Below are 72089 nucleotides of genomic sequence, written 5' to 3'. Positions count from 1 at the left end.
GAGCAGTCTTAGTAGCTGCCTGATAAATTTAACAAAATCCACGTTCTGCAATATTCAACTGTAACTGAACACCATGGAGAACATTTTGTTCGTAAATGAAAACGAAAATGGTGGTGGTTCCTGAAGTGTTAGATTTTGTGGGACCAAACAAAAACACGTTCTGCTAATAATATAGATAAACGCACTAGCATAGCCTTGAAAGGTCTGGATAACTTACCCGTGAAGATCCGGGTTAGAATTAATCTTCAGCAACCCATGCTTGTCGTAAGAGGCGACTAACGGGATCGGGTGGTCAGGCTCGCTGACTTGGTTGACACATGTCATTGGTTCCCATTTGTGCAGATTGATGCTCATGTTGTTGATCATTGGATTGTCTGGTTCAGACTCGATTATTTACAGACCGCTGCCATATAGGTGTAATATTGCTGAGTGCGGCGTAAAACTAAATTCACTCACTCACTCTGAATAAGTATCATTATGTTGATTATGTCATTACAGGGCAACTTGAGGTCACGGTGAAGACATCTGCGACAATGAATATATTTTATTGTTTGTTGTTTGACGTTGCACTCAGCAACATTCCCACTGAACGACTGTGGTCTGTGTAAATAATCGAGTCTGGACCACACAATCCAGTGACTGATATCAACGCAACTGAAATTCCAGCCAGCCAGCCAGCCAGCCAGCGAACCTGACAGCCCGATCAGGCCATGTCGCCTCTTACGACCACCATGGGTTGCTGAATATATTTCTGACACGGATCTTCACACACACACACACACAAATCCTCCTCTTGAGGTAATTATTTTTATCAGTGGAAATAAAACAGTATTAAACAATGCAAACGCAACATACTCACCGGATTCACAATCTGGAAAATTAACATGCTGGCCAATAAAAGCATGTGTCTGACGACACTACCTAATATGGATCCTGCTATTTGATATAAACAATGCGCATATGTCTACGGAAAGGTTTGCAGCATATGCAGCTTTCAGCCATGGATGTGACAGGGTGGTGTGACATGTCTCCTGCTATTTGCTGTGTCGTGGGCATAATTCTGCTATTGTACATGTAAGTCCATGCATGTTAAAATGAGTGAATGAGTTTAGTTTTACGCTGCTTTTAGTAATATTCCAGCAATATCAGGGCGGGGGACACCAGAAACGGGCATATTAATGTCTGAATACTTCATTTAAGAATATTAACGGTGGGGATAGCCTTGTTGTGAAGGTGTTCGTTTGTCTCTCGGGTTCAATTCCCAACTTGGGTACAGTCTGGGTCTTTGGCCGTGATATTGCTGGAATATTGCTAAAAGCGGCGCAAAAGCGTCATCACTCATGTAAGGCTTGTTCGCAGGTAGTCCAATCATATGGTCCTGCTTGACATTATCACCTAGAATCAGCTTTCTGTTCCCACATGCACATGAAGATCAAGATCCAAATTTGTGTTTAGTAGCCAAACATGTTGTAAACTAACAAGATGGTCGATAAATCCTATCCCAATTCCAAAATAGAATATCATGTTATCAGGCCAAAGCTCAATGAAGCAGCGTTAAACAAACAAACAAACAAACGTCCTTTGTTCCACACATATAACGTATCACTCACCTGCACAAACCCTACTAAAAGTAATTACTTGTCTTCAGATATGGAAAATGGCGCCTGCGAGTTCTTTCCAACGCTGGAATACCAGGACCCTCTCCAACAATATTCCTTGGACACTTCAAACACTTTGCAACTAATGTAACTGGTTTATTAAACACATTAGAGAATTATAAGTAATGATATATGCAATTTGGATTTTCCTTTTGTAATGTTGATGGTAAAATTCGTAAATGTTAAGTCGTACATATATGTATACAGCCTACCTAACGCATAGGTTTACAGTATAAAGTTAACATATTCGTTCAAATTTATAAATGATGTAATATACCTACTTCATGTGGATTGGTAGGGGCTTGTGGATCCATCGCGCCGGTTAAGGAAACAATACGGGAAAGTGTACGGGTGAGTAGAAAACTGAATATGATCATATCACATTTCTTAAACTATCAAAAGTAAACTGTTTATAGGAATGAATGTAAATGTTCAAGCATGAACACAGTGGTAACACATAGTCATTGTATATGATCCTTGTATTGAGGCATTTTTTTATATAAAATTAACTGGCATTTGCTCTCTTTTTTCAAGTCGTCTTTAACTTTTTGGTTTTCAGGCTGTACGTTGGGGCTCATCCATTCATAATCGTGCATGACATGGACATTTTGAAAGAAATCCTTGTGAAAAAATTTGACAATTTTACAAATCGAAAGGTATGTCTGATAACAATATATCTTACCTAGTTGTCAGCATCAACGTACGTCCTATTGTTCAGTTTGTGGCTAGTAATGAATGATAAGCGATATTAAAATGTATGAATATCAAACAGCATTGACGAACTATCCATCGAGGTCTGTTGTATACTCCGTTTGGGTTCAAATGAGAATGAGAAATGATTAAATAACTCGAAATTGGGATAAGTGTACCTTCTCTTTTGTTGTTCTATAGACAATAATAATGCCAATCTGCAAATGATAAATGGGTTTAACATCTGGAGAATACGAGATTGTGGGAGTTGGAGTGTGGACTACATGTTCTCGTCATCCTTGTCAGTGATAATACTGAACGTGAGGAAACATATGTTTTGTGTCCTATTGTACTTAATGGTGTAAACCCGTGAAGGTCCGGGTTAGAATGAACCTTCAGTAACCCATGCTTGTCATAAGAGGCGACTAACGGGATGGGGTGGTCAGGCTCGATGACTTGGTTGACACATGTAATCGGTTCCAAATTGTGCAGATCGATGCTCATGCTGTTGATCACTGGATTGTCTGGTCCAGACCGCCGCCATATATAGCTGGAATATTGCTGAGGGCGGCGTTAAACTAAACTCACTCACTCACTTACTTAACGGTGTAAGGTGTATCTATGCATGAATGAATTTGAACAATATCAGTTTGAGACGATAATATGTTTGTTATATTGCAGACAGTGATAAGTATTATAGATGTGAATCCGTTCACAATTGGGGCAGCTCTAAACTTTTCCAGAGATGCCCAGTGGTATAGACTGCGGATGATTATGACGGCAGCATTCAGTGGATCAAAAATTAGACATGTAAGTATTTCAAGGAATATTCAGATGTATTCATATATTGGAATTGGTCTTCAGTTACCCATGCTGGACGTAGGAGGCGACTAACGACTTAATGGTCAGGCTCGCTGATTTGGTTGGCACATGTCATTGCATCCCAATTGACAAGATCGATGCTCATGATATTGATTCCTGGATTCTCTGTTCCTGCCTCAATTATTTACATACCGCCGCCATATAGCTAGAATTGAACAGCTAACAAAGTGTATACAAAACCCCGTGACGTACTAACTATGGACGTGGCCCTCATTGTAAGGACATAATTGATGCCAGACACCGTTATGAAACCGTGAGTAATGTATGTTGTTTATTACAGATGTGTGGACAGATCAACGCAGTAGCAGCAGTATTAGCAGCGAACCTAGGCGTGGATGCAGAGAAACAGGAACCATGTTGTGTGAGAGAGTATGTGTAACTTAGTGGAGCATCAACACATGATCAAACATTCCACAAAATGTTCATGATAACTATTTAGGCCCATAGACTTTTCAATGTGTGAGTTTTGACATAAGTAAGGTTGGATGTGAAAAGGGTTTTGTCTCTGCTATATGGACTGTTTTAGCAATACGTCATCATGTTTCATACATGTTCAAAAGTTGTTTGCTCAAAGTAATGATCAAATTCACGCCCTCAGTAAAACCTACAATAGGTTTGGAGAGATATGTTGTGGACATTTCTAAATTTGACCGATCAAAAGTCAAAATGATATCTGCTGCAATTCCCTAGATGTACTTATACCATATGTTCCTGTGTATATTCCGATCCACATCTGATTTTGCCGTGACTGGCATGTGTTTTGGGGACGGGTGTCACCGGTTGGTACTCGCGAGCACCCGGTGGCATCACTATTTGATAGTGATAGTGATTCGTAATAACGAATCTCATGATGTCAATCACTTGATTGCCTGATTCACACTCTATTATGTACAGACTGCCCTCATACACCTTAAATATTGCGGCGTTAAACGTGCACATGCTCATAGATTCGGACTTGTAAATCAACTTTACGTTTAACAGAGATTCCTTATGGATGTGGATAGGTTTTGTTGCTATTATTATATGATTATGGAAAATCTGTCGTCGCTTTCATTCAATACGAGAGAATGTGTTTACCTTTGGCAAGAGCATACCTAACCATAGGCTTCTGTGCATATAATAGACACAGTAGAAATGGACGGGAGGTCAATTGATGTCCACGTTTTACCTTAATATCCTGAACGGAAACGTCACAATATCTGTGGGCAACTTCAGCATTTCTTATGAATGTAAATATGAAACGTTACCACCACGTTAATGAGAGTAATTAGTCTCGTACAGACATTCACTAAACATACTGATAATAGGGCGGTGAAGTAGTCCAGTAGTTAAAGCTTTCACTCGTCACGACGAAGACCCGGGTTCGCTTCACCAGATGAGTACAATGTCTGAAGCCCATTTCTGGTGTCCCCTTAAAATTGCTGGAATATTGCAAAAAGCGGCGTAAAATATACTCACTCACTCACATACTGATAATTATGTGGCACTGACGTTTTATGAAATATTCCTACACTCTTTTGTCAGCTACTTCGTTCCCTATGTCTTGGACACAATTGCCAGTACAACCCTTGGGGTTCAAACAAACTCGCAGAAAGATTTTAACCACCCTCTTTTCATCAACATGACTCAGATGTTTGCAAGCGGATTTTTCAAGTGGAAATTACTCTTCCTATCTGGTAAGAGACGAGATACATTCAAGCTTTTGATGTAGAACAAGTATTGCAGCCTGTGAGGTGAGATGAGGTGAAATTGGGTTTTACGTCGTACTTGAGAATATTTCGCTCATATGACGACGTGCATGCGTGTGTGTGTGTGTGTATGTGCGGCTGCTTGTACTAGCCCAGACTGAAGCTGGTTTTATAGTGCTAGCCCACTGAGATACCATGCCGCAGTGAAGCATGAATACCCCACTCAGACACATTATACTGACTCCGAGCGGGACCAGTCTTTGTTGTACCCATTAATGCCGAGCGCCAGGCAGGGACCAACAAGTACCATATTTTAACGTCTTTTGGTATGACGGGGCCGGGGATCGAACCCACGACCTTCCGCTCTCCGGGCGGACGCTCTAACCCCTACACCACGGAGGCGGTCCTATTGCAGCCTGTGCATGCGGCAGTTTACGTTAACACAATATCATATATAACAATGATTTATGTCGCGATCGAAACTGTTGTCCTCTTTGAACCGTACCTAACTGTTATAATTTCAGTATGGTGGAATTAGTGGAAAGTTGGAGTCAAACATAGTGAATAATTTAAAGCCATTGTTAAAGCATGCGTTAGGGCTGAAAATACAAGATTTATTCTCAAGATGTTGTAACTAGAAAGTCATTTTGTTCAAATGGAGGACGACACTTTAATACGATGTAACTGACCTAGTTATGATCGCCGTTATTCACAGTTGCGTTTCCAGTCATCAAACCACTGCTGAGGATTTGTGGAGTGTACACATTTGAAACAAGTGTTGCCTATTTCTTGAGAACATTTGTTAAATCTATCATTGACAAACGACAAAAGCAACCAGATTCACAAGTAAGTAAATTTCCATAATTATCAATTTGTTCGTAAAGAAAGTAGATTTGATTGCATTACATACTGTTTTGTGATTAGCATCATCATACCAGCGTTTCCATTGTAGAAACACATGGACCTTCTACAAATACTGATTGATGCTGATGAGAACAATGTTCACGAAGGAACACCACCCAGGCGTTCATGTAACCGTGAGTAAAGCTAAACTCTTATTTTCGCATTCCTTGTCAAGTTTCAGTGTTAATGAAGTAACTGTGTAGTCTGTGTACTTCAAACAGGATTATCCGAAATGTCTTGGCGATTAAAAGTTTGTGTTACTCCCGGTGAATAATATAGGATATTCTTTAGTTACACTTCAGATTTTTTCAGTAAAGAGTGTGTCTTTTATCCTCCAGATGTGTCATACGATGAAGTGTATGCACAGGGGATGCTCTTCCTTGCTACCTTTGATGGCTTGACAACACCAATCTCGTTCCTGGCCCATGCCTTAGCTACTCATCCCGATATCCAGAAGAGGCTCTTTGAGGAAATACACTCTGTAATCGGTGATGTATGCAATGTCCTTTATCATTAACCGTTAAATGTTGTTTTAAATGTGACCTGTTGATGTCAATTTATAATAATAATGTCGTTAGAAGTGTCCTCTGTCGGCTCTGCAGTGAGTGAGTATGGGTTTACGCCGCATGAGCAATATTCCAGCAATATCACGGTGGACACCAGAAATGGGCTTCACACATTATATCCCTGTGGGGAATCAAACCCGGGTCTTCGGCATGAGGAGCGAACGCGTTAACCACGAGGCTAGCCCACCACCCCTCATCTGCAACATAACCATACGGAGGTCAAAATGTGAGTCAGCATGTGAGAAAGCATGCTCGAATGAACCTAGAAAGTTATGGAAGTTCAGATACGACATGCTGGAGTTGCTAGAATGGTACTCGACATAACCCGAAAGTTGGAGTTCAAGTGAGTAGAGCAAAGGAGGAGAATCGTCTCGACGAATTGTCCTTGTTTAGACTTGGCCAATCCGATATTTTAACTCGTATGCATAAAGAGCACATCAACAAGAAGGGGAGGACAATCGATGGCAGTAGAGATGCCAGTTGAATATCTAAATGTCGGATATTAACTGTTTCATAGTATCAAACTTATCACTTTTGGCTGCAGGAGGAACCGACCTGTGACAAAATACAGAAGATTGAATATCTTGATCACGTCATCAGGGAAACGCTCCGCCTTTACCCTCCTTTGACATTGTAAGTAGGATGGATGGATGGATGGATGGATGGATGGATGGATGGATGGATGGATGGAATGATAAAAAACCCTTATGAATCACAAAAGTAGGCACAGTTTCCCTATAATGTATACGTACAGGCTAAATACAAGACCACATGTTGCTCCGGAGGACACAGAATTTGTCACAAACCAGAACAACAGAATAAGGATTACAAGAACAATTTATTTACACCACACTATGTATATACACTCATATCTGTCACAGCAATCACGCCGCACGCGCACACACACGCACGCACACGCACACACACCTACCTAATTTATAAATAATTTATCTTGATGCTTCTTTTTTAAGTACTTATTTTAATAAGGCTGAATTTGTCTCTCAGGTGAAATTTCTCTTTGCAATATGCAATTGGATTATTCAAAATGAACTTTCAGCCAATGATACTTAGTCTCTTTGTATTTTGGCAATTCCAAATGACCATTATATTGAACTTAGCTGAAGCAAATTAGGAGCCACGTGACCATGTGGGTAATCTGAAATAATGTCCCACTTTACTTCATAGTTAATGCGGAAATCGAGTTTTCTATAAATCTCTAATTTTAACACATTTGTACTGATCAAAAACGTTAATAAACTGAAACACTTTCAATGCAAAACAATTTTACACAAGCACACTTGTACTAGTAGCACCCATTAGCTTCTCCTTGAATTTAGCGAAGGGCCGACAGATTTCTTAGAATCCGTTCGAGAGGCGTGTTCGTGTTAGACATGACAAAGACCTTTGATATGAAATGTCATATACTGGATATGAGAGAACCTTATTTGCGATGCGAGTACCGATCTCTAATAGAAGCAACTCTCTAATAGACAGAGGTATGCTGATCATTGTGATGTTCTTGACATCAGCTTCATCTGCAATTAATCCAACAGACCACAACCGTTATCTCAGTCCATCCGGCTGTTCCCCTTCCAATGTACACACAGTTTATCCAACTGACCACTACCGTCATCTCAGTCCATCCGACTGTTCACCTTCCAATGTACACACAGTTTATCCAACTGACCACCACCACCTGAGTCCATCCGACTGTTCACCCTCCAATGTACACACAGTTTATCCAACTGACAACTACCGTCATCTCAGTCCATCTGACTGTTCACCTTCCAATGTACACACAGTTTATCCAACTGACAACTACCGTCATCTCAGTCCATCCGACTGTTCACCTTCCAATGTACACACAGTTTATCCAACTGACCACTACCGTCATCTCAGTCCATCTGACTGTTCACCTTCCAATGTACACACAGTTTATCCAACTGACCACTACCGTCATCTCAGTCCATCTGACTGTTCACCTTCCAATGTACACACAGTTTATCCAACTGACAACTACCGTCATCTCAGTCCATCCGACTGTTCACCTTCCAATGTACACACAGTTTATCCAACTGACCACTACCGTCATCTCAGTCCATCCGACTGTTCACCCTCCAATGTACACACAGTTTATCCAACTGACCACTACCGTCATCTCAGTCCATCCGACTGTTCACCCTCCAATGTACACACAGTTTATCCAACTGACCACTACCGTCATCTCAGTTCATCCAACTGTTCACCCTCCACTGTAATGGCAGTTTATCCAACTGACCACAACCGTCCTCTCAGTTCATCCAACTGTTCACCCTCCACTGTACACACAGTTTATCCAACTGACCGCTACCGTCATCTCAGTCCATCCGACTGTTCACCCTCCAATGTACACACAGTGTATCCAACTGACCACTACCGTCATCTCAGTCCATCCTACTGTTCACCCTCCAATGTACACCTCAGTTTGTCCAACTGACCAACACCGTCATCTCAGTCCATCCGACTGTTCACCTTCCACTGTACAAACAGTTTATCCAACTGACCACTACCGTCATCTCAGTCCATCCAACTGTTCACCCTCCACTGTACACACAGTTTATCCAACTGACCACTACCGTCATCTCAGTCCATCCTACTGTTCACCCTCCAATGTACACCTCAGTTTGTCCAATTGACCACTACCGTCATCTCAGTCCATCCGACTGTTCACACTCCAGATCGACTGTTCACCCTCCAGATACACACAGTTTATCCAACTGACCGTTACCGTCATGTCAGTCCTTCCTACTGTTCACCCTCCAATGTACACACAGTTTATCCAACTGACCACCACCGTCATCTCAGTCCATCCGACTATTCACCTTCCACTGTACAAACAATTTATCCAACTGACCACTGCCGTAATCTCAGTCCATCCGACTGTTCACCCTCCAATGTACACATAGTTTATCCAACTGACCAATACCGTCCTCTCAGTTCATCCAACTGTTCACCCTCCACTGTACACGCAGTTTATCCAACTGACCACTACCGTCATCTCAGTCAATCCGACTGTTCACCCTCCATTGTACACACAGTTTATCCAACTGACCACTACCGTCATCTCAGTCCATCCGACTGTTCACCCTTCACTGTACACACAGTTTATCCAACTGACCACTACCGTCATCTCAGTCCATCCGACTGTTCACCCTCCAGATACACACAGTATATCCAACTGACCGCTACCGTCATCTCAGTCCTTCCTACTGTTCACCTCCAATGTACAACTCAGTTTGTCCAACTGACCACTACCGTCATCTCAGTCCATCCGACTGTTCACCCTCCATTGTACATACAGTTTGTCCAACTGACCACTACCGTCATCTCAGTCCGTTCGACTGTTCTCCCTCCAATGTACACACAGTTTATCCAACTGACCAACACCGCCATCTCAGTCCATCCGACTGACCACTACCGTCACCTCAGTCCACCCGACTGTTCACCCTCCATTGTACACACAGTGTATCCAACGGACCACTACCGTCATCTCAGTCCATCCGACTGTTCACCCTCCAATATATAACTCAGTTTGTCCAACTGACCACCACCACCTGTGTCCATCCGACTGTTCACACACATAATTTACAAAAGTAATTCCAACAAAGAGTCACTTGATTGATTCTTTATTTCAGTAGAGATGTGAGTCAACGGCCCCTGGTACATCATTTATTGGCCCATTACATATAAGTATGTACATACATGTATAATGTATTCCAGAGAATGTACATGAGGTATGAGGTAGTTGGTTCACTTTACTATAGTGTGTCTCGGTTGCGAGGCATGGTAAATATAACAGGCTAAGTTTCTATCAACAGATGTTAGAAGACATAAGCATATTAAATTCTGCCACATAAGGATATTCATAGTATTTCTTGGCCATATATCGTTGACGTAGATTATCAAAAACTGTACAGATCAATAAAAATGATATTCTGTTCCAATATATCCACAGTTACAGACTTTACAAATTATTTCATTCCTTGGTACTTTGAGATATCTGCCTTCTTCAATGGCTAAATACATGTATATGTGTTACAGAGATGTACAAGAGGTGTAAGGTAGTTCACTTTACTATAACCTGTCTAGGCTGCGAGGCATGGTAAATATAACAGGCTAAGTTTCTATCAACAGATGTTTGGTTAGAAGACATGAGTATATTAAAGTTTGTCTCAGTAGGATATTCATAATATTTCTTGACAATGTATCGTTGACGTAGATTATCAAAAACGGCACAGATCAATAAAAAATGATATTCTGTTCTCAATATATCCACAGTTACAGACTTTACAAATTATTTCATTCCTTGGTACTTTGAGATATCTGCCTTCTTCAATGGCTAAATACATGTATATGTGTTACAGAGATGTACAAGAGGTATAAGGTAGTTCACTTTACTATAACCTGTCTAGGCTGCGAGGCATGGTAAATATAACAGGCTAAGTTTCTATCAACAGATGTTTGGTTAGAAGACATGAGTATATTAAAGTTTGTCTCAGTAGGATATTCATAATATTTCTTGACAATGTATCGTTGACGTAGATTATCAAAAACTGCACAGATCAATAAAAAATGATATTCTGTCTCAATATAACCACAGTTACAGACTTTACAAATTATTTCATTCCCTGGTACATTGAGATATCTGCCTTCCTCCATGGCTAAAGAATGTGAGCTACAGCGAAATTTAGCAAGTGCCAGTCGAAACTTATGGACTGTAATTACTGAAAGATAAAAGTCTGCTTCAAAAAGTTGTTTGTACAACATATACGAGGTAGACTTAGAGCTATTAACCAAACATGTATGCCATTCTTGTTCATATGAACATTTCAGACGGAAAACAAACTCTGAAAGAAAAACTTCAGCACGATCTCCTTTTTGTCTTTCCCAGATATATCCAAAACCATATTCATACAAAAGGGATCTTATTCCTTAAGTCCAGTTACATTTTCCATAAACTGACAATTGCAACAACATATCATAGCTTTTTTGGGGAAATCGGTAATCAGGCATATTAAGTAATTTTAACCAATATTTTATGCAATTTTTATAGACGGTTATATAAAGTGGGTATCTACCACATTCTCCTCGCACAACGTGATTGGAAGTTGCGGACTTAACGCCCAAAAAGCGTTTACACGCAAGAACATGTACTGATTCAATTTGCTTACAATATGACAGACCCCAAATCTCCAACCCATACATTAAAATTGGCACAACTTTAGAGTGAAAAATATTAAAAAATAGTTTCAAAGGCAGTGGCTTGATTTGTGACAATGAGCTCGTTTGGGAATAAGGCACGTTTGGCTTGTATTAATACATTATCAACATGCTTTGACCAAGACAGAGATTTTGCAAAAACAACTCCTAAATATTTATAGTGTGTAAGACATTGCAAATTACAACCTTTATAGTACCACTTTTCATGTTTAGAGAGTAATCCACCACTCTTGAAGACAATGACTTTGGTTAAGTTACTTACACTTATAAGGCTTCCACAATAAATGCCTTATTACATTAAACACAACAATTTTACTTTTCGATACATTTTATCTTAATCGCCATTTGGGTGCGTAATTAACAACTGTATCTACAACTGTAAACTGATAAGTGTATCATCAGCAAGTAATGTGGTAAAGTAACATAATATATGCATATTCCTGTATTTAACTGTCGAAACTCCGTTATGAGGTCATACACACATTATGTGATTGTTTGGTCGGCTATCTAGAAGTTGATGAGTCAATAATGAAGCATACGACTTCGGTGTTGATCAAGTTAAAGTAGCTATGCTATAAACAAGAAGTTCATATTCATAAAATCGTATGCATCATTATTAATTATGTTGACGAGGAAAAGCCAAGATGAGATAACTCTACCCAGACCTGTATCTTGTAGAACAGCAGCAATTTACTCATGTGTGGATTTGTTTTATTGCAGCATGGGTAGAGAAACAGCAAACACAGTTACCATCAAGGGTTACACTTTCCCCGAAGGTTCAACTGTTATCGTACCATTGTTGGAGATACAGAGAGACCCAGACTACTTTGATGAGCCAGATACCTTCCAGCCCGATCGGTAGGTACATCCGAGGGTTCTATTTTCAGGACATTTGTAGCTATACATGTATGCGTACTTAACTGGTTTCATTATAAGTGAGTGAGTGAGTTTGCATCAAATGCGCATTGATTAGAATCAATCCAGTCACGTGGCAGCATGACATCCTGATGTGGAAAAACAGAGATGATGTTGTAGAAATGTTAACATCTTTGAGGCGAACAAAAGAAGAAACACAGTCAGGGCAGAACTGGAGTTCGAATCCATGAACATGATCGGCCACTTCTAAGGGAGGCAGCTCTGCGCAGCGAATTGCGAATGACTGGAACACCTCAATTTCATTATGTCATGTAGTAGTCACAATCGTGGTGGATGTAGAAGAAGGTGTTGTAGTTGTTGTTTAAATGACGTAGCAGTAGTCTGAATTAATGATATCATTAATAGTTATGATTGATTTCGCTAAATTTCTAAATCATCGCTGACATTTGAGGAGATGGTGTAAATCTATCCGGGGTCCATGCAGGTAGCATGTACGTCCGCATGGTGCCTAGTACGGTGATCTGCCTTCAGTTGCTGGCGATCGATTGCCATTTTTTCTAATGTGTCGTGTATAGAAATATCGTTATGTGGTTAAGTGCTAGTTTTATATATCAATCTGTGATAATCTAGTTATTTTACTGTCCTTTGTTGTCAGGTATATATATATATATTTCGTTTATATTAATACAAAACTTTTAAAGTCCCGATATGGCTGAAATACTGCCGATGTGACTTAAATTTTTAACTCACTTACTTTGGCCGATTTTAACAAAAGTAGCAGAATGTAGTGGAGGCAAATAGGCGTTACAATGATTTGCTAGAGAATATACATTAGAAGATATATTAGTATTGAGATAATTTTGTAGTTGAATTTGGGGAATCTTGAAACAAGTATACTGTAAATCACGAAATATGATCTATATAACTTTTTAAAAGAAATGTATTTGGTGAAATGTGTTACAATGTTCAGAGAACATAAAATGTAAAATGTAGGGATAAGTGACAGTAATAATTGAAGTATGTGTTATATATCAATTAAATAGCTATAGTTAAGCTGTTCCTTACAATGAAGAATGAAAACAGATGTTGTTCAAAGTATCTGTTTCAGTGCCAATTTCAGTCGAAGACAACAGTATCACAAATGACGTATTTGTTTGCTGTTGTAACAGTATCACACAAATGTATCATTCATTCTTTGTTCGTCTTCAGATGGAAAGGCAGCATCAACCCACTTGCTTGGCTTCCGTTTGGTTATGGTCAACGTCAGTGCCTTGCAGTCAGACTGGCCATGCTCACGATGAAGATTGCCGTCATCCATGTCCTCAGAAGGGTTAAGTTTGCCACACATCCTGAGATGCCTGTGAGGGGCTTTTGATTCATTTAAGGGCTTCGTTGACGTTTCTTGATTGCCAATCATTCAGGTCATAACGAAAAATTACTACGTGTGTCTTTTGTACTCATTTCGTTGGTCGGAAAGAACTCCACAAAGATACCATATTGCAGGATCAGGCAAATGTACATAAACAGCTTCAAAGATTGCCACAATTATTAATTCCCAAGCATAACTCGATGTCTGTCGTTCATAATCATTTATTCTCTCAGCGTCCTATTACCAAATTTCACACAGGATATCAAGCACTTCTCGTTGTGTTCTGAGTTTATTTCTTTACAATGGGGAAGGTGATGTAGTAAGTCGATCAAAACTTTGTGGCAGAAGTTAACTTTTTACATTTTGGGGGGAATTAAATATTCAATAAAATCTACAAAACCCTCTCCACATTCATAACAAAATCTTTTGAAGTTGTGAAAATCCACGCCATACTCAATATTGTATAGGTTACAGATGTCTTTAACATAAAAAAAATGCATTAAAAAGGTACTGACATGTTACGTTGCAGAAATTGCTGGAGTTGCAGTACCCAACCATTGGACGAATTGTGCCAAAAGAGGCAATCAAGCTGAAGATAGAAGTCCGGGACCACACTGAACATTACATCGGTTAAAACTTGGGTCAGAATGCATTGTTGTATTCTTGTTTAAACCTGGATCAGCATGCATTGTTGTATTCGTGTTAAAACCTGGATCAGCATGCATTGTTGTATTCTTGTTAAAACCTGAATCAGCATGCATTGTTGTATTCTTGTTAAAACCTGGATCAGCATTCATTGTTGTATTCTTGTTAAAATCAGCCTGCAAATCTGCCTGCATTGTTGTATTCTTGTTAAAACCTGGATCAGCATGCATTGTTGTATTCTTGTTAAAACCTGGATCAGCATGCATTGTTGTATTCTTGTTAAAACCTGGATCAGCATGGATTGCTGTATTCGTGTTAAAACCTGGATCAGCATGCTTTGTTATATTGTTGTTAAAACCTGGATCAGCATGCATTGTTGTATTCGGGTTAAAACCTGGATCAGCATGCATTGTTGTATTGTTACTTCCTTTATCAAAAACTTGTATTACGTACAAGGTATGATATACGACGGGCTTGGCCCCATCGATCCATGTAATTTTAGAGTAGCACTTTATGGACTGCGTTCATTTTACAACCGGTATAGTCTAGATTAAACTATATGTGAAGGAAACATTAGACTGAAATGTGTCAAATGTCATATTTTAGACGTTATCATGAAGCGTTTGTCTGACGTCAGCCAGTTTTCACAAGAGCTGGTTTTCTCGGAAGTTGTTTTTTAAAAGCCAATAGCTGCAAATGTAAAGAAGGAAACGTCACGTTGTTGTGGTATGGAATATACCTTCCATAAGTTTATAATCAAATATTTCCAATTCTCCAAATGTATTCCTGATATACGCCGCCCATTACATAACGTTCATAAATGAGTTCACTGATCGCTATGCATGTGTATTCTTTGTGTTCAAAATTGATAAAATGATTAAAATCACTAGCAACGTATGCCCACATAATCACATAATTATGTACATAATCATTATATGTATTTGTATGTGAAAGCAAAATGAGTGAGTGAATTTAGTTTTACGCCGCACTCAGCAATAGTCCAGCTATATGGCGGCGGTCTGTAAATAATCAAGTCTGAACCAGACAATCAACAGAATGAGCATCTATCTACGCAATTCGGAACTGATGACATGTGTCAACAAAGTCAGCGAGCCTGACCACCCGATCCTGTTATTCGCCTCTTGCGCCACCATTGGGTTACTGAAGATCAATTCTAACCCGGATCTTCACGGGTCGAAGTGCGGCTGTATTGTATTGTATGTATCTCCCTAACCACCTCATTCGACAAGAATATTGTCAGTGGCCTGTTTCCCCTTATGATCGATAATAATAAACAGAGAAAGGAATCCTACTAGATCAATGGAACGTCGACCGTAACTCCGTGGTCAGGATGCACCAGTGATACAGAAATGGCAAGTGAAAATCTACCAAGAAACGTACTTTGAATTACAGACTCAGGGAGTCAGTGATCTGTCACTGAAATCCTAAACTAGAGAAACGAAAGCATCGTCTTATTGTTTTCTTTAGCTTTTTGTGACTCAGTGTATGTAGAGAACGAACAAAAATCACAAAAACATATACATTTGTGACCTACAGATACTGTCCTTTTGCAACTGCACTTTTGAACTGAGATGAGTCGTTCGACGCGGAACCGGGTGGATAAATGGTATATTTACTGTCGTGCCCAACCATGTACAGATGCTTCAAACATATGAACATTAAAACGTACTGACGTGTGAAGGCATATCTTCCTCTCTAGCACATGGTTTTAAGTTGTACACAAACCAGAGTAACGAGCACATGGTTTTCACTGGTACACAAACCAGAGTAAAGTCCCTTAGCTCAGTGCAAGCCATTTACTGAAGCAGTTATAAACTATCTTTATCATGCGCTCTCACGTTATTTATATGTTTAGAAAAAGCATTTAGCTTGTTATTCCCTTTCTTTCAGTTATATCTGCAGAGGTTGTGTCCACAGTAAGATCCGACTCTATCACGAACATATCACTATGAAATATTGATGATACAGGTGTTCGCGGAAAGGTGAACGTACGTAATGCGATCTGTTATGTGGTGCACAGATTACAAAGTCGAACGCAATAGAACTAGCTGGTAGAACAGCCAGGTGTGCGAGTTTCACATGTGAAATTGATCTAAATTTCACTACAAACTACACACGCTTGTTGATTACCCGGCTGATCTTCCAGCAAGTGTCTGTCGATTTCACGATGGAAAATCACCAATCAGCTTTTCTGACCCCTATGCTCCTTTGACTCATAAAAACGACAAAATGATTGGAATCCCTTTTGGTTTTATGATGATAAGTGCTCATTTTAAAAAATCCCCACTGAGTTCATACAAAACTATGCCCGTACAAGTATGACCATGAAAAGATTAATGTTGAATTTATTGGTGAATGTGAAGATTCAAAATGTCATTTTGGGTATTTGACAAGGGTATCTTACCGAGTTTGACCTCCATGTGACCGTATGACAGACAGCATTCTCCTCCTCATACTCCTTGTCAGCCTCCTGATCCTCTGAAGGGGCAGTCTACGCCATTCCTCGTGTAAAGCAGCTTCCAATTGGACCAGGTTACTTACAGGAGGATCCCTTTATTGCACACGACGACCAATCATGTCCCAGATATGTTCCAAAGGGTTAAGATCGGGGCTCATTCAATCGTGAGATATGTCAGGGGTATTTAAGTCCTTTGTGTATATAATGATGAATATGATGCAGTTCTGTTATACCTGCTACAATGACATGAATGTATAGAGAATGAGATGCATGTTGGAGCTGTTAGACACCTGCTGCAAGTTAGAAAGCGACTGCATACTTTTATGCAGGGCTGTGCAATATCACCAGTATTTACCGGTACAATATCTCGTGATACTATTATCGCGATGTGGTTCAAATTCTTCAATTCTCTGGTCATCCAGAGTTAGCTCCCTTTGAATTATCTGCCCTTGATTTCCATAGCAACAAATGTGCTCTAAAAGTGCCAAACTTTTATTTCTGTTGGTTTCATGTAACATTCGACAAGTGGATCTTGATAAGTGGCTCCAAAAGGGACAAATTTTCTACCAAATGCTGTAAGTTTTGTGGATTTCAATTATTTCAATGGTGACATTTGGAGGAATTAAGTGGCCTCAAACGGACCAATCTATTATTTTGACTTATTAAATGAGCCTCTGGCTCTGAGTGACCATTTCACAATTCACATTATATTGTTATATTTGTTTGTTTCATAATAGGACATATGTTATCAATTCATCATAAACGCCTAAGTCTTGTCAATTGTGTACCACTGTGTAATGACATTCTAGTCAAGGATCTTAGATATGAGATTTTCAGCCTAATTCATGTTTTTGTTTCATTTTGCAATAGTTGATGTGAATACATGTCTATAATGGAGTTGAATCGGAATGAATCACTGACATACAGTACCAATAATTACACACTGCAATTAAGTTTTTTCTGTTGTAGCAAACAACACTGACCATGAAAATCATGTTATACTATTACCTTCATCATTATGTTTGCAAGTTTCTGCTGCAAAACCTTCATCAAACATTTCACATGAGTGAGTGAGTGAGTGAGTGATACGCCGCTTTTAGCAATATTCCAGCAATATCACGGCGGAGGGACACGGGCTTCACACATTGTGCCCATATGGGAAATCTAGATGTTTCTAGATTAGACAAACAGATCTGTAACCCGTAGAAGATCCGGGTTAGAATTGGTCTTCATTAACCCATGCTTGTCGTATGAGGCGACTAACGGGATTGGGTGGTCAGGCTCGCTGACGTGGTTGACACATGTCATCGTATAATAATTTCATAGATCGATGCTCATGTTGTTGATCACTGGATTTTCTCGCCCAGACTCGACTATTTACAGACTGACGCCATATAGCTGGAATATTGTTGAGTGCGGTGTTAAACAACAAACAACCCAACCAACAGATCTGCGTTTGTGAGTCGAGACCGTCTCTTGCTGCTGTATTTAAAGATTTGGTGGACGTAATTATTGGTTTATGATACCTTCGGTGACGACACTGTGACTTCTGATGGCGTCATTGATAGGTACTTCGGATTACGTCATAATGGCGTAACTTCCGGTCCGTATCTCGTCCGCTCCAGGAAGGCCAGGTGTTATCCCTGATTGGATATGATTAGATATTCCAGTTTTGTATCAGTGGTACTGGGGCTCACCTTCTTCTTTAATAGACTTTCTTTGCATCGGCTAAGTCTAAAACTTTATGTATAAGTAATTTATTTGAATTGGTACTCCCGGAAGGTAAAGTCACTGTAACTATGTTCACTTTTTCTTCGACAGGGCCTTCACAATCTGAAAGGCGAGATCTAATGTTTTCCTTCATTCAATTGAACAACTGAACGCACTTGAAGACCCGGGATTTGAATTGGTCTTCAGCAGAGAAGTGGTCAACCTAATAGAGAACGGGTGGCCAGACTCGTTGACTTTATTGATGCACATTCTCCAATCAAAATTAAGCAGACTGATTTTTTGTTAACGGTGCCAATAACTGGACTGACTGGTTATAACTCGATTATTTACAGAGTCCGGTGTTTAACAATCACCAACCGGCGTATCCCGTCCAGAGTCTTGTACCACAAAGCCAGCTGAACGCTGTGTTATGGCATGGGAGTAAGGACTAGTTTTGAGCTAAGATAGTTTTGTACATGTGACCCGAGCGGCCCTATCCACAAAACGTTCGAAGCCTATGATAAAGTGTAGTGTTACGTAAGGTCGTACCATACGAACGCTTTGTGGATCGAGACCCAGGAGCCTACTGACGTATTTGGTTTGTTGTTTAAAGACGCACTCAGCAATATTCCCACTGTATGCCGGCGATCTGTAAATCCAGTGATAAACAGTATGCGCATCGATCTACGCAATTGGGATACGATGACATGACATGTGTCAACCAAGTCAGCGAGCCTGACAACCCGATCCCGTTAGTCGCCTCTAAAGACAAGCATGGGTTACCGAAGATCAGTTCTACCGGTTACGGGTGTGCCAGGACTCCGCTGTCATCCGACTTTAGGTTAGAGTGCATCTTTATTCTCCAACATCGGCAGCCGATGGATCGGGTGTTCGTCACCTTAATGTCAGACTGATTTTTTTATCTCATGTCCCAAACATCGTTGAACGGCTACCATAGCCCAACTGGACTGACTGGTTATAACTCGATTATTTACAGAGTTCGGATCGGTGTTAACAATCACCAACCGGCGTATCCCGTCCAGAGTCTTGTACTAACAAGCAAGCCAGCTGAACGCTGTGTTAAGTGGCATAACGGGAGTAAGAGACTACAAGTGTTTGAGCTAAGATAGTTTTGTAACCATGTGACGCCGAGCGGCACTAATATCCATAAAACGTTCAGAAGCCTCATGATAAAGTGTAGTGTTACGTAAGGTCGTGCCATACGAACGCTTTGTGGATCGAGACCCAGGAGCCTACTGACGTATTTGGTTTGTTGTTTAAAGACGCACTCAGCAATATTCCCACTGTATGCCGGCGATCTGTAAATCAAGTGATCAACAGTATGCGCATCGATCTACGCAATTGGGATACGATGACATGACATGTGTCAACCCAAGTCAGCGAGCCTGACAACCCGATCCCGTTAGTCGCCTCTAAAGACAAGCATGGGTTACCGAAGATCAGTTCTAACCCGGATCTTCACGGTAGTATTTGACACTGCCTCATAGACGATAGCTATAGACATCTACCAACATCAAAGCAACAGCAAATCATTAGTTGAGGTTAGTGGTGATATATTCAGTGTTAAACCCGAGAAGATCCGGGTTAGTCTTCCGCAGCCCATTCTTGTCGGAGGTTAGGTCTCATGCAGTTAGCTTTGCTATCTTTATCTCATGTCCCAACATCGGCAGCTGACGGGATCGGGTTCAGGCTCAAGCTATCTTTATCTCATGTCCCAACATCGGCAGCTGACGGATCGGGTGTTCAGGCTCGCTATCTTTATCTCATGTCCCAACATCGGCAGCTGACGGATCGGGTGTTCAGGCTCGCTATCTTTATCTCATGTCCCAACATCGGCAGCTGACGGATCGGGTAAGTTCGGGCTAGCTGTTTTATCTCATCGGGTGTTCAGGCTCGCTATCTTTATCTCATGTCCCAACATCGGCAGCAGACGGATCGGGTGTTCAGGCTCGCTATCTTTATCTCATGTCCCAACATCGGCAGCTGACGGGATCGGGTGTTCGGGCTCGCTATCTTTATCTCATGTCCCAACATCGGCAGCTGACGGGATCGGGTGTTCAGGCTCGCTATCTTTATCTGATGTCCTAACATCGGCAGCTGACGGGATCGGGTGTTCAGGCTCAATATATTTATCTAATGTCCCAACATCGGCAGCTGACGGGATCGGGTGTTCGGGCTCGCTATCTTTATCTCATGTCCCAACATCGGCAGCTGACGGGATCGGGTGTTCGGGCTCGCTATCTTTATCTCATGTCCCAACATCGGCAGCTGACGGGATCGGGTGTTCAGGCTCGCTATCTTTATCTCATGTCCCAACATCGGCAGCTGACGGGATCGGGTGTTCAGGCTCGCTGACTTAGTTCAGGCATGTCATCGTAACCTAATTGCATTGATAGACAGGATTGTCTGGTCCAGACAGAAAATTCTAAGGCGTTACACAACAAGCAGAAAAAAGGTTCTCTTTCAATAGATTGGGGCTATGTGTACTCTTAACAGGTCCATAACATTTTCAAGTATACTGGTGATTCATAACGTAAGTTGACTCATGTATTTCCACATATTTTCCAACAAAGAGATAGCATACAGTGTATAATTAAGACTGCTAGACAGACCGGGCACCGGGCCCGTGGCTGGGACGAAGATCATGCAGAACTGCAACCATTTCTGCATGATATTAGCGCTAAATATCACACAACAGATGTGAGCACTAATAGTGACATACACTTCTAAACAGAACGGTCTCGTATAAAGTTACAGTATAACGTCTCATTTGCCCTATCCACAAAACGTTCGAAGCCTATGATAAAGTGTAGTGTTACGTAAGGTCGTACCATACGAACGCTTTGTGGATCGAGACCCAGGAGCCTACTGACGTATTTGGTTTGTTGTTTAAAGACGCACTCAGCAATATTCCCACTGTATGCCGGCGATCTGTAAATCCAGTGATCAACAGTATGCGCATCGATCTACGCAATTGGGATACGATGACATGACATGTGTCAACCAAGTCAGCGAGCCTGACAACCCGATCCCGTTAGTCGCCTCTAACGACAAGCATGGGTTACCGGAGATCAGTTCTAACCCGGATCTTCACGGTAGTATTTGACACTGCCTCATAGACGATAGCTATAGACATCTACCAACATCAAAGTTAACAGCCAATCATTAGTTGAGGATAGTGGTGATATATTCAGTGTTAACCCCGAGAAGATCCGGGTTAGTCTTCCGCAGCCCATTCTTGTCGGAGGTTAGGTCTCAGTTAGCTTTGCTATCTTTATCTCATGTCCCAACATCGGCAGCTGACGGGATCGGGTGTTCAGGCTCGCTATCTTTATCTCATGTCCCAACATCGGCAGCTGACGGGATCGGGTGTTCAGGCTCGCTATCTTTATCTCATGTCCCAACATCGGCAGCTGACGGGATCGGGTGTTCAGGCTCGATATATTTATCTCATGTCCCAACATCGGCAGCTGACGGGATCGGGTGTTCAGGCTCGCTATCTTTATCTCATGTCCCAACATCGGCAGCTGACGGGATCGGGTGTTCGGGCTCGCTATCTTTATCTCATGTCCCAACATCGGCAGCTGACGGGATCGGGTGTTCAGGCTCGCTATCTTTATCTCATGTCCCAACATCGGCAGCTGACGGGATCGGGTGTTCAGGCTCGCTATCTTTATCTCATGTCCCAACATCGGCAGCTGACGGATCGGGTGTTCAGGCTCGCTATCTTTATCTCATGTCCCAACATCGGCAGCTGACGGGATCGGGTGTTCAGGCTCGCTATCTTTATCTCATGTCCCAACATCGGCAGCTGACGGGATCGGGTGTTCAGGCTCGATATATTTATCTCATGTCCCAACATCGGCAGCTGACGGATCGGGTGTTCGGGCTCGCTATCTTTATCTCATGTCCCAACATCGGCAGCAGACGGATCGGGTGTTCAGGCTCGCTATCTTTATCTCATGTCCCAACATCGGCAGCTGACGGATCGGGTGTTCAGGCTCGCTATCTTTATCTCATGTCCCAACATCGGCAGCTGACGGGATCGGGTGTTCAGGCTCGCTATCTTTATCTCATGTCCCAACATCGGCAGCTGACGGGATCGGGTGTTCAGGCTCGCTATCTTTATCTCATGTCCCAACATCGGCAGCTGACGGGATCGGGTGTTCAGGCTCGATATATTTATCTCATGTCCCAACATCGGCAGCTGACGGGATCGGGTGTTCGGGCTCGCTATCTTTATCTCATGTCCCAACATCGGCAGCAGACGGGATCGGGTGTTCAGGCTCGCTATCTTTATCTCATGTCCCAACATCGGCAGCTGACGGGATCGGGTGTTCAGGCTCGCTATCTTTATCTCATGTCCCAACATCGGCAGCTGACGGGATCGGGTGTTCAGGCTCGATATATTTATCTCATGTCCCAACATCGGCAGCTGACGGGATCGGGTGTTCGGGCTCGCTATCTTTATCTCATGTCCCAACATCGGCAGCTGACGGGATCGGGTGTTCAGGCTCGCTATCTTTATCTCATGTCCCAACATCGGCAGCTGACGGATCGGGTGTTCAGGCTCGCTATCTTTATCTCATGTCCCAACATCGGCAGCTGACGGGATCGGGTGTTCAGGCTCGATATATTTATCTAATGTCCCAACATCGGCAGCTGACGGGATCGGGTGTTCAGGCTCGCTATCTTTATCTCATGTCCCAACATCGGCAGCTGACGGGATCGGGTGTTCGGGCTCGCTATCTTTATCTCATGTCCCAACATCGGCAGCTGACGGGATCGGGTGTTCGGGCTCGCTATCTTTATCTCATGTCCCAACATCGGCAGCTGACGGGATCGGGTGTTCGGGCTCGCTGACTTAGTTCAGGCATGTCATCGTAACCTAATTGCATTGATAGACAGGATTGTCTGGTCCAGACAGAAAATTCTAAGGCGTTACACAACAAGCAGAAAAAAGGTTCTCTTTCAATAGATTGGGGCTATGTGTACTCTTAACAGGTCCATAACATTTTCAAGTATACTGGTGATTCATAACGTAAGTTGACTCATATATTTCCACATATTTTCCAACAAAGAGATAGCATACAGTGTATAATTAAGACTGCTAGACAGACCGGGCACCGGGCCCGTGGCTGGGACGAAGATCATGCAGAACTGCAACCATTTCTGCATGATATTAGCGCTAAATATCACACAACAGATGTGAGCACTAATAGTGACATACACTTCTAAACAGAACGGTCTCGTATAAAGTTACAGTATAACATCTCATTTGCCGGATAAACCTGTATTTTGATATGGCTTGTACGTACAATGTACGTGATAAACGGAACAACGATGGCACAAGCAATAATTCTCTCTGCCTAGGTGCATCCCTAACGTATGATAGAAAACGATCGTGAGTTCGAATCCCAGTATCGTTCAGATTACCGCATTTCCTCAATTTTCCGTATTTTTCAACAGACTTCCAGTCCCGGCGCTTATTGGAGATCCGGCCCTTATTGCGCTTAACTGGATGTAATTAATTGTTAGTGATCTAGCTCGGGATCCCGCACATATTTATATACATGAAACCCCCTGATTGCAGCTTCGACGATTACATAATACCCATCAACCCATGCCATGTGGAGGACAGGAATTTATAATGAATCTATTTTTGGATCAAGGGAGAGAGAGAGAGAGAGGGGGGTGGGGTGGGTGGGTGTTTGGGGCAAAAGTACAATATTGAACGGTAGCAGATCTGCGCAGAACACATGCGCACTAATAAGGGTACACGCGAACTGACAGTGAGTGAGTGAGTGAGAACATATACCGACAATAAGGATATAGCACTTTAATTTCTATAAAAGTATAATTTGGATACAAACTGTCATGTAAATCATCTTGTAAATATAACACTATAAAGATCACACAGTTTATAGCGCCACAAGGCATCAGCAACAGCACAGAAGCAACAACATTGAAGGTGTACATAATACGTATGTAACTATTCTACACTTAAGCCCATTCTACATTTAAGGTCACAACATACGTTCAACAGGTACATCAAGCGTATGTTTAAACGAAAGCAAACAAGAAAAACAACATATTATAACAATGTACAGTTATGCACTGAGGCAAGGAACACAGGGCATATTTTGGAGTTGAACAGCGAATTTAACTTTAAGGTCGTATTGTATTGCATCGTGTTGTCGGTTGTCCTGTAGCCATCAAAAGTCCCCATCAAACGACGGCTGTGATCCCCGAAACGTAAAAGATCTGTGGCGATAGTTAGGGCTGTGACGGGACAATGCCTAAGATAATGCATCAGTCTATCAGTTACACGTGACGGAACAAGTCCTTGTTGTATCTTCAGGACTCGGGTAGTGAAAATTACTTATCCGACCCATGTACTCGGTTAACCTACCCCCATCCATCGTGGTAGCACTATCGGTATTTTTACAAGTAGATTCAGATGGATAGCTTTTTACAAACAGCGACAGGCCAGTTTTCATAAAGCGATTTCAGAGCAGCGATTCTCGTCACTCAATCATGTAACATATATTTACGAAGGTCGAACCCCTAAGGCATTGTGAAAACCTGCCCTCATTTTGGTTGGCTGAATAAAACTGTCTCAGCTAAATAACCTTGGTCAGTCTGAATGGAGGAACGGAACCGCAGACCCAGTTTTAGTAACACACCCTTGCGACCAGGGTCCCGTTGTACAAATCAGCCTTAAGCGAAGTCGTAGATTTAGCTATGGGTGTAAGATCACCTTAGCTCTAAGATCGCTTAAAAAGCGACTAACGTGGTACTATGAATCATGTAGCTCACCTTCCCACTGACAATGTCATTCTAACATACGTGACTGCATCAGCTGTGTAACATATGTGTCGAACCTGGCAGCTCTATAATGTAGACACCGGAAGATGGAACTGATGTAATGTTGCAAGGCATGAACACCAGTTGACTCTTTATAAGTTGAAGACATCCCTTTTGACATACAATTTTATGGACGACAATCCCTTGTAACAATCCCTTGAAACAAATATTTAACTCGTAAAGGTAATACCATGTGAGTAGGAACAGGTACATGACGCACTTTTCATGCGAAACATTTGCATAATGTTCGCAAATATGTCAGCCAAGAAATGTTTCTTTGATTGTGACGTTATGATGCGGGTATGATGGTTGTAGTGTGAACCAAAGTTTGTTTCGGTGAAAGTTTTTCGCCTTATAGCGTTTGGATAACATTTGTAATGTTTAGAAATTTCAAGTGTCTACATTCTTGCCTGTCATATTAGTTGACATGGAATAGAATCAAGCTTAGAGAAGCCCAGAGAGTCCTTATATGTGCCCATGACAGTCCAAAATATTTACGAATATAATTCTCAATTCTTTTATCGATTATGGTATGCTGGAAATTCTTAACCTCGTGTGGTTGCAGCTGGACCAAAGACAGTGCAACCGCTTCAAGGCTTATGATTCCAAGCAGGTACGCACCTTGGTGCAACATGGTTTAAACCCAGCTGACTCACTCACTTAACATAAGAACATGTACATTTAATTGTCGTTGGGAACAGCTGAGGGCATTTGTCAATGGATCTGCAAGTTGCAATTGGTTTTAGAAAGGGTTAAGTGATAAGAGTACATTGAAACAGTGCAGATATTGTATGAAGATCTAGGAAGAGTCCTGATGGCAGCCTAAGGACACGCATGATCACTGGGGTTCTAAGCCACCCTGACGCTGTATGTTCCAACAATGGACCCGAGCTGGTCGGACTCAAGACTAAAGCTGGCTTCCCTCTTCCTTTGGCTGCGGGGAAAGACGGTGGGGGACATCTTGATAACCTTACTCCAGGTATCCCCAGGGCGAATCCTCCTGAAGGACACAAGTCAACATGGTGAGGTTTGGTGAGAAGAGATTTGGTGAGGTGAATTAAGGTTTGATCAGGTGAGATTTGGCGAGGTGCGGATTGGTGAGATTATATGAAGTTGGATTACGCGGGATTTGGTGAGTTAGATGAGGCGACTTATTGCAAGGTTTGTTGATATGGATATGGTGAGGTGAAGAGAGTCCAGTTTGATGACGTTTGGTGAGGTGATGGTTGGTGAGATGATATAAGGTTGGATGAGGTAAAATTTGGCGAAATGAGATACTGAAATGTGGCGAGGTGAGTAAAACATGAGTTTATCATACCACTACTAAAAAAACATATTCTCCATTAGGTCATCACCCATATTGTTATGTTTCTCATCCATCAAGAGATTGTCAAAAGAACTACATAAAACTACTAGTTTCTGTGAATGTGTAGGTTATTTCAGAAATTTAAAGGCGTTTTGATATGTAGATGTATGTGCCTTACTCTATTTTGATGTCTTTGACGGGATACACCATTTTCATGTTGCCTTCAGTCTCCACCGTACAGTTGGTCATCAGGACGGGAAGCGGGTTGGTGAAGGAGATGTCCACCTCTACTGTCTCCCCGGCTTTAACAGTGGAAGGACCCTATATAACACAGGACATGAGACAGTATATATACATATATATTGATGGGAGCGGGTTGGTGAAGGAGATGTCCACCTCTACTGTCTCCCCGGCTTTAACAGTGGAAGGACCCTATATAACACAGGACATGAGGCAGTATATATACATATATATTGATGGGAGCGGGTTGGTGAAGGAGATGTCCACCTCTACTGTCTCCCCGGCTTTAACAGTGGAAGGGCTCTAGATAACAGAGGACATGAGGCAGTATCTATACACATATATTGATGGGAGCCGGTTGGTGAAGGAGATTTCATTCTCTACTGTCTCCCCGGCTTTAACAGTGGAAGGACCCTATATAACACAGGACATGAGACAGTATATATACATATATATTGATGGGAGCCGGTTGGTGAAGGAGCTGTCCACGTCTATTGTCTCCAGTGGAAGGACCCTATATAACACATGAGACTGTAATTAGCTATAGAATACAGCCAATGGATGGAAGCGGTATCCGTTGGAGTCTTATGCAGAGAGAGATTCCCTTTGTTGGGTTTTACGCCCCTTTATAAATATTCTTGCAAAATCACGGCGGGGGACACCAGAAATGGGCTTTACACATTGTACCAATGTATGGATACCGGGCCTTTGACGTGACGAGCGGACGCTTTAACCACTGTGCTACCCCATCGCCCTGATGGTATGGAGGAACTACTGGGCTTATTGTAATCCTTACAAAAACAGCAGTCTTGGGTACCGAAAACCAGTGTCTTACAAGTAGATACCCGAGACATTTACACGTTTGAGCAAAACTGAAAATATATATTGAACAACAATTAAGCGAGGATACAAGCCTAGCCCAGCAGGAGTGGCTTCCCTTTGATATTCAAGCTGGTGAACCAATGGACGACTGCGAAATGTACATTGACACAGCATGTGTAAGCAATTGTCATTTTGCCGATAGATAGTTAACCAATTAAGAACAGGTTTCAGTTGGAACTACACCTGTTGTTGTCCCTATTAGTGCGCACACTCCAGAAATTATTATAATGTTTAGTTAATGTTTGTGAAAGATTAAAACAGGTTTTTCGACAACTGAATTAAGGAATGACATTATATATGATGGTATGTGTTTTCGGCTGATAAATATCTTTTATTAGGAACATATACTAGATCAGGAGCAAAGAATATTGTTGAATTGTTGAATTGTAAGCAGATACTGGTTTAATCAGTCGTTTTTTTAAAACTTCATTTAATTTTTATTTGTTTAATAAGAATATTTTTTCTTTTCCAACAGTGTGACAGTCGTTATTTATTTGCACCCGTGAAGATCCGAGTTAAAATTGGCCAATAGTTGTCTTAAGAGGCGACTAACGAGATCGGGTGGTCAGGGTCGCTGACTTGGTTGACACGCCATCGTATCCTAACTGCGTAGATCAATGATCATGATGTTGATCACTGGATTGTCTGGTCCAGATTCTATATACAGACTGTCGCCATACAGCTGGAATATTGCTGAGTGCGGCGTCAAACAACAAATGTTATTTATATCAACCACTGGTTTGTCTGGTCCTGATTCGGCTCTATACCTGGATTACTGACGACTATATCACATGGAATATCAGTCACTTCACTGTAGAGCTTAATGCTGAATGCCTACATCAAGCTGACCACAGCGGTAAATAACAAACATACCTTTATCACAATATCGGGTCTGCGAAGCCGGAAGGACAGCGTCTTCGTGACGATGTTTTCAGTCTCCTTGACAGTCGCCACAGCCTCGATGTGGAAGTTGAATCCGTCTTTGGGGTGCGCCATTGCCTGCTTTGGCGTCACACTCACGCCGAATTCACGACCTTATAACGCAAACAAATAAAACAGCTATACGTAGCTACAACATTGCCCCGACTCTCTCCCGCTTGTAATATCCCAGCATAGTTTACGATATGTGTTCGTTTGTTGTTTAACCCACCACTCAGCAATATTCCAGCTTGTAATATCTCAGCATAGTTTACGATATGTGTTCGTTTGTTGTTTAACCCACCACTCAGCAATATTCCAGCTTGTAATATCTCAGCATAGTTTACGATATGTGTTCGTTTGTTGTTTAACCCACCACTCAGCAATATTCCAGCTTGTAATATCTCAGCATAGTTTACGATATGTGTTCGTTTGTTGTTTAACCCACCACTCAATATTCAATATTCCAGCTTGTAATATCCCAGCATAGTTTACGATATGTGTTCGTTTGTTGTTTAACCCACCACTCAGCAATATTCCAGCTTGTAATATCCCAGCATAGTTTACGATATGTGTTCGTTTGTTGTTTAACCCACCACTCAGCAATATTCCAGCTTGTAATATCTCAGCATAGTTTACGATATGTGTTCGTTTGTTGTTTAACCCACCACTCAGCAATATTCCAGCTTGTAATATCTCAGCATAGTTTACGATATGTGTGTCGTTTGTTGTTTAACCCACCACTCAGCAATATTCCAGCTTGTAATATCTCAGCATAGTTTACGATATGTGTTCGTTTGTTGTTTAACCCACCACTCCAGCAATATTCCAGCTTGTAATATCTCAGCATAGTTTACGATATGTGTTCGTTTGTTGTTTAACCCACCACTCAGCAATATTCCAGCTTGTAATATCCCCAGCATAGTTTACGATATGTGTTCGTTTGTTGTTTCGTTTGTTGTTTAACCCACCACTCAGCAATATTCCAGCTTGTAATATCTCAGCATAGTTTACGATATGTGTTCGTTTGTTGTTTAACCCACCACTCAGCAATATTCCAGCTTGTAATATCTCAGCATAGTTTACGATATGTGTTCGTTTGTTGTTTAACCCACCACTCAGCAATATTCCAGCTTGTAATATCTCAGCATAGTTTACGATATGTGTTCGTTTGTTGTTTAACCCACCACTCAGCAATATTCCAGCTTGTAATATCTCAGCATAGTTTACGATATGTGTTCGTTTGTTGTTTAACCCACCACTCAGCAATATTCCAGCTTGTAATATCTCAGCATAGTTTACGATATGTGTTTACGATATGTGTTGTTTAACCCACCACTCAGCAATATTCCAGCTTGTAATATCTCAGCATAGTTTACGATATGTGTTCGTTTGTTGTTTAACCCACCACTCAGCAATATTCCAGCAATATTCAGCAGCGATATGTAACCCACCATCCCAATATTCCAGCTTGTAATCAGCATAGTTTACGATATGTGTTCGTTTGTTGTTTAACCCACCACTCAGCAATATTCCAGCTTGTAATATCTCAGCATAGTTTACGATATGTGTTCGTTTGTTGTTTAACCCACCACTCAGCAATATTCCAGCTTGTAATATCTCAGCATAGTTTACGATATGTGTTCGTTTGTTGTTTAACCCACCACTCAGCAATATTCCAGCTTGTAATATCTCAGCATAGTTTACGATATGTGTTCGTTTGTTGTTTAACCCACCACTCAGCAATATTCCAGCTTGTAATATCCCAGCATAGTTTACGATATGTGTTCGTTTGTTGTTTAACCCCACACTCAGCAATATTCCAGCTCTAGGGAGGCCAGTAAATGATGAAGACTATACAATCCAGTGATCAACATCATGCGCATCGATCTACGCAATTGGGATACGATGATATATGTCAACCAAGTCAGCGAGCCTGACCACTCGATCCCGTTAGTCGACTCTTACAACACACATGGGTTGTTGAAGACCAGTTCTAACCCGGATCTTCACGGGCATGTACGATGTGTGTCTCATATGACAACATTGTTGCCTCTGCTAGTAATATCACTACGATTAGTTTCCATCACAAGGGATATCTATTTCAAATCACGAACTATGAAGGATCTTGTTAGTAATATAAGTTCTCATTTAATTATTGCATTTTTAAAAGAATTAGATTTGATAACTGATTTGTAAATATATATTTTATGATTGGAAGTTTGAATTAATAACTCAGATTGTTAGTGGCTGTACCTCAAGGGGGTTTAAAGTACTGTAAAATTATTCTCCTCCTGAGAGGATACGTAAGTCCACAAACATTCAAAGTAAATTGAAACTCCCCGCTGTTTTAAATCGTAGAATATGTGTGTTTTTAAATGTATGGCTAGATGTGTCTACGTTGCTAACGGCTGAGGGGATGGTGTAAATCCAGCTAGGGTCCATGCAGGAAGCAAATGCACTGTAAGTCCCCATGGTCCCTAGTATGGTGATCTACCTTCAGTTGTTGGCAATCTATAGCCTGTTTTTATATTTTGTATTGTCATTTATAGTTCCAATATTTTAGATTTAATTGCTAAGTTTAAATGGATATCTGTGATACACTAGTAGTTTTACTGTTCTTCGTCAACAGGTATTTAATGTCTAACTTTATTGATCTTTACTATAATTATAAACTGTTCTCGTCACGATATGGCTGAAATATTGCCGATGTGACGATAAATATTAACTCACTCACTCACTCTACGATTAGTGCCTGCATTGCTGAATGTACTCTCTATGTAATATCTGAATACATATCTCTCACATGACTACAATGTCGCACCGTCCCAAAAACTTTCAAAGTAAAATTTCACGTACCAAGTTTTTAAACGTAGTATTTTTGTTCTTTTAAATTCCGGCTTAATTATCCTACAATCGCCAGCGGCTGAAGGGATGGTGTAAATCCAGCTAGGGTCAATGCAGGTAGCAAAAGTAATGTAAGTCCCCATGGTTCCTAGTATGGTGATCTACCTTCAGTTGGTGGCAATCTATAGCCCATTTTTATAGTGTGTTGTCCCCTATAGTTAAAATGTTTTAGATTCAATTACTAGTTTTACATATATATCTGTGATTCTCTAGTTGCTTTACTGGTTTTTTAATCTCTATATATATTCTATTTCAATGTCAAGTGTTCTCGTCACGATATGGCTGAAATATTACCGATGTGACGTTAAATAATAACTCACTCACTCACTCAATGTCGTACCGATTTCCTGCCGCTTGTAATGCCCATGATCCTGCTTTCATTTGCAACAATGTTGAATATACTCTCCTGTCTGTATTATCTCAGTAAAGTCTACGATACCTGCTTTCATTTGGATCAATGTTGAATATACTCTCCTCTCTGTAAAATGTCAGTAGAGTCTACCATATCTGCTTCATTTCCAACAATCTTGAATATACTCTCCTGTCTGTATTATCTCAGTAGAGTCTACGATATCTGCTTCATTTCCAACAATGTTGAATATACTCTCCTTTCTGTATTATGTCAGTAGAGTCTACGATATCTGCTTCATTTCCAACAATGTTGAATAAACTCTCCTCTCTGTAATATCTCAGTACAGTCTACCATATCTGCTTCATTTGCAACAATCTTGAATATACTCTCTTGTCTGTAATATCTCAGTACAGTCTACGATATCTGCTTCATTTCCAACAATGTTGAATATACTCTCCTGTCTGTATTATCTCAGTACAGTCTACCATATCTGCTTCATTTGCAACAATCTTGAATATACTCTCCTGTCTGTAATATCTCAGTACAGTCTACGATATCTGCTTCATTTGCAACAATGTTGAATATACTCTCCTGTCTGTATTATCTCAGTACAGTCTACCATATCTGCTTCATTTGCAACAATGTTGAATATACTCTCCTGTCTGTAATATCTCAGTAGAGTCTACCATATCTGCTTCTGATATCTCTGTAATATCTCAGTACAGTCTACCTCACGTGCCTACAATGTCGCACCGACTGGCTGCTACCTGCATTATCTCAGTATATGGTTGTCACGTGACTGCTATGTTGCACTTACTCCTTCCAGGCTCTATAGTAGTTGTATCCGCCGACCGGGCAGCCGTCCCTGTCACGACACCGAAGTACGTCTTGTAGAAGACTTTGACAGCCAGGGAAACAGTACGGACGTCGGTGCCGTTGTTGATAGCGTTAACATTGACGTCAAAACCGTTGCCGACGAGGACGTCCCCTATGTCGTTGATGCGCAACTCTACACTCTAGAAATCAAACAAAATTATTGTGTGAAACGCTCTGCTACTGTAATTAGAGTGATTTTTAATAATAATGTATGATCACAATACACAAATGAAGTTACAGTTTCAGAAATGAGACAGTAGAGTGTTCCTTTCCCCTGAAGATCCGGGATATAATCGGTCTTCAGTAACCCATGCTTGTCGTAAGAGACGACTGACGGGATCGGCTGGTCAGAATCGCAGACCTGATTGACACATGTCATCGTGTCCCATGCCAATAGATGCTCATGATGTTGATCACTTGATTGTTTTGTCCAGACTTGATTATTTACAGACCGCCGCGGCGTTAAACAAGCAAATGCCTTTCGTCTATTGATTGCTCAAAGCATTTCTGTACATATCTGAGGTCACAGGGGCTGACTAGATGGCGTTCGCTTGTCACGCCTTAAACCCTGGTTCGAATGCCACATGGGTGCGACTTCCCGCGATATTGCTCACAATGGCGTTAACAAATCCTCTCACACAAACGCACGTGCGCGCGGAGTCTGTCAAGATCAATAAAACAGATAAAGGAAATAAATATAATCTCAGCACCTGGGTCAAATTTCAGTTACTACTTTTACGCAAAACTAGGAAAATAACTCTCAAATCCGTTTCAGTCTATCAGTCGATAGCTACCGTGTTTTGTAGCATATTATTCTATTTAAACATGCACCATTTGCTTTAAAAAGAGATTGAGCACAGTAGGGTTTAAAATCAGGGAAGGTATATTGTATAAGTGGTGACTTTAAAAGAGTAAGCGATCGAGACAAGAGAAGGCTCCCAATGAGAACAAATATGCACATTTAACACACTTGCTGGATCCTGGAACGCCTAAGGGATGCAACTCTGCATACGCAATAGACACTGACCATCCGTGGCTGCTAATCCCTAAAATATACTCATGCCAATAATGGTTGTCACCCCCCCCCCCACCCCAACCCCACCCTCTCCATGAAAACAATTGAAGGGGGTGACAACCATTATTGGCATGAGTATACTATACTATACAAGACATATATCAGTTTTTAAATTAGATGTACATGTTCAGGCAAGGCCTTTTTAATTTAAATGGGTTTATTTGTTACAATAAAAATAATATATTCAGAGACAAAGCGTTAGTCTAATACTTTTATATCAAGAACATGATATCAAAGTTGACAAAACTATGCATTTATGGCCTATATTTAGTCATTTTAAATAAATTGGGGCATTTTGTCTACCCACCTGGGGCAATTTGACCAAAACTCCAGGGCAATTTGACCAAATTTGCTGGGGCAATTTGTAGCGGGGGCAATTCGACTGGCAATCTGACTTGATTTAATTTATGTTAAAAATACCACTGACAGTAAGTTGTAACAGGGAATGATGGAGTATAAATGAATCTCGTGGGTACTTCTTCCTTCTTCAGCCTAGCTTTGGGAATTTCATACCCCATGTGTGCATATCTCTTTCATATGCGTCCGACTCGGAATGATCGGAGCATTTCTCCTGTCTAAATCTGTCTCTTTACTTGGAAAACGGAAGAAATGGTGGCTCTTTCCATTGTTCTGATGATTCCGTGCATCCCCAGGCAATAGAATACACCATCGTACCATTTACAAATACGACAGAAACAACACGATTTGTATTACTGTAGGGCTTGTCCTTGTAGACGCTAGTCACATATGACGTCACGAGCTGAAAGGTCACGTGAGTTCCAGCGGAATATGCATAATGGCCGAAGCTCAGATAACAGAAACTGTTTTCGCGATAAGAACATAATAAAACAATATTTTTTTAAATACAAATTTGGGTACATGTTTCTGATGACTTTATCTTTCACCCAGCAAATTATTGCAATTGTCTAGTATTCTCCTTTAAGACAGGCTGGTTATTAAAGAGACGCTGACCTCTGACACTGGAGGCTCTTCATCGTCAACATCCAGGTTATCCTTCCTGAACATCGCCTCGGCCTGCCGCACCACTTCCCGCTCCTGGCTCGACCCTGTGTGGAGTACAAAGATTGTCCGAAACATGCTGACAGGCAGTGTCAAAGCACTCAAGTCGTATTGTCTGGCAATTTTAACTCACGGGTGTTTAATTGACGTCGCGATTAAGATTACTGCATTGATTTAACGTGTGAGTCTGGGGTGGGCGTGTACGCCTGTTTGCGCTTTTTCGGCCTAATATCTGTTTTTACAGAGCTAAACTCACTGAGAATCCAAGATGCAATTTGAACATTGATCCCAAAGCAGACATACAGACCAAGAGCTGGCCAGTCAACGTGTTATCAACGTCATGGCCACCGCCAGGCTGGGAGACAACAAGCACCGTATTTTAAAGTCTTTACACTTATCTCCGGGTACACTTAGACCTCCGAGGCGCTTCGCAAACGGATGTCATGTAGGACATTGTAAGTTGTTCACTGGTCCCTCGGGGCCCATGGATTGATGTACCCTCTGTGTTTGTTTATGTTCGGGCTCAGGGAACATAAACAAACATACAGGGTACATCAACCCATGCGCCCCGAGGGACCAGTGAACAACGTATTTATCTTACCGAACACCTCAATGATAATTTTGAACTGTTTGAGGCAAGGGTATTGGATCATAATAAGGAGTACCGGAGTTATGCAACAGCCCAGACACTACTAACATGAAGTACCAAACGAATTACCACAGTTCGGCATTTCCAACGGGTAACATAGAAAATGTTACTCGCTTGTAAGTGGGGTACATTGATTGGTTCAACCAATCAGAAAACGACATTTACGTATGAGGTAAGATCAATGTTTTTGCATGGGCCAGTAACAATGAACCTACCCTCAGGGTACTTGTACTGGTCAGTGAGGTCCAGTCGCTGCAGCCCGACCTGTGGCTCCTGGGTCGGCTCGTGGGTGCTGATCATCTTCCCAATACTGGAATGTGGGTGAAGAAGAACACCAGAGTACAGGATAACAGAAACAAAACCGACATTTCCCAAGAGGGTGGAACCCTTGAAATACATGCTAACATTTGGAACAGAATGCCTTGGAACAGCCTAGTCGTCTCGTACAATCGTTATTGATAGCTCTTTCGGAATCAGATGCGAATCCTCCTCAACTATACTGACGCAGGACTAAAGAACAGTGATTTAAAACATGAGAGTAAGTGACTGTCTGTACAGTGAGGGAATTAATATATGTTGACGGCATTCAGAACCAAACACTTTCTGCAGAAGGATAGTAAGTGTTAAGGTGAGTTGTTCCGATGTTTGTTCATGTGATCACTTGCCTTGCATTTGCGTGTGTTTGTAACGGTTGATCCAGGTGGAACAGGATACGCTCCCCTTTTCACGCATATCTGTGATTCGGTTACGCATAACATCGTCTGAATCATACAATAGACTCTGATTTTGTCAGATATTTCGCAGGAAGAGGTCTGTCTTTTTATTACCTGTTCGGAGTTCTTGACACTAGTTTCAGTTTCTTGGTCAATGCATTTTCATTCCAGACCACCTTGTCGGAGTTGACCTCTGCGAAGACAAAGGCCGTGTCCTGTCCGATGTTGATGAGCCCCTCCTTGATGGCTGTCACTGGTGAGGGGCCGCAGCAATAGACGCCTATAACCCGATGACCGATATCAGTAAATATCATGTGGATAAAGCATCAAACATGAACTGACAAACCAGCCTACAGAAACCATCTCCGAGCTCTGAAATAACTGTGACAAATCTACAATCTCTCACCCCCTGCTTCACCTACCCTCCCTGACCCCACCTACACCTGACCTCCCTGACCCCAGCTACACCTTACCTCCCTGACCCTTGCTTCACCTACTCTCCCTGACCCCAGCTACACATACCCTCCCTGACCCCTGCTTCGCCTACCCTCCCTGACCCCAGGTACACCTACCCTTCCTGACCCCAGCTACACATACCCTCCCTGACCCCTGCTTCACCTACCCTCCCTGACCCCACCTACACCTACCCTCCCTGACCCCAGCTACACATACCCTCCCCTGACCCCTGCTACACCTACTCTCCCTGACACCCCCGTACCTACCTACCTACCTACCTACTACCCCTCAGCACCTACCGTCACTAGCCTCCTGGGGTGTGGCATCAATGACCTGCCATCCGTCAAACCTGCTGCCAAGATCAGGGCGACTCATCCACACCTCGTTCCAAACATGGAAGTTCCTGATGAGAAATGATGAGAAATAAAACGTATACTATTTTACAAAAAATCTATGTACTATTGTCTATGGAATCATTAAACCTTATATGGTTTAGTTATTTATGTCAAGGAATCATTAAACTCTATATGGTTTAGTTATTTATGTCAGGGAATCATTAAACTCTATACGATTTAGCTATGTATACATTCACAAGCCCGTTTACACTGTACACTACCAGGCAAACAAAGTATCCCCAAAATATAGGATATGTTCCACCACCCTAGACCAACAAAACCTGGCAACAATCACTTTCTATATAGTTAACACATACCAAACGGAATCCGGGGATATATCTACGAAGTCCCCACGGCTGTTCATCCGGTAGATTTCGTCACAGCTTAAACGTTCCTTGTCGCTGTTGTGAGCAGATTCAAAGTTGGTGATACTTCGACAGGGCAGTCCTAGGGCTCGGCACACTGTGGGCACAGTGGGGAGTTTATTGAAAACATTGCCATGGTAGTTAAAATCATGAATTGATATGTACATGGAGTTGTGGGACTGGCAATAATGGCTTCCCCTTCCCTAGTCGGGTCAACTCATTGATACTTTCATATCTAGAGCTATCAATGATAACGAAGAACGTTTTCATTGGTTGTAAATACGTCTTTAACTGACATTGAGGAGAACTATTCTTAAAGGCACAAGTCACGCTTTCGACAATATTTTGGTACAACATGTATATAGGAATGACAACTTCTGTTATTCTAGAGCACATATGTCTTCCATATATACTTGTTCTATCTGACGTCCATCTTCTAAAATGCCACTCAAAGAAGACAATATTTTGCTCTTTAGCATATATGTTGGTCATATGTACTCTCTTTACCTTCCTGCTGACACAAGAAAAGACTTATTATCCCTTACGACTTGCCTGTAATCGATAATTGAAACTTCGAGGCGAACAGCTTCCAAACAGGTAACACTTGCCAGATATGGAATGAACCGATTCCTCCGCACATCGAAAACTGTCGCACGCAGCCTCAATCACATGTTGCGTTAGAGGATAATGAGCGTTCCAAGGGACATAACTCTATGGGATTCGCTTGAAATAAAGTTCGGTCGGTAGAGGGCACGAGAGTCGACTTAATGCAACGTTGCATTACTTGATTGGAACTTTTTAATTTCATACCGTAATCTTAATACCTAACTTTTCTTTTTTTGGAATAAATTAAACAATGTAAATGACAGCTTCCTTCTGAAGTTAAACAAGGACTTATCCTGTCAAACAAAACACACACGCACAAGAATAATGTTTTGCCAACCACTGCTTAACAACATAGTACCACTGTCAAATCACAGTACAGATTGTTGTCCCTACCTGTAGTTAAGACCCCTGCAAAGACCCAGCACTGTCCGTACTTGACCGGTTTTCCGGTGGACATGTACTGCTTCAGGATCTTCACACTCCCCGTCCATGAAGTTGGACTGGTGCCACCGGCGTAGTTGTCGCTCCAGTTGCCCGTAAGAACGCCTTTGTCGTCGGAGGAGTTCACCTGGCAAAGACAACTAATTAGTATGTTTCTTCTGGCGATCGCGAATGTCCTCAAACGAAAAGCTGTATGGACATTATTTTACTCTGCAGTCTGTAATATTTAACGGCTTGTGAACAGCCAAGCGTCGACAGATAAATTGTGGTTGCTAGCAGCTACAATTCACGCCATATATTATCAACCGGAGCATGGACTTACGATCTTTGACAGAATCCTGGCAACCTTGGTAGCATTCCCCATAGCGCGGGTCATCTTGAAGTCGAAGCCCTTCCTGACGAGGTGTAGAGCGGCGTCCAGGATGCCGTCCTCGAACTATATAAGTGGTCGACAAGGATAATGATGATAACAATAACTACAAAAGTAATAATAAAAGGAAACTGACAAGGACGCCGACGACGACGTGATGATGATGATGGTGATGATGATGATGATTATGATGATGATGAAGAAGATGATGATGTTCAAATGATCGATCCCATTGCAGGATAAATGCAAGGTGCTATTTTATAACATCACTCCAGCAATACAGTGATAATGAAATGTTTCTTCTCATCATGATAGCTTAATTTATGTTAAACTTAATGCAGCAAATGTACCAACACAATTCACAGTTCTCACTAAAATATCAATAAATAATGCAATAATGATTAAGTTAGTATTGCTCTGACCTGGCCATAGTACCAGGTACTGCTCCCTATCGTATCGAATGTCCCATAGTACAACACCCCCGAGTCGTTCTCCACCGCTTCCGCGATCCAGCTCTGGTCAGCGAGGTATACGACATCCTCTGTAAGCAGAGGTAAAAAGTAGTGAATGGTTGTTATTTTACGACGCAGTAATATCTTACCAACGTGAATGGAATATCATTTTCTCGGTGTTGGCGTTTTTTAAGGTTTGTAAGTTAAAGCGGTTCCGTTCAATTAGCACTAGGGCTGTCAATGTTAACGTATGGCAGTTACCATCACTTTCTGCGGCGGGACCCGTGATTGATGGGAGCACATTTAGAATTCAGCACCACAACCCACAGGGGTTCGAATCACTGTTTGGACAATAATTTATAAAAATAAAAAAATCTATATTTTTGCAACCGTATATTGTTTAATATGTTAAGAGTAACTTATGTTTCAAATTTGAACGAAATCGGTGAAGAAATGGATTTTTTAGAAAATTCTCCCGCTACACTCATTACATAAAATACACTGTATGTTATGAGTGTAGCGGGAGAATTTTCTAAAAAATCTATTTCCTCACCGATTTCGTTCAAATTTGAAACATAAGTTACTCATAACATATAAAAACAATATACGATTGCAAAAATATAGAGTTTTTATTTTTATAAATTATTGTCCAAACAGTGATTCGAACCCCCGTGCCACAACCTCTCATGATGACGTTCCCTGCAGCCGTAGGTCACATGTCACTGAGACAGGCAACCAGTTTGTGAGAATCGGTCGGACGCGTACTCGCGACCTTGCTGATTGTTAGCCCGACAGCTAACCGACTGAGCTCCGTCCACACTGTTGCACAATGTGCAATGTGTAAGTCATTCCTGAGAGGTTAGTAATACGGAAAAGAACGGAAATAGTCGAATATGTCACGTGAGTTACGAAGGTTACGGGTAGCCTTGGTGTCTCGTGATTTGAATCTACGGACGCTTCACGAATGGTCCCGATGCCATTTGGCACATACGTCCCATTCCGTAATCTACAAGATACCGTGTGGTGTGGAAAGAGCCGTTATAGCGCGAACTGTAACCAGCGGCTGTTGACCTCAGGCGTCAGACGTCGAATTCACGGTATTCATGAATGACGTGCTTTTAAAAAAAATAATCGGGTGATTTTGTGACGGAAAGTTGTTGTAGGGAACATTATAAGGATAATGTGAATCGCACGGAGGAATGAGGGAGACATGAACATGTCAGGTGACGCCACGAGGGTGAGTTAGCCTTCGAATCATTGCTGAAGAAATGTAGGCGCCCAAATGTTGAGTGTGAAAATGGCTTAAGTGCAAGTTCCAGGATAATTTCCATAAGCCCAAATTTTCGACATAAAATCATTTCATCGTGCACTTTCGACGTTATTTGGGTGAAATAAGTATTACAAATGCTGGAAGGAAAAAACAACAACAACAACATCTGTACCTACCATATTGGATTCTAACCTTAACCCTAAACCCTAAACCCTTACATTTTACCGACAGTGGCGTAAATCAACATACATCCCAAATATGGACTTTAAAAAATCAGTTACAGTACAACCAGAAATTATTGAGAATTTAAGATTGTAATTTTTTAAATTTCACTCATTGCTCACGTATTAAATGTGAATATTAGCAGAACATAACTCCAGATTCAAAGACAGGTGAACAGTTAGTATTTTGTCAAGTCACCATGGGCAGCAATGCAGGCTTCAATGCGGCGGGGCATACTACTGATCAAAGAAGTTAGAAAGTCGTGGTCCATGCTGACCCAATATCGGACCACCTATTCTTTCATTTCAGCAATATTTGTCAGATTTTTCTTATTGACACTTTCCTTCATAAGTCCCCAAACATTTTCTACTGGATTTAGGTCAGGGCTATAGCTTGGCCAATCTAATAATGTCATATTTTGGGTCCGAAACCAGGCCTGTGAATGCTTTGAACGATGTTTTGGGTCGTTGTCCTGCTGGAAAATCAAAACATTTCCTTAGAACACGTGAGCAGATGGAAGTAAACGTCCCTCGAGAATATCTGTGTACCGCTCACTGTTCATATTCCCTTCAAATACACAGAGGGGCGTTGCCCCTAACACAGATATGCCACCCCACACGCTAAATTTCGGACTGTACTTTGTGCGCTGATACGAAGGTGTTTGGTCCAGAATTTCAGTGTATTAGGAAACAGCCACACAGAACTTTCATCTGAGAAAATCACATTGTCCCAGTTAACATTTCTATGCTGTAAGCACCAGTTCAACCTTCGCTCCTTTCGTTCAGGTTTCATGATCGGTGATGGAATTCCTCGACTTTTCTGCCAACACATTGCATGCAGCTCAGTTCTAATTGTCTCCTTACAGACAGCCACAGTTCCTCAATCAATCATATCCAGCCTTAAGTTTTCTAAACTCCTTCGTTTGTTTTTAGAAACAAGAATACCAAGCCGCCTCCTGTCACCGACAGTCAATTTTCTGGGCCTACCTGCGCCTCCCTGGTGCTCAATGCCATATCCATTTGCAATATTTTTCAAAACACGATAAACAGGGGACAAATGGATGCCTGTTCTACTTGAAATCACTTTAGCTAATCTGATGTCCTTGTTATAATACTCTAAAATCAACTTCCTCGTCTCTAAATCATCCATACTGAGGATCACTGAAAATGTCGTCTGCTAGCAAGTAAACAAAGGGGGATAACTCTTCACAAACTAATGAAAAAGGATTAACGGAGTTGTCTCTCTTGAATGAAACCAAGCACTTGATAGCTGGTCAAGGTTGTTTACACTAGAAATCCAATTAAACATATTCCTAAAATTCTCAATAATTTCTGGTCATACTATACATGTCAAACATGTTAGTGCTTGAATGTGAGCGACGTTTAGTAAACCTAGCGCTTTGTGCTCTCTTTACAATCTAATATGTGGGCGAAGGGCTTCATATGCAGAAACGGGAGATTTCGCACTTCAATGTTCCTTGTGTGTATACCAGACCTATTTGACATACGTGCAAGCGTGACGTATTGTTATACTCCCACAGACATATTGACGAGTATGGCAGCTTAATATTGACAAACGCAGCTTGTTATAGGGCGGGAGTTGTAGATATAGATATGGCAATGTGACCTAAACTGACGTACTAAAGTAAGTACATACCTGGTGCTTAGGGAATATACAAAAGAACAATGTGTTTGTGTTATATAACTGATTGTAATTATTTATGTACGTTTTCTCACCTTTACACCAAGAATTGAAGATTTTATTTGATTCGTATTTACTAGTATCAGCGTGGGGTTTAAAACACTCTTTGTTTGAATATTGTGTCTCACCTTTACACCAAGGATTAAAGATGATGTTGATGTCTTCGTTGTGGTTGTACTGCCAGATGAGGTCTTTGCCGTTCTCGACGTCCACGGTGGTCCTGACAATCAAATCCCAAACTCCGACAGGGGTAGATGCAGGGGAGAACACTTCTACAGTGAGAGATCTGTCTCCCTTTTTGGCGATGATGGCGCCCCATCTCCGTGGCTTATAGGACGTGTCCCTACCCTCTCCAACCTTGATGGTCTCTTTGACAGTGCTGTTGTTCTCGTCAGACGCTGCAACAGTAACGTGGAAGGGAACCTGATAACGTCGGAAGCAACATCCCACACACTGAAACGGTTGGTTGGTCTGTTGTCTAATGCCGCAGTCAGCAACATCACAATCCGGAGATCAATGCATGACATGCAAGTATCTACACAATTGGGAATCTTCAAGGATATATACCTACTGCAAAATCGGACTGTCATCAGAGCAAACATCAACCTGGGGTTAGTCTTTGGTAGCCGTCAGCCTGAACCACCGATCCCGTATGTCGCCTCTTACGAAAAATTAAAACGCATGGGTTGCAATTCCTATGTAACCTGAATCTTCAAGGATATATACCTACTACCTATTTGCAAAATCGGACTGTCATCAGAGCAAACATGCACTTAAGGGGACTTGTACTGAAGTTGCCAGCTCCTTTTGCTACCCGGAATTTGGGGTCTTTTTAGACGCCGTCAGCACACAGCATCCGGGTCCCAGCTAAAGTAACGTGGTATGCAGGAAGCAAATATAATCGTGATTTAATACACATGTACATTTTGACATAAATATATGCATGTAGGTAACCTCTCAACGTGCAGCCCGACGCGACGAGTACCGCTCTGACAAATTCGGTATGCGGATTGAGCGACCCACTGAGGCTTTAAATGTTTTATTGTATTTCGAGATATATTTCCTAAATTTATATAATTTGTACCTTTGTAAGACCTAGAGACCTGTTCTTTCGATATTCGTCAAAGTTCGGCCTCTATACAGTGTATTCTGAGCTTATGAGCTTTACCTCAGTAGTAACCGGGATTTAGTTATGAGTATGTATGAGCTACTGGTGTCTAACTAGCACGGACTAGTCATGAAGGATAAACCGCAGAGTTGTACACAGTACGGAAAGGTCGGGATATGGTAATATTCCAAGGATCTTAACCGAAACCAGCAGATCAAGCAGATCCTGGAAGCGTCAGGGTGGAGAACTCTGCACAACATACTGTCATTTATAACAAAGGGCTAGATACATTTGTGTGTGTAGATTGATGTGAAGTATACTTACCTAAGCTCAACATGAGCGTGATGTCGTTCTTGTCGATGTCGTAAGGTCTGTCGAAGGTGATGGTGATGAGGAAGGGCTGACCTCTTCTGACCACCAGCTCGGCTTCCTCCCGACCCCTGACCTCTGTGCACTCATACATGTCAGTGTGGTGCTGCTTGGTGTTCTCCGCTATGTTAAGGTCAAGGTTGGTCACGTGCAGTTTCGTTGACAGATCAGTGTCTGGCACTTCCGGTTCTTCAGTTTCGTCTTCATCGTTGTCTGTTTCAGAAACACTAAATGGTAATTAATATATTTGCCGCCCTCGGCATGAACCGTTTGGTATTTACAACTGAAATTCATTGCAACCTGTTATTTACCCAGGGTATGTGAAGGTATATGTAAAAGCCTGGCCAATTCAATATGAAAACATAACACTTGTATTTGAAAAAATAATTGTAACTTCTGATGTACTTCAAAATTCTGACCTGACCCGTCATTGCCACTGCCAATGTTTTCTCTCTTCCTCTGATATTCTCTCAACCAGTCCCTGAAGCGCCTGTCGCGTTCCGAAACCGTGGGCTTCGTTCGTCTGTTGGAGTACCATGGTCGACTATACCGGTTCCGCGGAATCCTGGGCCGGTAATAACGGTGTCGACTTAACCCATTGCTGGAAAACAGGTCATCTGTGCAGCTTTAATCGCAACATACGTGAAACTACGCTAGTACGGTGGGTAATCGTATCCGTGTAAGTGTCAGGATATAGGTATTAAACAGTGAGTGAGTGACTTTGGTTTAAGGCCGTTTAACGCCAAACATCATGTGTTGATATAGAAGATGCCAGGCAATCGACATCTCGCCTGCAAACCTTACGATTCTTCCAAGGGGGAGCTGGTTTGTTATTTAAGGCGTCCAGCAGTTGCTGCCCTTTACAATGACAGGATAAGTCTGCCAGTATTAGAAGAGCAACAACAACATTTATGCAAGATTTCAAATTGTAATGTTCATTGATTTGTAGACCTTAACATTTATGCTTGTGCTGCTAAAGAAAATGTACATCTAGATCTTCTCATTTGCACATTTATTATCTCTATATAGAAACGGATATTCGTGTTTGCAAGTCTCCTTGAATCTGATTTGCACAATGGATATATCATTATACATCATATCCATATCTGACTTATTACCTGATGGCATGCATCAGGCCTATATCAATATTCGAAGTATATTTAAACCCGGTGAAATTCTAACTGTTTAAGCTTTCTACATGTTATAAATTGTAAACAAGCTTGAATTTATATTATAAACATGTTTAGATTATGAGGATGTTGTGTTTTAATGGTTTTAGACCGTGAGGCGAAATCTGAATTCTTGTGTTATACCCAAAATGAGTTAACATATAACACACCAAATCCTAAACCAAAACTTACAATGTAGAATAGAATAAAATTATGCTTTTTTGGTATGACAGCACCATGGCACTCGATTGCTTAGGTGCAATTCCGAATATTGCATGTACATCGAAATTGAAAACCCATATCTGAAATATAACTGAAATACTGTTTTATGAAAGAAGCGTTTAACAGCGGAAATCGGGAAGAAAATGTCAAACTGAGCTCCCCTATCGCCCCAACAACCTCCCCCGTACCAGGGCGCCATTCCAGAGCTAAGACGATCGTAATTTTCGTACTTTAACGTCTTCAACAACATCGAGGGTTTAAAATTACGTTTTGGGGCGTTGGCTGTGAACTACACCACGACATCGAGGGGATGTCATCACGTCAACTGCTTGTGCTTCGGATTTATAGCATCTGTAAATTTTATTTTCTTAATAGCATAAATTGTCATTTACACCCTTACCTTAAACTGAAATTCCGGATGTTTAGGGAACTTGACATCGTCGATGGCAGTGGATTTATGCTGACGTAGCTGTCTAGTCTGACGCCGTTCCTTAGACGTTGTAAACAGCTCTAGAAAACTCCCTGCCGAGAGACCTAGTTCTGCAACGTCAGCAAAAGAGAACAGTGGGGATTTATATTACATGTGTACCGACATTGTATTTACCTTGCATTTAACCTGACAAACCTACTACTTGTGTTATTACGCCTATAAATCGTTCTCTTATGGATTCAAGAGATTGAAGACAGCGTCTTTATCTCAAGTTCATGTTGTCTATGAGCCAGTGCCCCCGATAAGTACGTCGTCAGTAACGGGGGCCGGGTTGACGTCAACCGTAAACGGTCTGGTCCACATTTGACATGTATGTACATATGTTGACTTCAAACCTCAAGAATAAGGTCAAATGAAATCGACATGACTACCATCTGACATCCATATAGCTGGAATATTGCTGAATGCGGCGTTAAATACCAATCAACCAACTTATAGGCATTGGAAAGATCTGGCGTCTCGAAAAAAACAGCAGGAATGTATTTTCACTACCCATCTCTCTGAATGTGTTTGTCCAGCGAGAAGCATTTAGTCTGTTTGTTTTAAATTAGTTACAGTGCGTCTACAATTAAGGTTTTTAAGAGTTTCTCGACCTCAATGTGAACTTTCAGGCAAAAGAAGATTTACGCCCATGTTTGATGATTGAAACAAACAATAGTGAGTGAGTTAAGGTTTATGCCGCTCTTAGCAATATTGCAGCAATATCACGGCGGGGAACACGAGATATTGGCTTCACACGTTGTACCATTGAAACAAAGAAGAGTGAGTGAGTTAAGTTTTACGTCGCTCTTAGCAATATTGCAGCAATATCACGGCGGGGAACACGAGAAATTGGCTTCACACGTTCTACGAAACAAACAAGAACTGGTTATTCAATGGTTAACTAAATGATACGGGCATTATGTTTACCTAACGTTTTCAGCTAAGTATGCTTTTAGTATGCTTTTAGTATGCTTTTACCCCAGCAGTTATTTGAAACACCTCACGGTTACTTTACAGAGAGCTGCATACAAGAGCCTTTCTCGTATATTGCAAACTGATCGTATCGTCCATTAGTAATCTATCGCAAATATTGTTCATGGCGTCCAAGCTACCTCATTGCCCCTTACATCGTTCCTCACGTCCAGACTGCAACATTGCCCCTTACATCCTTCCTCACGTCCAGACTGTCACATTGCCCCTTACATCCTTCCTCTCACGTCCAGACTGCCTCACGTCCAGACTGTCACATTGCCTCCTACATCCTTCCTCACGTCCAGACTGTCACATTGCCCATTACATCGTTCCTCACGTCCAGACTGCCCATTACATTGCCCCTCACGTCAGACTGTCACATCCGTTCCTCACGTCCAGACTGCCTCATTGCCCATTACATCGTTTCTCACGTCCAGACTGCCTCATTGCCCATTACATCGTTCCTCACGTCCAAACTGTCACATTGCCCATTACATCGTTCCTCACGTCCAGACTGCCACGTTGCCCCTTACATCGTTAATCACGTACAGACTGCTACATTGCCCATTACATCGTTCCTCACGTCCAGACTGCCATATTGCCCCTTACATCGTTCCTCACGTCCAGACTGCCACGTTGCCCCTTACATCGTTCCTCACGTACAGGGCCTAGATTTTCGAAGCTCTCTTAGCGCTAAGATATTCGTAAGTTAATGTTAATGTATGGGACTTACGACTATCTTAGCGCTAAGAGAGCTTCAAAAATCGAGACCCAGGCTGCCACATTGCCTCAGATATTGTCCATAACATCCAGGCTGCAACATTGCCCGATATATCGTTCCTAACGTCCGAACTACCACATTCAGATAATGTCCATAACGTCCAGGCTACCACATTGCCCCGTTGTATCGTCTTAAACGTTCAGGCTACCCCATTGCCCCGTTATATCGTCTTTAACGTCCAGGCTACCCCGTTGCCCCGTTGTATGGTCTTAAACGTTCAGGCTACCCCATTGCCCCGTTATATCGTCTTTAACGTCCAGGCTACCCCGTTGCCCCGTTGTATGGTCTTAAACGTTCAGGCTACCCCATTGCCCCGTTATATCGTCTTTAACGTCCAGGCTACCCCGTTGCCCCGTTGTATGGTCTTAAACGTTCAGGCTACCCCATTGCCCCGTTATATCGTCTTTAACGTCCAGGCTACCCCGTTGCCCCGTTGTATGGTCTTTAACGTTCAGGCTACCCCATTGCCCCGTTATATCGTCTTTAACGTTCACGCTACCACATTGTCCCGTTATATCGTCTTTAACGTCCAGGCTATCCCATTGCCCCGTTGCATCATCTTTAACGTCCAGGCTACCCCATTGCCCCGTTGTATCGTCTTTAACGTCCAGGCTACCCCATTGCCCCGTTGTATCGTCTTTAACGTCCAAGCTACCCCATTGTCCCGTTGTACATATCGTCTTTAACGTCCAGGCTACCCCATTGCATCGTCTTTAACGTCCAGGCTACTCCATTGTCCCGTTGTACATATCATCTTTAACGTCCAGGCTACCCCATTGCCCCGGTTGCATCATCTTTAACGTCCAGGCTACCCCATTGTCCCGTTGTATACATTCTTTAACGTATTATCATCTTTAACGTCCAAGCTAATTGCCACTGTCCCGTCCAGGCTACCCCCATTGTATTATCATCTTTAACGTCCAAGCTAACCCACTGTCCCGTATTATCATCTTTAACGTCCAAGCTAACCCACTGCCCTGTATTATCATCTTTAACGTCCAAGCTAACCCACTGCCCCGTATTATCATCTTTAACGTCCAAGCTAACCCATTGCCCCGTTATATCGTCTTTAACGTCCAAGCTGCCCCATTGCCCGATGTATAGTCCATATAATTCATCAAGTGAGTGAATGTTACCAGAAATGTCTTAGTTTTTCACATTTTTGTGCCAGCTTTTTAAATCAGAGAAACCTGTGGTTGATAGTGTGAACACACCTGAGAGCGTGTTACCTTGTACCTTGAACAATTATTGCAACCAGTCGATATCAAATCCGTTCTAACATGTACCTCACAATTGTTTTGATATCATTCAAATACATTTATCGAGAGGAATGTCGCAAAAGTCAACTTTTCCCACTGTTGCACGTAAGTCTTGATCCTAAATACCCCAGACAGTTTTACTTGTCCTAACTAATCATACTTCGTATAATCTAATTATGTGAACATTCCAATCCATTCACGTCAGGTATACTTCAAGTGTCGAATAGTAATGCCCTGAATGTTTGTTGTTACCCTGTTATAATTATCCTGACAGTGTCACTCTGATGACACATTGGCTGTACAACATGAACCAGTCCTTAAAACGCCGTTATCTATAGGCCAGCTGTAGATTGTGATTGTATGTATAGAGGTAAAACAAACACTGGACAAGACACCCCGACACCTGACAACAGGTAAAGTACAAAACCAAAATACCAGCCACAACAATTATTTTTAGGGAATGGAGAGCTACGAGGATATTACCCTACTTCAATTACATTCAAAGTATTGTAATATTTCTGTTATCAAAATTAAATGTGTAAATGACAAAATGAAGTCTTAAGTTTGAAACTGGTACACATCGCTCCATTCCTGAAAGGTAATGGAGCGAGCAGACAATGAAATGACGTCACAAATGTACTTTGATGACAGTACTTCCACAGTGGGACTACATTACGTTTAACAAACATTCCTATCGCCCAGCTACCTTTCCTTAAACCTAGTTTTGAATTAAATCAAGAAAATGTATTCAAGACTACACAACATGTAATGATCCTTTCCGCTACTATTACACACATTCCCCATATTACTCTCAACACAGCCAGCCCATTGTCAGCATGATAATGGAAGGTACGAACATAAGAAGTATTCAGTGAAGTATTCAGTGGAAGGTACGAACATAAGAAGTATTCAGTGATAGCTGCTGGTTAATGGTCCAGTCATAAACTTAATACCACAGTACAATAATTCCATTGACCTCCTACATATAGCAACAATCACATAAGGAAGCATTTTTTTGGTGTGTTTCTAATCGCCCAACCGACCCTTCTAATTTTATTGCCGACCACCTCCCCCCCAAAAAAACAACAAACAACAACAACCCCAACTTTTTTTCATTCCAACACCTCCGACTCGAACCTAAAACGTACCTCCTCGTCACATAAAATATTTATCTTAAGATCAGTCGCTGCCACAAGTCCAAAGAACGCGAGAAATTGTAATAAGAATTACATTAAAATAAATGGGAATCAAGAACATTATTCGGATAATTTTGTCTTTATTAAGTTGGGTCTTTTTAGGGTTTTTTTCCCGACCGACAGACCCATGTTCAGCATTTGGTGGCTACGTGAAAAACTACGTGAAAAAATTATGCCCATATGATACTTTCTGCAGTTTTTCAATAGTTTGACATCATTTTGCTATTAACCAAATATATTTTGTTCCCCTAAGGGAATACCTCCTTACATGTTCAATGAATATTTAGTATTCATTATATTCTACGACAGGCTTCATACATCGCATCAATGTCGTCATCGATCACAGGGAAATACTGTGACGTTACATTGTTTAACACCTAGGCAACCTCTCCAGTCACAAACACAAACGAGGACTACTGAAGTAAGGTTGGCGATAAATTACGGGAATTTAGCAGGGAATTGTTTAGGAGTGTCACATAAACCCACTTTTGAGAGTAGCAATTCCTAAGTTTGATTCAAGTGATGTTAGAGTTATCATTATTATTATGTGACTGGAGCACACCCGTAGGTTCAAGCGTTCACCATTCATAATCACGTAGCCTATGATACCATTGAGAAGCTACTTCCACGTAATGGTCGCATCCTAAAAAATGACTGAAAGAATGTCAAGAAAAGTGTACCCGTCCTCACAGACTGCTATAGCGTCCTTGGTCGGTAAGGTAGCCTAGTGGGTAAAGCGTCCGCTCGTCAAGCCGAAGACCCGGGTTCGATACCCGACATGGGTACAATATGTGAAGCCCATTTCTGCTGTCCCCCGCCGTGATGTTGCTGGAATATTGCTAAAAGCGGCGTAAAACTAAACTCACTCACTCTTTGGAAACTCACAGGTGACTCTGACGTAGCTTTATATGGTTAATACAAGGCTACCGTTAAGGACTGGCTGCTATACAAGTGAGGAAATCTTTCAAGGTATCTGTTCAAACGTAACCCGTATTGTAAAAACGCATAGGCTATGGGCTGTACAAATGTTTATTTAAACGATTTTCTGATAATTACAAACTGCAAAGAAACAATATTGACAAACTTTATGGAAAATCACTGGAAGTGGAACAAAATTGTCCTCAAAGACACCTCCAAACACACCAGAAATCACCTCATGATAAATATATGAAAGAAAGACTAAATTAGTCCTCTTTGAAAAGAAACACATTCTGCATCAAAGTCTCCAGTCGAGCGTCCAGCGGTGACCACCAGGAGACAACCAGTAGCAGGTCGACCACGCATGGCCTAGCAGTGACTGGAAGAGTGGACGCTACTCATCAGGTCCTTATAAAAACAAGACGCGGACTTCGGAGACGACAATCTCCCTTCAACGTCGCCCAATTACACCGGGCCTGCTGATTAACATAATTTACCTTAGCTCAAACATAAATGTCGTTTTCTGATTGGCTAAGACAATCAATGTATCCCGCTTACAAGCGGGTAACATTTACTATGTTACCCGCTGGAAATGCCGAACTGTTGGAATTCGTTTGGTACTTCGTGTGAGTAGTGTTTGGGCTGTTGCCTAACTCCGGTACTCCTTATTATGATCCAATACCCGTGCTTCAAACAGTTCAAAATTAACATTGAGGTGTTCGTAAGATAAATACGTTGTTCACTGGTCTCTCGGGGCCATGTAAGAACCTGTACAGTAAAATATGATATATGTATTTAAATATACTACAAGAATGCACATTTAGATGCACAATTAGTAATCAGCAAAACAATGGCGAAGTTGAGGCAAAAACACAAGATGGAACGGAGGCAGAGCTGCGCCGAAAAACATGCGCATTACCAAAGGTAGAAAACGTTGCACGCGAATTGCGTGACATTCGGGTACTCTTTTCACTGATCGCTGATTTTCGTTTGCCTAGGATAACTAAAAGCTACAACAGAACAATCTTCCCTAACTAAATACTGTAAGTTTACTTAAGAAAAGTGATGGTTGAGATTTCTATATGCCAGGGCCGCTAACTATAATTTAATTCACCCGCTTAAAATAGTTGTGTTTAAAAAGATTAAAATCGTGTTTCCACATGACATTTGCAAGCGTCAGCGAATTATATATCAATGGCTTGCCGGATAGCCTTAGAATATCCCCGTTCTGTATCAGGGGACCTCAGACGGCTTCATAGTTACACAGTCCGCTGGAGACATACATGTCTATAGAGACCTCAATGTCCGCAATGAGACACATACCGGTAAACTAAACTTATTAAACAATTGTTAATCATGAGTGAGACATTTATGTTTGAGCTGCTCGACTGGAGACTTTGATGCAGAATGTGTTTCTTTTCAAAGAGGACTAATTTAGTCTTTCTTTCATATATTTATCATGAGGTGATTTCTTGTCGTGTTTGGAAGTGTCTTTGAGGACAATTTTGTTCCACTTCCAGTGATTTTCCATAAAGTTTGTCAATATTGTTTCTTTGCAGTTTGTAATTATCAGAAAATCGTTTAAATAAACATTTGTACAGCCCATAGAATATGCGTTTTTATAATGCGGGTTACGTTTGAACAGTTACGTTGAAAGATTTCCTCACTTGCATAGCAGCCAGTCCTTAACGGTAGCCTTGTATTAACCATATAAAGCTACGTCAGAGTCACCTGTGAGTTTGCAAAGAGTGAGTGAGTTTGGTTTTACGCCGCTTTTAGCAATATTCCAGCAATATCACGGCGGGGGACACCAGAAATGGGCTTCACACAATGTGCCCATGTGGGGATTCGAACCCGGGTCTTCGGCTTGACGAGCGAACGCTTTAACCACTAGGCTACCCCACAGTCCCTGTTAATCATGAATAGAGTTTAGTTAGTCTTTCTTACAGTCCCTACATTTGTTTCTGTTTCGTTCACGTATGTAATGCAATAGCCCTAAATGAAATAAACCTAGATTTTTCTGAAGTTTTATCTTACAGTCCTACATTTTTCTAAAATGTCCACGTATGTAATGCAAAAGTCCTAAATGACTTAAAACGAGATTAAATTTTCTCTCATGTTTAGGTTCTGAATATCTTATTTCAATGGGGCACCTTTTAAATGTGGATATCTTTTGTGATGTCAAAGGGCGTAAATTTTCGTAGACTAATTGTTAGTTTCGAAAACAGCAGTTCGGTTGTTTGCCAGTTGCAGTGGCGAATGTAGCACTTACTGTGATGTCTGTGAAATCCTGATGTCCAAGAATTGTAAGTAAAAATATCCGATTTGAACTTTTGATAAGGGCATAAACCAATGTAAAAACTGTGTATGAAACTCTCTTTATATAATGTCTCACTTTGGAAGTGTAGGAAAAGGTTTGACGAGAAGAGCCCATGGCAGGCTCCATGTTGTTAAGAACAATGGTGTGTGACGTCACACAGAGACACAGTGACACCCCATGTCGTGACGGCACTGTGATCTCACACGGACGTGACACATGCTACACAGGGACAGATACTTCAGTACACCGACTGACCAATAAGCCACGTAGCTTGTTTATGTGAAATGCATGGAAAGTACAACATGAAAGGCAGGGACACTACAGCTGCATTACGTCAGTGAGTCTTTGATAAGAGTGAGTGAGTGAGTGAGTGAGTATAGTTATACGCCGCTTTTAGCAATCTCCCAGCAATATCACGGCGGGGGACAGCAGAAATGGGCTTCACACACTGTACCCATGTGGGGAACCGAACCCGGGTCTTCCGCGTGACGAGCGGACGCTTTAACCACTAGGCTACCCCACCGCCCCCCTCTTTGATAGGAAAGTTGATAACAAGTTGATAACAGTCATTTTATGACGAGGCTTCGCAGCCGGAAGTAGTACTGACATTGAATTAGTGACCGGTATGGGTTTAGCAATATTCCAACAATATCACGGTGGGGGACACCAGAAATGGGCTTTACAAATAGTAACTATGTGGGGAATCGAACCCGGGTCTTCGGCGTGACGAGCGAGCGCTTTAACTACTAGGCTACCCCACCGCCCATGAATTGACATCCGTCGGAGTGGCATTGGTTTGGTCATGTAGTGAAGTCGAGCAGTATATATAAAGGCCAGAATCACAGCAGGACCACATGAAATCGACTCCAGTTTGTCTATTCTGGTGACAATGGTAGCATATTTGTGGCCGGTCATATCGATTGTTTTTTAATAATTTTATTTACATAACAGAAGTTATCATAAAAAATGTGAAACAAAGTTCCATATAATAACATTTTCATCAACATTGCGATATTGAGCATGGACTGACTGACTGAGTTTTGGTTTTACGCCGCTTTTAGCAATATTCCAGCAACATCACGGCGGGGGACACCAGAAATGGGCTTCACACATTGTACCCATGTGGGGATGCGAACCCGGATCTATGGCGTGACGAGCCAACGCTTTAACCACTAGGCTACCCCACCGCCCCCATTGACCATGGAACAATATTAAGCTCAAATTGATTTCAATGTAATGATACGCTAGGTTCCTCATTCACACGTGCAATACAAACGGACAGCTCAACACAAAACAAATTCAACACAATACAACTTTCACCGCCTGTGCAATCCACTCGGTTGACGAATCACTTAGGTGCATTGGAGCGATGATCACATCGTGACATGTCGAACCAACCTACAGTTCAGCAGAAACAATTTCAACACGTCTGCGTTTTATCTACGTGCTTGTGCGGCGTTAAACAACAACAACAACAACAACTAATCCAAACAAAACAGCTGCATGTAGTTTACAGTTTACAACAACACTTGTTTGAAGTATTTGAGACTAGTTTTAAAAGATCATTATCTGCATGTTGGAAAACCGACTTACGACATCAGCTGACGTCTCAATACAATTGACGCTGACATTGTTGCTTTTTCATACTGCAACTGCTGTTACTGCATTCGTTGCACAACACTGCACCCGAATTAGGTCAAACGGGACCTAATGCATGCATGACTGCAGCACCAGGACGCACAGCTTGTGTGTAGACTGGTGCCCAGTCTCTTAAAATACATAATTTTGACAGAAACAAATAACTCCATTAAAACCAAAAGCGAGCCCAAGTGAGATGGTAGAATCAGCACTTTAGTAAATCTTAATTTACTTCATTTTGGGGCTTTTACATAACCGAGAGGGCTTGGTGGAAGTGAAAATGATCCGATTCAGTAACTGTGAGCGAGACTAATAGATAAAGGCTACACCTATAAAACAAGACAGTGAAGTGGTTGTGTGTTCCACTACTAAACATGATAATGGCGGTGCCGTATAATCGATGTTATTGATGACCATCCGTTATTAAACGAGTAAACAAACTCCGTTATCTCGGTGTCAGGCGATCTCTGCCCCTCATACCTGTCCCTGGGCAACGCTAGCCCTACAAGGTGCGGTCTACTTGTTCTTGTGCGATGTACACGGGTCAAGAAAATGCTGACAGATCGGAAAATGAAGGAAGGGTTTAGTTATTTGGCAATTCAGTAATCGTGTTATCATGTGTTGACACAAAAACCAAAATGTGTCCTAATCATACGACAGATTTACATTTAACATACCTTTGCCCTAATTTCTTTCAAAAGGAGACAGAGAGCAACCCGTCACCTCCTTCTGAATCTGCGTATAAGAAAGTTATGCAAATGATACAATTGTTTTAACGAGGCTCACCTTATACTGATGATACTGCTTAATTACGCTGCTTTACGTGGAGGCGTGCTGCAGGCGGTTCTATTCACCAGACAGACAACACGGTTTGTGAAAGCCTCTGATAGCACACTTGATGCTGTGTTGGCCACGCACGAGCAATAGTTGTTTCCCAACTGTGTCATATAGTTACATGTTATATATACAGTGGGAGGAACAGTGACAAGGGGGGAGAAGGAGGAGGGGGGGGAGCGCGTGGAGTGAATTGATCTAGGCTCACTATTCATGTTTGTGGAGTACCAGCATTACTTATATTGACGCTGTATCGATAGATGCACCCAGATTACCTGATATTTAAGATTCAGTTTTACCCGTCCGAGAAAGGCCTATGGAGGTGAAGTGAAGAGTGGGAGGTATTTTCTGTCAACAGCATGGCCGCTCCACACACTTAATACAGCCCGATTTTTCGACTTGACAAGTATGGTATTACAATTTAACAACTAGGCTACCGCCATATAAAGAAAACACTTAGATTCAAGTTCCTGATGGTGTATTTCAGACGGTACATGATCTGCTACTTTAAGACAGGTACTGGGTATTAGTCTGAGGATGTACTTCTCTCTCTGTATTCAGGTCAATAATTCGCTGATAGACTTACAGTAAAGCTTGAACAATATTGATAATAGTATGCGCTTCTAAACGAAATCGACCGCTTTCGTGGTGTAGTGGTTAGACCGTCCGCCCGAAGGTCGCGGGTTCGATCCCCGGCCGCGTCATACCAAAAGACGTTAAAATGTGGTACTTGTTGGTCCCTGCCTGGCGCTCGGCATTATAGGGTACAACAAGGACTGGTCGGCTCGGAGTCCGTATAATGTGTCTGATTGGGGCATTCATGTTTAACTGCGGCATAGTATCTCGGTGACTAGCACTATAAAACCAGCTTAAGTCTGGGCTAGTACAAACAGCCACACGCATGCACGTCGTCATATAAGCGAAATGTTCTTACGTACGGCGTTAAAGCCCATTTCACCTCACCCCCACCTCTAAACCAAATCAGTATTGATAATATTATGCACTTGTAAACTAAATCAGTATCAGATACTAGTAGCTGGTATAAACAAACATAGGTATCAGACGTTGTTAACATTTATGCACGATGGTATCAAAGGTTGTTAACTTCTATACCTGTAGGAATCAGATAATGTTAACTTGTATATATTACATAGGTATCAGAGGTTGTGAGCTTGTATGTAGGTTTCAGAGGGCAAGAGCTTGTATACATGTAGGTATCAGATATTGTTAACTTGTATATATTACATAGGTATCAGAGGTTGTGAGCTTGTATGTAGGTTTCAGAGGGCAAGAGCTTGTATACATGTAGGAATCAGATATTGTTAACTTGTATATATTACATAGGTATCAGAGGTTGTGAGCTTGTATGTAGGTTTCAGAGGGCAAGAGCTTGTATACATGTAGGAATCAGATATTGTTAACTTGTATATATTACATAGGTATCAGAGGTTGTTGGCTGTAAAGGAATATTCCAATGAGTTTTCAAATTAATTCTGCAAAAGATCGAGTAATAAAACAAATTCTCACCAAAGTTACAGTTACCTTGAATGAATGTTGAGTGTTGCGAACAGTGGCAGTTAACTTGTTCACATCAAAGTATCAGTGGTTAACTTGAATTGTCAACAAGCCGGTATACGTTGTAGTGTACTTGTGCTAGTATAAGTGGTTGTCAACATACAGAAGCGTTGGCGTATTTTTATTGGTTTAGATTTTTTAAATAAATATTCTTAACTTGTTTACGTGTTAGTGTCAAAGGGTGTTTAGTTGTTGTTTAATTTCTCAACATACATCTGAACTTCTTTCAAACCCTAGTAGAATCATTGGAATGCAAGACAAAATGCAATAAGTTGTACAGCTGAAGTACATATCAAGTAATATATTAAAATTAGATTTATTAAAAACACATGTTGTCAGGTCTGGGGTCCTCAGTAGATATTTATGTGATCCCCTGCTGAACAAATCACTGCATACTTGACATACATGGTGTCTGTAAAGCTGTGACGCCGCTGACTATTGTGGGTGGTGGAGGAGGGAGGGAGTGGATGGGGTGGTGGGGTGTGTGTGTGTTTGTTATTTGAGGGTAGATACTGAATACTGACAGAGGGGCAAGGCGACCGACTGGGTTTCCTCCCCGGCGCAGTGTGTCCTTGGAAAGTACTATAAGCTCAGTATTCGTCAAACTGTGCCACGAACTAATTTATATATAGCTACTCCTTACAACGTCAGTGAAGCATAGCTTGATGCGAAGGACAAATGTCTAAGCTACAACACTCGGCGAACCCGTGCACACTCGCCTGAACCAACAAATTCATCAAGTTCTCAAGTACCTTAGGGGCAGGCCTTTGGATCGTCTGTGAGAAAATGTTTTTGCCTCAGATTTTACATCAACAGAAACATAATACATTACCGACCGTTAAGAAGAAACATGGTCCTACGCACTCGAGTGAGTGAGTGAGTGAGTTTAGTTTTACGCCACTGTTAGCAATATTCAAGCAATATAAGGGCGGGGGACACCAGAAATGGGCTTCACGCATAATACCCATGTTGGGATCGAACCCGGGTCTTCGGCGTGACGAGCCAACGCTTTAACCATTAGGCTAAGCATGATGAATAAGGATACAGGCAGAGAGTACATGGTACCGGAAGCGCGGGTATCAAACAAATCCCGTATAATGATAACAAGGACACAGATGGTTGTAAATCCCTGGTGAGTGTTTCTTCCTGAATCCTTTGCAGAACGAGTTTTACTTTCTCAGGTCTTCCAGCAGGAATGTTTTTAATAGACATAATGTGTAGATAGTGTTCTCAAATCCTTATATTGTCTTCTTGTAGACATACTGTGTAGATAGTGTTTTAAATTCCTCATATTGTCCTCCTTGATACACACACACACAGTCACAAGAATATTAATGATTGGCCATGCACACCAATAGTTTTATTTATTGCTATTTCTTTAAATTTGTTTAGGTTAGGAACTCAAGATGATTACAGACAACACTATAAGGGGGCGTGGTGGGCGAGCTGGCTAAGGCGCCAGGCTAGTGATCCAGTGGGCATGAGGTGCCGGGATCGAGCCCACCTGTGACCGGGTGTAAAACCTTGCAGTCAACTTTGTGTGCAGACTCTTTCAGTGTTTTCACAATCCCTAGTGTACAGTACACAGCCCTGTGCACTTAAAAGAACCCACGAATCCGTCGGTATATGACCAGATGGTGGTCACATGAATACGTGGAAATACCTAGTTGCGGGTACGGCAACGTAGAGTAAGCTTTAGACAAAGTACTGTGACTATGTGCCCCAGTCCACCCAGCTGTGAATGGGTTCTTCGTAAGGATGGGAAAGCCGCAATAACTCGGTATGCCTTGTGGCAGCAAGAGTTGTATGCTCCCCAGGGAGCTGAGATTGATAATTTGATGTGCCGTTGAGATTGACATCCAATGATCGAGGGAAAAAATTCCAGGGCCTTGAGCATGCACTAGTGCGTGGATATGTGCGCTATAAGTACAACCAAACCCGTTGACACGAAGAATGTCATCATGACCTGTTACACTGCGCGGTTGTATGCATACATTTCAATGACAGTAATCTAACACTCACACCTGTTACACAATATCAAAGTTATTTCAATACGTGGGTAGCTATCACTGTTAACGTACATTAGAAGAGGACAACTGTCAAGTCTAAACACATGTAGAAGGGTGTCGGGTATTACCGAACAGCTACACCCATATCCCGACTAATTCCTGCTGTGTTTTATTACATTAAACAATGATTAATATATACAACAATCAATTAAATGTGCATCATATTCACGCATAAAGAGAAATTCTGTCCAGAAAATCTGATAGATATTTATACATTTTCAACTCTCGTCGGTCAGGCCGGACACCCATGACATTCACGTGGGTCTTTTCCGAACACTCTTGTCGGGCTATTCCGAACGACCCGTGAAGATCTTCAACAATCCATGCTTGTCGTAAAAGGCCACTAACGGGATTGAGTGGTCAGGTTCGCTGACTTGGTTGACACATGTCATCGTATCCCAGTTGCGAAGATCGATGTTCGTGCTGTTGATCACTGGCTTGTCTGGTCCAGATTCGATTATTTACAGACCGCCGCGAGTTTTCCAGCGTTTTGAGGAAGTTTATAAACGCTTTCCTCGTTCCTGTTACTGGCAATTGTATAATATAGTCCGTTCAATTATTTGTGACATATTATGGCGGAAATGTGCGATAATTCACAATGTAGATGATAACTATTTCAGGAAGTATAGATAAGGAATGAATGGACGTCAAAATAATGAACTTATAACTAGAATCAATATTTACCCAACATCATGGCCCAGAATTCCAAAAAAGGGGCAACACGTTAACAATCGTTACAACTGTTATGTCATTCAAAGCCTGTTTATAAAGCTACAAGGATGACCTTCACAATGTTTGTGACAGGAGTGAATATCCACTAGGATACGAAACATGAAGCTCTAGTTTCGTACAAATAAGAGCTGATAACTACTGACGATACAAGTAAATCTATATTGAAAAAGATACGTTTGAGGATTATTCTAGTTTGGATAAATGATAAATATATGGTATGATTTACTTTCACCACATTACGAAAGATCGATGGACAATATTTATCATTTTTTTAAAAGATAGACATTACATTTACATTGAAATTTATTAATTGGCAGTAGTGCGAACATTTTCACAATTCGTATATTATTTTGTTTTGGGTTTAAAACATTACTAAATTATAACGCTTTCCTGATACAGCTCATGGCGTGGAATCATTGCTGGTCTTTGGACTGTTAGGAGCTCTATCACATAATGGTGAAGTGAGGTGAAATTGGGTTTAACGTCGTGCTTGAGAATATTTCGCTCATATGACGACGTGCATGCGTGTGTATGTGTATGGGGGCGGTGGGGTAGCCTAGTGGTTAAAGCGTTGGCTCGTCACGCCGAAGGCCCGGGTTCGATTCCCCACATGGGCACAATGTGTTAAGCCCATTTCTGGTGTCCCCCGCCGTGATATTGCTGGAATATTGCTAAAAAAACGGCGTAAAACTAAACTCAGTCAGTCAGTCAGTGTATGTGTATGTGCGGCTGCTTGTACTAGCCCAGACTGAAGTTGGTTTTATAGGCTAGCCAACTGAGATACCATGCCGCAGTGAAGCATGAATACCCCACTCAGACGCATTACATTTATACTGACTCCGAGCCGACCAGTCCCTGTTGTATCCATTAATGACGAGCGCCAAGCAGTGACCAGCAAGCACCATATTTTAACGTATGACGCGGTCGGGGATCGAACCTGCGGCCTTCCGCTCTCCGGGCGGACGCTCTAACCACTACACCACGGAGGCGTTCTATCATGTAATGGGACATGGATGTACTTTGATGAAGCGTGCAGGTGGGATACATATGTTTTAGAGGGTGAAGGGGTACATACTTCAAGATAGACATAAGTGACCATAACCGGACTGCCGTCGTAAAAATATTCTATTTGCGGTCTAACAGAGCCAAGTAAACACAGTTTTAAAGACTAGCAGATGGTCTTCCGTTGTGCTATTGAGTATCGATCAGCAATGACTTACATGACTGAAACTGTGGGATGTTAGATAAGATTACCCCATCGGATAGACTATGTGCCACCCGAAAGATAAAATGATGAAAACAATCAAACACTATATATATGAACACTGTCTGACTTCCACCACTGAGGACCTAGCTACGTCACCTGTCAGTGGATGGACCCGTGAAGATCCGGGTTAGAAATGATCTTCAGTAACCCATGCTTGTCGTAAGAGTCGACTAACGGGATCGGATGGTCAGGCTCGCTGACTTGGTTTACCGAAGTCATCGTAACCAAATTGCGTAGTACGATGTTCATGCCTTTGACCACTGGATTGTCTGATCCAGACTCGATTAAATACAGACCGCCGCCATATAGCAGGAATATTGCTGAGTGCGGCGTAAAACTAAACTCACTCACACACAATGTGCATGGTGCCAACTCTGAGGTATAGGCGGTGCCAACGCCACCCCCAACCCTCCCCGCCCCCAACTCACACACACCTACGTCCTGAAAGTCTATTAAATGACCATTGAAATTTTCCCCCACCCCTTTCTCATAAAGCTGTATCCGCCCCTGCTGGGAGCTTCTTTGCATCTTGTATTGTATGAGTATACACAAAGCCACATACCCAGTTAACACACAACGACGTTTTCTATGGGTTTTGTTTTTTTGCTGGAAACAAGCCAGAGACTTGACTTGAACAAGAAAAAGCCATGGCCTCAACTAAACTTGAGTCATTTGGTGCCACATCAGTCAAAATACATCTACACAAGCAAGAGAATACAGGAATATAAGGACAACAAATTTTCATATCAAATAGGACCATCCACTTCGCTCCTACTTTCTTTCTTATGCTGTACCACCGCCTCCGTGGTGTAGTGGTTAGAGCGTCCGTCCGGCAGCGGCATACCAAAAGAAGTTAAAATATGGTACTTGGTCCCTGCCTGGCGCTCGACATTAATGGGTACAACAAGGACAGGTCGGCTCGGAGTTTACCAAAATGTCCTAATGTGCCTTTATCAGTTTAAAAAACAACAAGTGGAGACGTTTACTGTTTTTAAAACATAACAAACTTTCAGATAGCACCTATGGAAGTCATTTTTTATTTCGCCTTAATATTTGCATTTGATACCACACCATCAGGTAGTCAATATGATATTCTCCATTTTTGTGTAATTGTATTGCCGTAAGTAGACCCATTGCAGCGCAAACGAAATTCTCGCACAACGTCCACTTTTCAGATGTAAGTGGAGACAAGCCTGGTTTCCGAACCATTAATAATTACCCTAATCTTATTTCATTTGGTAAACATACTTATGTATTTTAATATCAATTATCCCAAATATCCGTCTTTCGTTATGATAAATAGGCTTGAAATAGGTAAGAAATATGTACTCGTATGTGTTTCCATTTAGCAGTAAAGTTGGAAATATTTTCTCTTCGACAATAACATTGTTTGTTATGCCTTCCAGATGTCCACACATACGAGTTACCGGCATGCACATGTAGGTATGTCGGTGATATATATATGAGTTACCGGCATGCACATGTAGGTATGTCGGTGATATATATATGAGTTACCGGCATGCACATGTAGGTATGTCGGTGATATATATATGAGTTACCGGCATGCACATGTAGGTATGTCGGTGATATATATATGAGTTACCGGCATGCACTGTAGGTATGTAGGTATGTCGGTGATATATATATGAGTTACCGGCATGCACATGTAGGTATGTCGGTGATATATATATATGAGTTACCGGCATGCACATGTAGATATGTCGGTGATATATATATGAGTTACCGGCATGCACATGTAGGTATGTCGGTGATATATATATGAGTTACCGGCATGCACATGTAGGTATGTCGGTGATATATATATGAGTTACCGGCATGCACATGTAGGTATGTCGGTGATATATATATGAGTTACCGGCATGCACATGTAGGTATGTCGGTGATATATATATGAGTTACCGGCATGCACATGTAGGTATGTCGGTGATATATATATGAGTTACCGGCATGCACATGTAGGTATGTCGGTGATATATATATGAGTTACCGGCATGCACATGTAGGTATGTCGGTGATATATATATGAGTTACCGGCATGCACATGTAGGTATGTCGGTGATATATATATATGAGTTACCGGCATGCACATGTAGGTATGTCGGTGATATATATATGAGTTACCGGCATGCACATGTAGGTATGTCGGTGATATATATATGAGTTACCGGCATGCACATGTAGGTATGTCGGTGATATATATATATGAGTTACCGGCATGCACATGTAGGTATGTCGGTGATATATATATGAGTTACCGGCATGCACATGTAGATATGTCGGTGATATATATATGAGTTACCTGCATGCACATGTAGATATGTCGGTGATATATATATGAGTTACCGGCATGCACATGTAGGTATGTCGGTGATATATATATGAGTTACCGGCATGCACATGTAGATATGTCGGTGATATATATATGAGTTACCGGCATGCACATGTAGATATGTCGGTGATATATATATGAGTTACCGGCATGCACATGTAGGTATGTCGGTGATATATATATGAGTTACCGGCATGCACATGTAGGTATGTCGGTGATATATATATGAGTTACCGGCATGCACATGTAGGTATGTCGGTGATATATATATGAGTTACCGGCATGCACATGTAGGTATGTCGGTGATATATATATGAGTTACCGGCATGCACATGTAGGTATGTCGGTGATATATATATGATTTACCGGCATGCCCATGTAGGTATGTCGGTGATATATATATGAGTTACCGGCATGCACATGTAGGTATGTCGGTGATATATATATGAGCTACCGGCATGCACATGTAGGTATTTCGGTGATATATATATGAGTTACCGGCATGCACATGTAGGTATTTCGGTGATATATACTCATGCCAATAATGGTTGTCACCCCTCCCCACCCCAACCCCACACTCACCTCACACCCCCACCCCACACCCCGTCTCCAATTAAAAAAATTGAAGGGGGTGATAACCATTATTGGCATGAGTATATAATGTATATGAGAATATTTCATGCCCTCACAATTTTCTGACAAGGTTAAAATAAACTGCATTGTCGTGTAGAACAAGCCGAGGTTGTATTGGAAAAACGGCGAAAGAAAACTTTAGACTACGTGTACCGTTATTTTCCATCGAATATTGATAATATCATATACTAACTACACGCAGATAATAAGTGTGGAAAAGTCATTTCCTTCAAAACTATCCAATTTCAGTTTTCTCTCCAGCATTGTCTTACAAAACTACATAAAATGGTTCAGGAAGATCCTCAGTTAAGTTTTCACAAAAATGCAGCGCGTACGTCTATGAAATGTTGAATAATGAAAAGTTACATTGTGGATGTCTGTTAATTCGAAGCTATTGAGTTATCCTATCTTTGGCATGTAACAGATATTGTATCGCGATATGAGAGACGGCGTCAGCTTACTGAGTACTCGGCGCAAGTTTAGAGCGGAAATAACTTCATGGTAAGTATTACTATTAGTTACCATTGCTATACAGACTCGTGCCAGTTATATTCGGACACTTGACGTTATTTCCACAGAGTTACATGTTATTTCAGTGTAGCATACATCATTTTCATGAAGTGAATTTAGGATGTATCTTTGTAAAATGTGACAGGCAAATGTGAAATCATCTCTGCTCTGCGCACATAATTTCAGCTCAATTTTCCGACCACTATTTAACTAATGACATCACATTTATCAACTTATGTATGGTTCCACAATGCACAATCCCATAGGCCGCCATGCTAAAGGAGTTCACGGCACTGTACATACGTCGATAAAATTGTTTCCATTCGATAAATAAGCAACGGAAAATAAGACAGAAATTATGTGACTGTAGAACTTTAAGGAACCTAGATACCATTGGGTGACTACCACATGGTTGATCATTAAGCAATACAATAGTAGATAATGCACATCTTGCAGTGTGCACAGAGCTATAACTCAGTCCAGCCTTGACTAGCGATAGTAGGAAATCTAACACATCTGCTAAAGATGGCAACTGAAATCAACTTTCCTTTGAGAACAATTTTTTCTCCATCTTGTGAGGTAACATGCATACTGGTTGCGTGTTCCTTTTCTCCAAGATTTGACAAGGAACGTGGCTGCGTCATCAGAAATTCCTCTCAGTGTGAAACAATACCGGACAGTAGGCAGGCTGTCAGTCTCAGCCTCCTGGCTATGGATGTGGGAGACCTTCCACACTGGTTACCATTTCCTTTCGTACAGGCAACATCAAAGGTCTACAACACAATAATTAGAACAAATGAGCAAACCTTGTGTAGGCCACCATGGGGCAATAATCATCACCCTAGCTCTATCAGCTTCAATTTTCTGCAAACATTTTGATAATAAACATATAACAGTATTCCATAGCTTGAATATAAGAGACAGCTGTAGTATTGTCTGAAAGCACATGTACATGTTTTCCATTGAAAACGTTTGTTAGCGACAGAGCTGTGGAGTGACATCAAAACAGCCTTAAGTCCAACACATTAATGTGATAACCTTTCTCTTCCTCAGACCATCTTCCTACAACACTATGTCCTAAATCTGCCCCCAGCCTTCTAGGCTAGCGTCAGTTGTCACTGTAAATTCAGGGCTTTGGAAGGGACAGATTTCATTTACTGATCCTAACACATTAACCTTCCAACAAATTACCTCTTGTTTTGATTCAAGCGATAGATACTTGGCTGTAGGTGATTTCATAGACCAGGCTGGTTCGTAGACGTGGAAATCCGGTGGATTCGTAGGCGGATTGAGCGGTGGATTCGTAGACGTTAGTAAAATGGGAAAAGTTCAACCTCAGTGATGATGAAAATCGATATTATGACTTTAATGTAAGCGAAAAGTGTTTGTATTTTGTGAAATAAATAAAATATATCAGGTAAGTATGATCGGCGATGAAAATATGCTTAAAATAATAAAATATGCTTCACAGCGGTGATCATCCAAGCGAACCCAAAGACTTGGATTTTGAGGTATGTATGGTGTTCGTTTTCAGTATTCAGTATATTTTAAATTATGTTAAATGAATTTAACATTTTCACAAATGTTTTTCTTCTTTAGATTTGCTCCCGCTTCCTACCAAGTGACTTCATGAAAGCCGATACGAAGACAGGCGGAGGACAGCGCCATCTCCTTTTTGCAAGCGAGCACCAATTAAAGACTTTGAAGACGATTTATAGGAAGGTGCAGAACTTGGGTCTGGCTACGGCTTACGAAGAGGACGTGGGAACACACAGGTGAATATTTCATTTTTGTTGCTTCTTTTTACACTCTTTCAGATGATCTTGTTTAAAAAATTATCTGCATTTTATTAATATAATGATTATGCCTCACATGTCTCACAAACGCTGGAACCAGCTGTCCGGGCGACGTTGCCTGCCTTTCTACAGGCTGCTTCCCCTCCTCTTCAGAGAAGCTGACCTGCTCCGTTACAAATTCGATTGATCACCGACGGTCAGCTGGACAGAAGGCAGCATGCTGGCCCGCGTGCCAAGTCCGACAAGTTTTTTAGGTTATGGGATGAATTCCAAACCACAAATATTACCGTGTCGCAGCTGCTCAGAGAGGTGTCGAAGTTAAATGGACCAATGGTCACTGAGTGATACGTGCTTCCTTCATCAGCCTTATCATCGTCGCCGAACCCTACATCTCCTTATCATCATTTGCGTGATAACGGTGTTATCTAACTACTACTGTGCTGTTGTTACCTATTGTTGTTGATCATAAATATATTACATTATCACTCTTCCATAACAATGTTGTCTGTCTTTTTTACATTTTACGACGCTTCATCTTTATTAAACACAAACACAAACCCTTCATATACAATACAAATACATGTAAACAAGTCTAGGCAAGATACGGGAAAATAGTAACACCAAAATCACCTTTGCTGTGTTTCAGAGCTATTGTCTTCTCCATTTCAAGACATCTATAATGCAGCAGCCCAAATGTTACAGCAGGAAAACATGAAACAATCAATCCAAGTAGTCTAGCTATATCTCTTATCACATGATGAGTGTTCTTGAGAATCAATGAGCATGTCTCAGCAATGTGTATTGCCTTATCATCTGGTAACTCTATTTTCATATTTTCTGAATCCAGAATAAAGCCTAAGAATTTCATTCTCCTTGAGGGCTCAAAATTGGAATTTTCATGATTTATTGTAAAGCCCAACTTTTTCAGAAAATCTGCCATACCCTCTACTGATGCCTTGCATTCAGCTTTTGTCTCCGCCTGAGTATAAGTGTCATCAATATACCCCATACACTGATTACCTCGCAGTCTCAAATTTGAAAATACTGGCTTAAGTGTCTTAGTGAATATCCGAGGAGCACAAGCTAACCCATTTGGCATACATGTGAATTGGTACAGGTACCCGTTCCACCTGAACCTTAAATATTTGCTATGACCCCCCTTCCCACCCCCACCCCCACACTCACCTCACACCCCACCCCACACCCCGTCTCCAATTAAAAAAATTGAAGGGGGTGATAACCATTATTGGCATGAGTATATAATGTATATGAGAATATTTTATGCCCTCACAATTTTCTGACAAGGTTAAAATAAACTGCATTGTCGTGTAGAACAAGCCGAGGTTGTATTGGAAAAACGGCGAAAGAAAACTTTAGACTACGTGTACCGTTATTTTCCATCGAATATTGATAATATCATATACTAACTACACGCAGATAATAAGTGTGGAAAAGTCATTTCCTTCAAAACTATCCAATGTCAGTTTTCTTTCCAGCATTGTCTTACAAAACGACATAAAATGGTTCAGGAAGATCCTCAGTTAAGTTTTCACAAAATCGCAGCGCGTACGTCTATGAAATATTGAATAATGAAAAGTTATATTGTGGATGTTTGTTAATTCGAAGCTATTGAGTTACCATCTCTTTGGCATCTACCAGATCTTGTATCGCGATATGAGAGACGGCGTCAGCTTACTGAATACTCGGCGCAAGTTTAGAGGGGAAATAACTTCATGGTAAGTATTACTATAAGTTACTATTGATACACAGACTCGTGCCAGTTATATTCGGACACTTGACGTAATTTCCACAGAGTTGCATGTTATTTCAGTGTAGCATACATCATTTTCATGAAGTGAATTTAGGATGTATCTTTGTAAAATGTGACAGTAAAATGTGACAGGCAAATGTGAAATCATCTCTGCTCTGCGCACATAATTTCAGCTCAATTTTCCGACCACTATCTAACTAATGACATCACATTTATCAACTTATGTATGGTTCCACAATGCACAATTTCATAGGCCGCCATGCTAAAGGAGTTCACGGCACTGTACATATGTCGATAAAATTGTTTCCATTCGATATATAAGCAACGGAAAATAAAACAGAAATTATGTGACTGTAGAACTTTAAGGAACCTAGATACCATTGGGTGACTACTACATGGTTGATCATTAAGCAATACAATAGTAGATAATGCACATCTTGCAGTGTGCACAGAGCTATAACTCAGTCCAGCCATGACTAGCGATAGTAGGAAATCTAACACATCTGCTAAAGATGGCAACTGAAATCAACTTTCCTTTGAGAACAATTTTTTCTCCATCTTGTGAGGTAACATGCATACTGGTTGCGTGTTCCTTTTCTCCAAGATTTGACAAGGAACTTGGCTGCGTCATCAGACATTCCTCTCAGTGTGAAGCAATACCGGACAGTAGGCAGGCTGTCAGTCTCAGCCTTCTGGCTATGGGATGTGGGAGACCTCCCATACTGGTTACCAGGTCCTTTCGCACAGGCAACATCAAAGGTCTACAACACAATAATTAGAACAAATGAGCAAACCTTGTGTAGGCCACCATGGGGCAATAATCATCACCCTAGCTCTATCAGCTTTAATTTTCTGCAAACATTTTGATAATAAACATATAACAGTATTCCATAGCTTGAATATAAGAGACAGCTGTAGTATTGTCTGAAAGCACATGTACATGTTTTCCATTGAAAACGTTTGTTAGCGACAGAGCTGTGGAGTGACATCAGAATAGCCTTAAGTTCCAACACAATAATGTGATAACCTTTCTCTTCCTCAGACCATCTTCCTCCAACACTATGCCCTAAATTTTCCCCCAGCCTTGTAGGCTAGCGTCAGTTGTCACTGTAAATTCAGGGCTTTGGAAGGGACAGATTTCATTTACTGATCCTAACACATTATCCTTCCAACAAATTACCTCTTGTTTTGATTCAGGTGATAGATACTTGGCTGTAGGTGAATTCGTAGACCAGACTGGTTCGTAGACGTGGAAATCCGGTGGATTCGTAGGCGGATTGAGCGGTGGATTCGTAGACGTTAGTAAAATGGGAAAAGTTCAACCTCAATGATGATGAAAATCGATATTATGACTTTAATGTAAGCGAAAAGTGTGCATTTTGTGAAATAAATAAATTATATCAGGTAAGTATGATCGGCGATGAAAATATGCTTAAAATAATAAAATATGCTTCACAGCGGTGATCGTCCAAGCGAACCCAAAGACTTGGATTTTGAGGTATGTATGGTGTTCGTATTCAGTATATTTTAAATTATGTTCAATAAATTTAACATTTTCACAAATGTTTTTCTTCTTTAGATTTGCTCCCGCTTCCTACCAAGTGACTTCATGAAAGCCGATATGAAGACAGGCGGAGGACAGCGCCATCTCCTTTTTGCAAGCGAGCACCAAAGACTTTGAAGACGAATTATATAGGAAGGTGCAGAACTTGGGTCTGGCTACGGGACGTGGGAACACACAGGTGAATATTTCATTTTTGTTGCTTCTTTTTACACTCTTTCAGATGCCTCACATGCCTCACAAACGCTTGAACCAGCTGTCCGGGCGACGCTGCCTGTCTTTCTGCAGGCTGCTTCCCCTCCTCTTCAGAGAAGCTGACCTGCTGCCGTTACAAATTCGATTGGTCACAGACGGTCAGCTGGACAGAAGGCAGCATGCTGGCCAGCGCGCCAAGTCCGACAAGTTTTTTAGGTTATGGGGTGAATTCCAAACCACAAATATTACCGTGTCCCAGCTGCTCAGAAGTTAAATGGACCAATGGTCACTGAGTGGTACGTGCTTCCTTCATCAGCCTTATCATCGTCGCCGAACCCTACATCTCCTTATCATCATTTGCGTGATAACGGTGTTATCTCACTACTACTGTGCTGTTGTAACCTATTGTTGTTGATCATAAATATATTACATTATCACTCTTCCACAACAATGTTGTCTGTCTTTTTTACATTTTACGACGCTTCATCTTTATTACACATAAACACAAACCCTACATATACAATACAAATACATGTAAACAAGTCTAGGCAAGATACGGGAAAATAGTAACACCAAAATCACCTTTGCTGTGTTTCAGAGCTATTGTCTTCTCCATTTCAAGACATCTATAATGCAGCAACCCAAATGTTACAGCAGGAAAACATGAAACAATCAATCCAAGTAGTCTAGCTATATCTCTTATCACATGATGAGTGTTCTTGAGAATCAATGAGCATGTCTCAGCAATGTGTATTGCCTTATCATCTGGTAACTCTATTTTCATATTTTCTGAATCCAGAATAAAGCCTAAGAATTTCATTCTCCTTGAGGGCTCAAAATTGGAATTTTCATGATTTATTGTAAAGCCCAACTTTTTCAGAAAATCTGCCATACCCTCTACTGATGCCTTGCATTCAGCTTTTGTCTCCGCCTGAGTATAAGTGTCATCAATATACCCCATACACTGATTACCTCGCAGTCTCAAATTTGAAAATACTGGCTTAAGTGTCTTAGTGAATATCCGAGGAGCACAAGCTAACCCATTTGGCATACATGTGAATTGGTACAGGTACCCGTTCCACCTGAACCTTAAATATTTGCTATGATCTTCATGTACACTCACTGAATAATAGTCATGTGTCAAATCAACTGATGCCATGTACATATTCTTTTTTAACAAATGCAATACTGTTTGTAAGTTTTCCACTTTAAAATGATGGTATTCTTTAAACTGGTTCAATTGCTTCAAGTTAAAAATCAATCTATTTTTGTTATTTTTCCTCTTTCTAATGAATATATTTGACATGAATTGGTCATCAGTTTCTTCTGCCAGCTCAATGACACCAAGTGTTTTTAAATCTTCAATTTCTCTGTTAACAATTTCCTATTTATGAACATTGAATTCAATTTGTTTTTGTTCTTTAAACTGCATTGGAGTTTTTATCATATCTATTTTCAATTCTGAAACAATGTCTAAAATATGCCTGTCATGGTTCAGCTTCTGTCACTCTGATAAACACGAATCTAAAGAACCTGCTTTAAA

General features: G+C 41.4%; 2 protein-coding genes across 3 annotated transcripts; one reads left to right on the top strand and one right to left on the bottom strand.

Moving 5' to 3' along the window:
• The first annotated feature begins 12367 nt into the window (after window positions 1–12367).
• LOC124259046 (cytochrome P450 3A24-like) lies at window positions 12368–14696 on the top strand. Its single transcript, XM_046693126.1, has 3 exons — window positions 12368–12504; window positions 13732–13882; window positions 14421–14696. The coding sequence occupies exons 1-3, from the start codon at window positions 12368–12370 to the stop codon at window positions 14523–14525; spliced, it is 393 nt and encodes a 130-aa protein (XP_046549082.1). The 3' UTR covers window positions 14526–14696.
• Window positions 14697–24570: 9874 nt separating this feature from the next.
• On the bottom strand, window positions 24571–56205 carry LOC124259034 (protein-glutamine gamma-glutamyltransferase K-like). Of its 2 annotated transcripts, XM_046693114.1 has the most exons (17): window positions 56040–56205; window positions 46098–46237; window positions 44726–44907; window positions 44262–44519; window positions 42958–43227; window positions 39607–39725; window positions 39137–39250; window positions 38767–38941; window positions 37720–37864; window positions 37307–37410; window positions 36666–36831; window positions 36054–36148; window positions 35142–35236; window positions 33036–33234; window positions 28915–29075; window positions 27098–27240; window positions 24571–26613 (listed from the first exon to the last, which is right to left on the bottom strand). In XM_046693114.1, the coding sequence occupies exons 2-17, from the start codon at window positions 46133–46135 to the stop codon at window positions 26463–26465; spliced, it is 2415 nt and encodes an 804-aa protein (XP_046549070.1). In that variant the 5' UTR covers window positions 46136–46237; window positions 56040–56205; the 3' UTR covers window positions 24571–26462. The 2 variants fall into 2 exon arrangements, with proteins under 2 accessions (XP_046549070.1, XP_046549072.1); XM_046693116.1 differs by lacking the exons at window positions 24571–26613; window positions 27098–27240 and adding an exon at window positions 27448–27573.
• Window positions 56206–72089: the final 15884 nt, after the last annotated feature.

This window comes from Haliotis rubra, unplaced genomic scaffold (genome assembly GCF_003918875.1).
Source record: "Haliotis rubra isolate DU_JTF1 unplaced genomic scaffold, ASM391887v1 Scf708, whole genome shotgun sequence".
NCBI classification, from domain to species: domain Eukaryota; kingdom Metazoa; phylum Mollusca; class Gastropoda; order Lepetellida; family Haliotidae; genus Haliotis; species Haliotis rubra.
The sequence above is the reverse complement of the archived record's forward strand: the minus strand, read 5'-3'. Positions and strand labels throughout refer to the sequence as shown.

Bases quoted from the DNA above. Each gene is read 5' to 3' on its own strand.
- LOC124259046 (XM_046693126.1), top strand. From the start codon at position 12,368: ATGGGTAGAGAAACAGCAAACACAGTTACCATCAAGGGTTACACTTTC. The intron at 12,505-13,731 runs GTAGGTACATCC...GTTCGTCTTCAG, and splicing joins GATACCTTCCAGCCCGATCG to ATGGAAAGGCAGCATCAACC. The intron at 13,883-14,420 runs GTGAGGGGCTTT...GTTACGTTGCAG, and splicing joins CCACACATCCTGAGATGCCT to AAATTGCTGGAGTTGCAGTA.
- LOC124259034 (XM_046693114.1), bottom strand. From the start codon at position 46,135: ATGTCAAGTTCCCTAAACATCCGGAATTTCAGTTTAAG. The intron at 36,832-37,306 runs GTAGGTGCTGAG...ATCGGGTTATAG, and splicing joins ACCCCAGGAGGCTAGTGACG to GCGTCTATTGCTGCGGCCCC. The intron at 35,237-36,053 runs GTAGGTTCATTG...TACTCCACACAG, and splicing joins CCAGTACAAGTACCCTGAGG to GGTCGAGCCAGGAGCGGGAA.